Below are 62,699 nucleotides of genomic sequence, written 5' to 3' on the forward strand. Positions count from 1 at the left end.
TTTTTTTTTTTAATTGAGAGACTGAATAGATAACAGTGGACAACAAATGCAATGATGTGAATAAAAAATGTACACTTGTAAAATAGAATACAAAAGAAATTCTCATATGCATTTATGAAAGATAGTCAACCACACCAAAAATATTGTAAATAAATGTATATATAATGATATTCAGGCTCAAATTCTCTTCAGTTCTCAATGATATGGGCAATGGTTTATGTCAATATAGAAAAAAGTGGTGAATTTGCCAGAAATGTCATATTTTGGCACAGTTATGCAGTATTTATGTACATGAACCATATTAGGCTTAAAAGTTAAAATTACTTTATGTAAAGCAGGAAACAGCTGGAGTAGGTGAACAGTCCAATGCAATAAATGCAATGGGCAGAATGAAAGAAACCAATTATCCTTGTAATTTACTTACTACATGTATGTACTTTCCAGTGCACAAAATAATTTCTTATAATCCACTACTTACTGCTACCTTAATGTTCCACTTGTAAGAAAGTGTATGTGTATATAAAGAAGTTATTACTACTGTACTGTATTGTTCTGTACATGTGCATATATGAATATTTATATGGATATAGCTTCAGTTTGTAAAGGTTTTATATATTTTACAGAAGTTGTTAAATGTAAAACAAGGAACATTATATTCAGAGATGTAATGAATGTACATGTTGGACATCTCATAAGTAAAGTGAATTTAGGCATAATCTAATGTGTTTTATTTGAGACTTCCTGTGTTGATTCATCTAAATACAATTTTTCAGTGGTATTGACCATTCAATATTTCCTTTTCTTTATTCATTCTATGTGTGTGTGTGTGTGTGTGTGTGTGTGTGTGTGTGTGTGTGTGTGTGTGTGTGTGTATTTACCTAGTTTACCTACTTCTGTTTTGCAGGAAAAGAGCCATGCTTGTGCTGTCCTATCTCAATACCAATAGTCATTCAGTTTAGCCTTAAAGTCATGAATATTTCTTACTTGAACTACTGTTTGAACCAAATTGTTTCATATTTCTATACTTCTGTTTGGAAAACTCTATTTCTTAATATCTCTTCTACATGTCTTTCAATTTCAGGCCATGTCCCCTTGTATTTCTTGAGTTCCACACCAATAGGTCTTTGTCAACTTTGTCCATCCTCTTCCATGTCCTGTATATAGCAATTAGGTCTCCTCTGTTTTAATGTCAGAAGTTTTATATCATTAATCTAGATCTCTCAAACCTGGAACTTTTTTTTTTATGTTATGGCCTATAATGCCTGTGAGTATAGTATACTTGAAGAGTATATGTGGGAAGTGCTGTTCAGCTTCCGCCCATTATTGGCACAGGCAATTTTGTTTATAGTGGTGCCCATATCATCACCCAAGCGCATCTTGGGTGTAACCACCTAGAACCTTAGTATCATGGTGACATGTAGGTAACTTTAAACCACTCGACAAATGGCATAGCTTCAAAGCGGTATGTGGTGGGATTCGAACCTATGCTTGGACATCTGCCTGATCCCACGCTCACCACTTTATCCACTGCCTCTTACACCTCTTTGAATCCTTTCGATCTTCCTTATATCTTTCTAATTATGTGGTGACCATTTAAGTGCAGCATATTCTAGTTTAGGTTGAATTATGTATTCAATTAGTTTTTTCATAATTTCTTCTTATATATATAGGGGTGTGTGTGTGTGTTCAGTATTTGGGTACCCTGTATTCTTTTATTTATTTCCTTTGTTGTGTTCTAATTTGTATCTGCTCTGTATGCAAACACTGCCCTTCCGCCTCCACTCTCTCTCTCTTCTAATTTGTATCTGCTCTGTATGCAAACACTGTCCTTCCACCTCCACTCTCTCAGGTAACATAATAGTAATTACTTATCATAGTATTAACTTGGCAGTAATAACAGTAATAGTACTCTTGAAATAGTAACATCGCACACACATGAAAAACTGACCACACTGTCTCTTATCTTATTTTTACATTTCAATCACTAATGGCAAACTTCTCATGTCTAAATTAACTTGGTACTCACTCTCCTTTGCTCTTTCCTCCCTCCTCCCTGCATCCCGTCATAGTGCTAAATCCAAGTAGTTGACCAGATAATCACAATATTCTCAACACTGACGCAACCCAGCACTTGACCCACTAACGCTCTGCAGAACTGAAGATTAACCGACCTTTTACCTATATATGTTAATTCCTTCCTTTCTAAGTGTGGTGTGTGCCTGGTCTCAGGCCTATCCGAAGATCGGAAATAATGAGCTCTGAGCTCGTTGTCCGTGTGGTGTGCGGTCTGGCTGTCTCGGAAATAAGAGCTCTGCAGCAGATCAAACAGTGAAACACACACACACACACACACACACACACACACACACACACACACACACACACAGAGGAAAGGGAGGTTTGGCTTTAGGAAAGGGAGGTCATGTGTAACGAATCTACTGAGCTTTTATTCGAGAGTGGTTGACAAAATACAAGAGAGAGAGGGATGGATGGACTGTGTATATTTGGATTTGAAAAAAGTTTTTGACAAAGTACCTCAAATGAGACTGCTATGGAAATTAGAGATTTATGAAGGACTGAAGGGAAAATTGTTAAAATGGATGGAAAACTTTGAGATGGAGGGAGATGAGAACGGTAATAAGGGATGCAAAGTCGGACTGGTTGGTGGTGGAGAGTGGAGTCCCACAAGGTTCAGTGCTGGCACCAATACTTTTCCTTGTCTATATTAATGATATGCCAGAGGGAGTAAACAGTTATATTAATTTGTTTGCGGATGATGCGAAATTGTGTAGGTGTGTGAAGAGTGAAGAAGATTGTGAAATTTTACAGGCAGATCTGGATAGGATTTGGGAGTGGAGCAAGAGGTGGGAGATGGAATTTAATCTGAGCAAAAGTCATGTAATGGAGATGGGGAAGAGTGGAAGACGGCCAAGAGGGTCATATAAGATGGGTGAAGGAGTAGTGTTGAAAAAGGTGGAAAAGGAAAAGGATTTGGGAGTGATAATACAAGACCATGGGCAGTTTGAGGCTCATATTGACAAGATGTTTGGAGAAATATATAATTTGATTAGAAATATTGGATTAGCCTTTCATTATATGGATAAAGATATGATGAAGAAATTAATTAGTACTGTAATTAGACCAAGATTGGAATATGCTGGGGTGGTTTGGTCCCCTTATAAAAAGAAGCATATAAGGAAGTTGGAGAGATTGCAGAGAATGGCAACAAAAATGGTTCCGGAATTGGCAGAAATGACCTATGAGGAGAGATTAAAAGAAATGAATTTGCTTACCTTGGAACAAAGAAGAGAAAGAGGAGATTTAATACAGGTTTATAAACTGTTGAACGGTTTGGATGAAGTGGATAATGAGCAAATGATGTTGAGAGAGGAAAATTTAAACAGAACTACGAGATCGCATAGTAAAAAGATAGCCAAGGGAATATGCTTGAAAGATGTGAAGAAATATAGTTTCCCACAGAGATGTGTGGAGGTGTGGAATAGTCTGAGTGAGGAGGTGGTGTCAGCGAGGAGTGTGCATAGTTTTAAAGGAAAGTTGGATGTGTGTAGGTATGGAGACGGGGCCACAGGAGTATAATACCCAGGCCCTGTAAAATTACAACTAGGTGAATATAACTAGGTGAATACACACACACACACACACACACACACACACACACACACACACACACACGCAAAGTGCACAACAAAGCATAGATATCAACAAGAACAATGAATGGATGCCACGCAGGTCAAGGCGTTAATTAAGAGAATCCTTCAAAGGGAGGGTGGCGCACAAACTCCTCCAAAACGACACTCAGCACCATGTGATGGCAGACAACATCCAGCGGCAGACCCTAGGGCAGGAAGTATCACACAGTGGGGCACGACAGACAGTAGGACTCGATGGTTTTGTCACGGGGAGCGCGGCACAGGCGACACACATGGAAATGGGCTCACCCTCCACCCTGAGGGCAACCTGCCACGGCGGACGGTAGTCCAGCCGCAGGCGAGCTGAGACAACATTGTAGAAACAACCAATAGTCCTCGCTGACGGTACGTGCACTTGTGGTGGCAGACGGACTCATAATGGGTGATGGTTACACTACAGTTTCTCAGTATCCCGACGACGCTGCTAGGGCAGGAAGGCAGCAGAGCCGACCATGGAGAGGTAGCAAGGCAGGGAGAGAGGACGTCCATCACCTCGATGAGGGAGACGGCTGGCTTCTTTCGCCAGGCGGTCAACTGTGGCATTATAATGTACACCTACGTGAGAAGGAACTCAAGTAAGTTTTAGAGGCCACGGTCACTCATAAGGAACAAAACAACTAGGTTGCTGAACAACTGAAATGTGAGTTGGATTAACAGCAGAAAGAGACTAGAGAGGAGGCTTAGAGTCACAAATAACTTACAGTATTAACCCCTCGCTGATAAACGAGACTAACAGCATTCAGAATGGCATACAGTTCACACGATGTGGAACTGCAGCGGTTACGAAGCTGACGGCCGACTCAACCCCCAGGAGGTGACCGAAAGTTAGGCAAAAAGACAGCACCACCAGCTGCACCAACCGGCTGCAGCGATCCATTAGTGTAAAGGTGATGCGGAGCAATGATGGAGGATGTTACCTGTGCAACGTGTTCCAAAGCCAGTTGCAGTTGTAGAGGAGGCGAATCACACTTCATGGTGTTAATGAAGCTTACCACTGGCGACGGTAGCTTCCACGGTGGCGGGCCTGGGACCACGTCAGCTACAAGAACTTGTAGATTAAGGCCGTGTGAAGACAGGAAGAAACAAACATTTATAAGCCGATGACTTGAGAGAGGCAGAAGAGGGGGAACGGCCAGAGCAGGGCCGAGAGAAGCCTTGACCAACGCTGTGAAGACAGGAAGAAACAAACCTTATAAGCCGATGACTCGAGGGAAGAAGAGGTGGAACGCCCGGAGCAGGGCCGAGAGAAGCCTTGACCAACGTTGTGAAGTGTGGCGAGAGGTGAGGAAAATGGAGATACTTTACTGCAATTAGGCTCGTAACATTAGAATGAATCCTCTCCACCAAGGATGGGAGCCGTAATTCTCATTGCATGTTCATGCCGTAACTAACCAATAGCAACAATATTGAACGTAACTGATAAAAAAAATATATAATAATAACAGGAACAGCAAAAACAACGATGGTAATGATGTGGAAATGAACATTAGCAAGCACGGTGTCGGTGGTCGCGGGTCACTAGATTGTCCACACCGCCACTGCTTGGCAGGCGTCACCAGCACCTCCAGAAACAGGCCAACCATGCCCTTACCACCGCAATACTTCTAAAACCTGCAGAAGCGGGGAGGAGTCTCTTTTATAAAAGAGGAGGAGAAGGAAGGCAATATCGCTCAAATAAGGAAGATAAAAAAAAAAATAGATTAAAAAAGGCCAAGGAAAATGATAAACAATCTTGGACACTCGAAAAAGGATTAAGTTCTGCCACGTATGTGTTTATCTTAGTCGCTGTTGGTGCTTTCCCTCGTACATAATCTGTAATGTTACTCAAAGGAATTGAAGCTCTCTCTCTCTCTCTCTCTCTGAATTCAATTAAATTCATTTCAATTTCTTTTCTCTCTCTCCCTCTCTTTTGGAATTCAATTCAATTCATTTCAATTTCTCTCTCTCTCTCTCTCTCTCTCTCTCTCTTGGAATTCAATTCAATTCTTTTCAATTTCTATTCTCTCTCTCTCTCTCTCTCTCTCTCTCTCTCTCTCTCTCTCTCTCTCTCTCTCTCTCTCTCTCTCTCTCTCTCTCTCTCTCTCTCTGGAATTCAATTCAATTCATTTAAATCTCTCTCTCTCTCTCTCTCTCTCTCTCTCTCTCTCTCTCTCTCTCTCTCTCTCTCTCTCTCTCTCTCTCGTAGGAAGATGGAAATAGAGAGGCAGGCATGGAGTTCCAGAGTTTACCAGTGAAAGGTATGAATGACTGAGAATACTGATTAACTCTTGTATTAGAGGGTTGGACAGAATAGGGATGAGAGGAAGAAGAAAGCCTTGTGCAGCGGGGCCGCAGGAGGAGAGGAGTTAGCAAGATCAGTAGATAAGTTAGCATGAAAATAGCGATAAAGATAGAAGGAGATGCAACCTTTCGGCGGTGAGAAAGAGGCTGAAGACAGTCAGTCAGAGGAGGAGAGGTGATGAGACGAAAAGCTTTTGATTTCATCCTATCTAATAAAGCTGTATGAGTGGAACCCCCCAGACATGCGAAGAGTACTCCATACAAGGAACAAACCGAGGATATTCAGTGTGGAAGATGGAGACAGTTAATAATAATAATAATAATAATAATAATAATAATAATAATAATAATAATAAAACCTAATAATAATGATAATCCATAAGTAGTCCTAGATAAGTGTGTGTGTGTGTGTGTGTGTGTGTGTGTGTGTGAGAGAGAGAGAGAGAGAGAGAGAGAGAGAGAGAGAGAGAGAGAGAGAGAGAGAAAGCGAGTTCTAAGGCTTAGGGAAGGGACTATTGACATGAAAAAGTTCTCTCTCTCTCTCTCTCTCTCTCTCTCTCTCTCTCTCTCTTGGTGATGATATTGAGTATATACCACATCAACACAACAATCACCAAGGCAGTGTAAATAAGACGTCACCATTTCCAGGACGAGGACACAAGGCTTTTACGATGCACAAGGCCAGTGTATATTAAAACCACATGACCCTTTTCCCTGCTTCACTCGTCAGTAGGCTATGCATGAGGGCGCCTGCATGAGGTGAGCGAGAAAGCGCCCTTGTACATTTGTAGTCAGAAGTCTAGTAACCTTCTGCACTCACTTCCACTGTGCTTTTGTAATTTTCCTCAGTCTTGGTGCTCTTATTCCTACATAACAGTGTGTAGGTCTTGTCCTGATTGCTTTTACGAGACTCATACAAGTTACCAGGGTTTTCAAGTTTTTTTTACAAGTTATCAGGGTTTTCTAGGTTTTGTACAAGTTACCAGAGTTTTCTAGATCTTGTACAAGTTACCAAGGTTTTCAAGGTCTTTTACAAGTTATCCAGGTTTTCAAGCGTGTTTTGTGGTTTTTATGATGGTTCAACAAAACTCCACAACAAACACGGGAAAAAATGCGATAAAAAGCGAGTAAATAATTTCTAAGTAGCCCTAAATACAGTCGTGATGAGAGAACAATACAAGTTACCAAGGTTTTCAAGGGTGTTTTGGTTTAACAAAACTCCACAACAAACACGGGGGTGGGGGGAGGGGAGAAACGATGAAAAGCGAGTAAATAATCCAAGTAGCCTTAAATACAGTCGTGAAGAATACATTGAAGTACACAGCCGTAACTCTGAGTCACTGCTAGCAATGTTACACACAACCTACCATACATTTCAGCGGTGGACAAACGGTGTTTTTGCAGATATCTTCTAAACGAATCGTTGGATGAGTATGATATTTCAACACACTACCTTGAACATCCGTTCGTAATTTATGGTTAACATACTACATGTGCTATGTGAGGAGTTTACTCGTAAAAAATAACATAAAGCCGACGAATCATGTTGATGCATTCGAATGAAAGTGTGGCCCCCCCACACACCCACCCAAACCATTCCTAACCACTACTACGTCTCCCCCGTCTCGGAAGTTCTCGCCCTCTCCTCTCCCTAGCTCCTCGCCTCCCTCACTCCTGTGTCCCTCCCTACTTCTCCCACCACTGTATTTATACATTATAATGTTCTGTAAGTGTGTATGTATAGATATGATTATTAACGAGTATGGTACAATTTCATGAAGGCAAGAAGTGGTTCACGTTGATTATTACTGTACAACAGCACGTTTACGTGTAGTATATAGAAGAGCCATGTTTGCAGTCGTTATGGTCAACCATGTGAACCTGATGTGCTGGAATTACCTGTGACCTGGACCTTCTACTGTTAGGAAAAGTTGATACTCTTATTGCGTACTGTCTACCTATTGATCATAAAAAGTGGTCCAGTTTATATATAATATTATTTTATTGTTAGATACGTTGCTTATTATCCAGCTATACGGCCATTAACAGCGGAATTAGATATTGCTTTCACGGTCGTTTGACCCACTCTGGTTTTCATGTCCACATATACCAGCAATTGTATTAAATAATATAATTAATGTATGATATGTATGTACATACTGACGTATGTAACTATTATACCTATACGTATGTAATTACAATAGGGGGAAAAAAATCAAAGGTGGAAGGCTGATGGTGTGAATAGGGGGTGAAGAGGGAAGCGGGGAAGAGGGTCATGCGATACTGGGAAAGAGAAGGAGTGGTCTGGGGGTTCTTCAGGGTGGTGGTGGTGGTGGAGGGGTTAGACGAGTACCCCACACTCGTCCAATTCTGTATAACACCTTTGATATGATAACTGGATTTTTTTTTTTTTTTTTTTTTTTTTTACATTACAAGGGCACTGGCCAAGGGCAAACACAGTGTTGGAAAAAAAAAAAATCCCGCTGGTTGCCAGGCCCTGTTAAAAGAAAAGTAGAAAGAGAAAAAACAGAAAATTCTAAAAGGAGGGTCCAGTTAACGTAAGAGGTGTCTTGACACTCCTCTTTTGAAAGAGTTTAAGTCATAGGCAGGTGGAAATACAGACACAGGTAGAGAGTTCCAGAGTTTACCAGTGTAGGGAATGAAGGAGTGAAGATACTGGTTAACTCTTGCATTAGGAAGATGGACAGAATAGGGATGAGAAGAAGTAGAGAGTCTTGTGCAGCGAGGCCGCAGGAGGGGAAGGCATGCAGTTAGCAAGTTCAGAAGAGCAGACAGCATGAAAACAGCGGTAGAAGACAGATAAAGATGCAACATTGCGGCGGTGACTTAAAGAATCAAGACAGTCAGTTAGAGGAGAAGAGTTGATAAGACGAAAAGCTTTAGATTCCACCTTGTTTAGTAAAGCTGTGTGTGGATCCCCAGACATGAGAGCCATACTCCATACACGGGCGGATAAGGCCCTTGTACAGAGCAAGCAGCTGGGAGGGAGAGAAAATGGACGAAGACGCCATAGGACACCTAACTTCTTGGAAGCTGATTTAGCAAGAGTAGAGATGTGAAATTTCCAGTTTAGATTTTTAGTGAAGGATAGACCGAGTGTGTTTAATGTAGAGGAGAGGGGAAGTTGAGTGTTATTGAAGAAGAGAGGATAGTTGTCTGGAAGGTTATGTCGAGTAGATAGTTGTAGAAATTGAGTTTTTGAGGCATTGAACAAAACCAGGTTTTCTCTGCCCCAATCAGAAACAAGTGAAAGATCAGAAGTTAGGCGTCCTATAGCATCTCGCCTTGAGTCATTTAATTGTTGTTGGGTTGGGCGTCTGTTGAACGCTGTTGAATAATGCAGGGTGGTATCATCAGCATAGGAGTGGATAGGGCATTGAGTCAGATTTAGGAGATCATTGATGAATAATAGAAAGAGAGTGGGTGATAGGACAGAACCCTGTGGAACACCACTGTTGATAGTTTTAGGGGAAGAACAGTGACCGTCTACTACAGCAGCAATAGAACGATCGGAAAGGAAACTGGAGATGAAGGTACAGAGAGAAGGATAGAATCCGTAGGACGTAATATCACTCAGTAAACTCCTCACATAACACATAACACTGTAGTATGTTAACCATAATTTACGAACGGATGTTCAAGGTAGTGTGTTGAAATATCATACTCATCCAACGATTCGTTTAGGAGATATCTGCAAAAAAACACCGTTTGTCCACCGCTGAAATGTATAGTAGCATTAGCAAATCAGAGGAGTACTGTAGAGCCTGCGGGAAACCAGCACTTAAGGACGACGTGAATTAATAGGCTACCGTCACATATATATATTGATAAACACCGCACACGTACCTTCCTTCCTTCCTTCCTTCCTTCCTTCTATTTAAATATACACGACTCTCTCTCTCTCTCTCTCTCTCTCTCTCTCTCTCTCTCTCTCTTGTCCTTGTCTTTATTTTTGTTACTTAGTTTATAATTTTGTGTTGCTGTTCCTAATCGTTTATCATGTTCTTGATCTTGCTTTTCTTTATTTATTTTATTCCTTTCAATTTTTTTATTCTTAATCTTCATATCCACAACCCTAAAGTATCCATACAGAATCTCTCTCTCTCTCTCTCTCTCTCTCTCTCTCTCTCTCTCTCTCTCTCTCTCTCTCTCTCTCTCTCTCTCTCTCTTGCTTTTTTTTATTATATGCCTTTCAATTATTTACTTAATCTTCATGTCCACAACCCTAAAGTATCCATACAGAATCTCTCTCTCTCTCTCTCTCTCTCTCTCTCTCTCTCTCTCTCTCTCTCTCCCTCTCTCTCTCTCTTTCCGTGTGTCCTGTCATTAGTATAGGAGTGTGCAGACGGCCTGATACCATACGTCGGGAGGTTGTATAATGAAGCAGGAAGATCTTTTTATCCCCCACTTCACGGTCACTGTTCATTATTCTCAGTATTGTTGTCGCCGCAGAAAAACACATTATTTCTTACCGAGGCTCGTTAATGTGGCGCCAATTAGCTGTAATCACGTAATGAGTTGTTAGGTTTACGCAATGGCCTGGATTACGGAGGCTTAGAATGTGACTCCATAACCCGCACGTAAATGAACAAGGCTATCCAGTGTGGTTACTTGGTTTTGTGGGTGAAGGTAAGATTGAGGTGTATTTTCTGTTAAGTATCAACGAAGAACGCGAGGAGTGTACTACAAGAATGCGTTTATAGACAACACAAATAAATGAAGTTTATAAATATTGAAATACTGTACTGAAATTCAAACAGATAACAATTTTTTTACAGAATATAAATTAAATGATGCACAAACAGATGTCTACAAGTTACCAAGGCTATCCAGTGTGGTGATTTGGTTTTGTGGGTAGAGAAGATATGCTTAAGTTGTCTGTTTTGTAATGAAAAAAAAAAATAATAATAATAATAAATAAATAAATAAAACAGATGTCTACAAATTCCCAGTGTAGCAATTTGGTTTTATGGGTATAGAAGATATGATTAAGTTGTCTGTTTTGTAATAAAAATAACAACAACAACAACAACAACTTGCGAGTGGTACGGTACAAGATACGCTTATAGAAAAAAAAATAAGTAGTATATGTCAATGAAAGAATAAACTATAATTAAATAGAAAATAAAATCAAAAGACCATGCAAATTAAACGTTACACAGACAAAAGTATATCAAGCAAATAGAAAATATTACACACGTACTAACTAACGGGAAGCCATCACGTCAAGGTGGTCTAAACTGTTCTTATCTTACTTGAATCAAGGACACACCTGTACACCCTCCAGACAGCGAAAATAAGCTTTTAACACGCACACACCCAAGGAACATAATAAGACAATGTGTAGAACCTTTGTCCACATCTCTCCACAGCCACCTATCTGATCCCTGCACGGCTCATGAGATGGAGATGATTTCACTTCACCTTTTTAATCCACCATCAAACAAGTGCTGGGTGGAAAAAAAAAGTCACCCTTCTGATCCAGCGTTACGTATGTAAGTACCAAAATGAAGAGTCCAACCCTCTGATCCACCATTTCTCAATCACCGCGTGAAGAAAGCGTTATATCCTCCTTCAAAACAAAACTTACAAATTTGAGTATAGATTCATTTGAGCCTCCATAAGTTGTAATTTATTTATCTAATCTTATCATACTCTCTTATACTCCTCGACTTAAAAGTTTATTGTCTAACTTAAGTGTTCATATGTCTGTAACACAAAAGAAATACATTTCATGATACTATTAGTATTTTACTAGCACAACCAGCAGTAGCAGCAGATGCAGGCGCATTTTCTCTTATCAAATCTTCTCAAACTGATTGTCTTCAGTCTTTCTTCTCCACAATATGGTATCTCTTACCATGTTCCATCGCTATTTTCATGATAACTGCTCACCTGTTTTTCCTAACTGCGTGCATTCCCCCGCTGCACAAGGCCTGATACTTTATCACCACTATTCTGTCCACCTCACTAATGCAAGAGAATTAACCAATCTTCTCAATATTTCGTCATGTTTACTAGTAAATTGTGGAACTCTTTGCCTACTCCTATGTTTTCTTTTATTCATGACTTGAACCCCTTCAGGAGGGAGGAGGTTGCAAGACACATCACATAATTCAAGATAACCAACCCTATTCATTGTACTTTCTGGGGGTATTGCAACCTTAAATAAGCCCATTTTCACCTCAATCTCTCTACTGCCCTTAGCCAAAACTTCTCTCGCAAAAAAAAATAATAAATAAATAAAACAAAAATAAAGAAAGAAATAAATAAAATAAAGAAATAAATAAAAAAGATAAAAATAAAGAAATAAATAAATAAGTATATAGATAAATCGAACAAATGAACATGAAAATAAACAACAACTATCAGCACAACCAAAATGTAAGAAAAATACAATCACAATACAAACACTAAAAAGCAACGTCTCTCCAAGGCACACATGAAGGCACGCAGAACATATTTTCCTGGAAAGAAGTAGGCGCTACCCAGGTCAATGGGTCGCCGCGGGCATTGTAGCAGCAACAGCAGCAGCAGCAGTGAGTTGTTGTTGCGGCAAGGCTCGCCCAATGGTGCTCAGAGGAGGGTTGCGCCGGTCATTGCGGTCACGGGTAAACATTTTTTTCTTTTTTTATTCATGATCTTTCTTTCTTTTTTTTCTTGTTAATTTTTTTTTTTTATGTACCTGCTTACTGGTCTTGTAGGTTTTATATTGAAATAAGTGAGTTGGTTAAGTGGTTAAGCAGTTACTGAATTAATCAATTAGTGAGTGAGTGAGTAAACCATCAGTCAGTGGATTAGAAAATGAGTGATGTTGGAAGGACACAATGGAACATTCAAGCAGCAGGTGAAGCAATGACAGCCTAATAGCGACGCCCTCTGCTGGGATGCTAAGACGCGCGAGGAGGACAGGTAAGTCAATGTGTATATGATGACGAAACGGTGAAAACTCAGGCCAGGCAACCACACCGTGGTGAAAATATCCAGCGCCGGGGCATTGCTACCATCATACTTTTTCCCCGTGTTGAAAGACAAGTTTCCATGATGACTGCCGGAACGCGAATAATGACTCGAGATAATTCCGGTGATATTATACGTTTAACTCTTAGAAAGTTCTTTGTTACATAATCTAGACTTTCCACGCTTCGCCTCCTATCCTGTGTAGCTCATCTGAACCTGCAGTGCGGGGCGGAGGACAGCCGTCTGGGCACCTTGGGTATCCTTACAGGCGGTAAATATTACCCCAGAGAAAGCAGCTCTCCCGCCCGCCAGGCGCTGCCGTAACCTTCACCCTGACGCGTAGCGGTGACTCCTGCTGGTCACCTTGCGCTCACCTTAACCATGCGAGACGTGCTGTTGTCAAAGCTATACGGCATTGCCTAAGAAAATTAATTTATGATTAAACAGGAACAATGAATAAGATTAAAAAAAAAAGAGCTTATTCATGTTTCCCATTCACATTGGAATGCCAATTTTCAAGCTTCCTCAACCGGACGCTGTTTTCACTCGTCTTCATGTAATTCATCAATGATATCACCTTTCTCTTCATTCAGCATTGCAGTGATGTAGGAGTAAAGATGTATCTATTGTAAGAACATTTATTATGTTATTTCCTTAATTATATGTTGTTTTCAGTCAGATCTTGAAGTAATTATTCACCGATATCTCCTTTCTCTTCATTCAACGTTGCGGTAAAGTAGAAAAAAGTAAGGATATCCATTTCACAGGTATGTGCTGAGGGAAAGTCTGCTGGCGCCTGGCAGTGAAAAGGGAACAGGGAACAGGTGGGGTGGAGGGGCGTGGAGGCGGGGACTCGCAAGTCTCGATCCTCACCCCGGAACCGCGGCGAGATCACCTCAGTGTGACGGCAAAGCGTACTGCGAGAGGACGTGCAATTGTTGCTACTCCACACCATCGGTTGGTTACCTGTACACCTCCCTTGCTCTGCTGAGTGAAGTAAGTCACTGGTGGTGGGTATATCCCACAACTTAACGTAACTATTTCTCAGTGGTGGCACTGTTTTGCGGTGTTGCTGCAGCGCATTACGTACTCATGCAACGTTTTGGACTCTCTCTCGCTACGTAGAGTTTTCACCTCCCTGCGAGAGCGAGTGACTTCAACGAGCCAAGTAATTGGAGGAACTCATGAATTTACTACTGACAATAGCCTTAACCAATGCTCACATAGTACAGCAAAGAATATTGACATACGCTCTTTTTTTTATAGTAATGGGGAAAGAAAGACTCGTCTATAAAAGAAATTAGAATCTGAAGGAACTAATGGACAAATACACAAATATAATACTGAGAAACGCCTCTTCATAATATTGAGCAGTGGGAAAACTTTGTACCTCTTTTGATACAGGGAGTGACTTCAACTTGAAAAAAAAAAAAAAAAACCCACCAGCAGGAACACAGGAATGTTCTAGTAATAAACACGTGCATAAAAATAGCAGAAACACAAGATAGCAATCCGCATTGTCACCTTCCTTAGAAAACAAAGCGACTTCAACTATCAAGAGGGATTCAGGAACTTTCTAGTGATAAGCCTCGACTAATGTAAATGTACAGGTGAAGACACGCCCTTGACTTTAGAGTGAAGGGAGAGGAGAGGATGTGGACCGCTTGTGGGGGGGGAGGTGTTCTAAGGGGTCCTCATTAACGTAACCGGATCTGTGGTAACAAAAAAACAAAGTAAGAGAGAGAGAGAGAGAGAGAGAGAGAGAGAGAGAGAGAGAGAGAGAGAGAGAGAGAGAGAGAGAGAGAGATTATAGGTAATTAATCAAATATTCTATGCCCAGCCAGTGTCAATCAATTAACGTCCAGGGTATTAGTAAAGTAATAAAATAATTAAATAAATAAATAAACAAACAAACAAACAGATAACGGATATCGGTTGTGATCCGCGCTTGTCTGATTTCCAGAAACAAAACAAGTAAACAGAACTGAGAGAGAGAGAGAGAGAGAGAGAGAGAGAGAGAGAGAGAGAGAGAGAGAGAGAGAGAGAGAGAGAGAGAGAGAGAGAGAGAGTAAAAGAAAGCGAAGCACGTAGGAAGGAAAAGTAGAAGTGAGAAAGCAAGTATACACACACACACACACACACACACACACACACACACACACACACACACACACACACACACACACACACACACACACACACAGAGAGAGAGAGAGAGAGAGAGAGAGAGAGAGAGAGAGAGAGAGAGAGAGAGAGAGAATGCTGGTTTAAACCTTAGAACGTGACTAGGAAAAGGAGGAGGAGGAGGAAAAAGAGGGGGAGGAGAGAAAAAAAAAAAAGATTAAACCAACAGGTGTGACTGGCAAGGTTAAAATCTCTCAGTTCCTCAATACCTGTTTGCATCCCTGTGTGTGTGTGTGTGTGTGTGTGTGTGTGTGTGTGTGTGTGTGTGTGTGAAGCGGCGCAGTGTAGTCTTAACTGTTTAGCACCTCTATACCACAGCGTCCCTTCCTCCTCCTCCTCCTCCTTCTCCTTCTCCTTCTCCTCGTCTTCTTCCACCACGAGGGAGAAAGTGTCACACGACTTCTAATGAGTGGTGAGTTAGTGTTCTGTTCCCAAGGAGACGTCATGGCGTGCTTCTCTTGCGTAATTCAGAAGGAAGTCGAATGATTGTAGTACGAGTATTGTGGTGGAGAAAAGGCTAGGTTAGGTGATGGTGCAGGAAACATGACTGGTGAATGGAGCCACGTTGCTATAATGGTGGTGATTGTAGTAGTAGTAGTAGTAGTAGTAGTAGTAGTAGTAGTAGTAGTAGTAGTAGTAGTAGTAGTTGAAGAAGATAAAGATGAAGATGTAGATGTAGATGTAGATGAAGAAGAAGAAGAAGAAGAGAGAAGAAAAGAGAAGAAAAGAAAAAGAAAGAAGAAAAAGATAGAAGAGGAAGAAGAGAATAATACTGAAATTTCTGGGATTGAAGAACAGAGAAAGAGAGAGAAAAAAAAAAAAAAATGAGGGAGGTCAATAAACTCGTCAAGAGAGGCCGCGGGAGACATGCCTGCGAGATTTGGTTGAGAGAGTAACCCCCACAATGCACATCGCCGGACACTTCCACCAAACACACACACCACCATGCATCCTCATGACGCATTCACAACATGCCTGCGAGTGGAGAAAACTGATACCACCTCGTTCCAGCTTAAGCCACTTGAAGACGAGGGAAAAAAGGAAAAAAAAAGTGAAAGAAAAATATATATAGCAAATAAAGCGAATATTTTTTTGGCTCCATAAAAGGATGAGTAAAAGTCAACCCACAACTTAAGATGGCGTAAATGATTCATGCAACGAGGCACTTCAAGAATCTAGCCGCGGCAGCCTCGTCTTCAGAGCATAGCAGTGTGATCCTCCGCCCCTGACCCACATGACTTCAACAATGCAATATAATATGTAGTTTTCCCTTATGAACCCTAAACTCTGCCTGCGTGCAATGGAACCACGTGCACATGCGTACTTTCTCTAAACATCAAGTCAGTAGGCATCTCACAGGAAACACGAGGAGCTATACAGTATCTCTTCTTAGGTCCGGCTCAATGTATGTACTGTATATATTTACGTTGCGATTGAGAGTAACTTGTTTGAGGAAGTGTGAAAGGAGTGAACGGGCTGGTGAGGGCGAGTGAGTGAGCTGCAAGTTAGAGGAAGAAGGGAGCCACCGGAGTGAATGCACGTGACAAGCCAACCAACCCTCCGAACACACCACGCTTTCTTTCCTTCTCCATGTCCCTAACTTATGGCCCTCTCACGAGTCAGACTGGTACACGCCCGCTCGTAAACACACACACACACACACACACACACACACACACACACACACACACACACACACACACACACAGTGATTCAGCATGAAGTTACGAGTATACTTTGCATTATGTTAAGTGTTTACACACACACACACACACACACACACACACACACACAGTGATTCAGCATGGAGTTACGAATATACTTTGTATTATGTTAAGTGTTTACACACACACACACACACACACACACACACACACACACACACAGTGATTCAGCATGAACATATAAAATATACACTGCATTATGTTCACACACACACACACACACACACACACGATAAATACTTTTTTTTCTGTTCCTTACAGAATTACAGTACTACAACGCATATTATACTCATCATCCAACCAAAACACACCGAGTTTCTAAACAAACAAGGCGCAACACACAAAACACAAGAGTAACTGTTTTACGACTACAGGAAGTCCTTCATGTCATAAGTCTTACATTGTATCCTTACATACATAGAAATCCCGAGGTATTTACTCATGTACCGCCACAACAATGTTATCTCATAATTAGTGTGTAATTAAAAGTAGTGACAATACCACTGCATAAAGAATGGGTCCTCTGCCGCCAGTCACTGACTCACTGTCATTGGATGTTTGATTGCAGATGTTGCCGCGGATATTGCTTGTGGCCGGAGTGGTGGTGGCGGTTGTGGCGGCGCCTTTAGAGGAGACAGGCCGAGATGGCTCCAAGCTGCCTGCCGAGCACCGCCATCCTGCCACCCAGACGCCCCATCCCATTGAGGACATCGTGGAAGCGTAAGTCTCGAATCTTTGACGCTGACACCGTGGAAGGGCAAGGCACAGTAGGTAAACAGCAGAGTAGATTTAACTGGACTTAAGTTGGTGCACCAACCGGACGAAAACCTTTGTTGACTTTGCTGACTTGAGTAAATGTTCGGATGTATTGATTAAGACTTCCATGACCGTGAAAATTAAAACAAAAGTTGTAAATTAGCTTATTCAATCATTGATGAATTAAGTACGAACATATAATGTTTGTATTATTGCTGAGAGAGAGAGAGAGAGAGAGAGAGAGAGAGAGAGAGAGAGAGAGAGAGAGAGAAAGGTACGCGTGTGTGTGTGTGTGTGTGTGTGTGTGTGTTTAATTAACTGGTTATGTACAGCCATCTAATGACGTGAAACCTTCATATGCGGGAGCAATCTCACAAAACATATTTAACGACAGTGGCTTTAGCAAGTGCATATACAATGGTATGCAAGTAGATGCATGATAGCCTAGAGACTGCTGTTGAAACCCCTACGTAAACAATGACATGAGCCTTCACCTTCACAGCCTCTACAAGACTAAACCACAAGTTTCTGAGGGAGATGATGCAAGGAGTTACGTGTACTTCCATGGAGACAAAAATTCTGAATAATAAACACCGATCTTGAAAAAAAAGACGGACATTGGGTTCCATCGCAAACTCCCTAGAGAGAGAGAGAGAGAGAGAGAGAGAGAGAGAGAGAGAGAGTATTCAACGCACATACCTTAATCCGAGTAAAAGATGCTGCTTCAGTTTTGTCCACCACCGGCAACATCTAAATTCCCTTTTATTAACTCTCTCTCAATGCTCTATTCTTGATTCCTCATTCAAGAGCGGCACTTCCTCCTTCGGGCAATGCACTGAAGGTGAAAGCTTTCAAATTGTTACGTTGAAAACACTGGATTGCATCTCACAAAGCCACAACACAGCCGGGCACCACAAACACACATAGTTAACTGCAATGCTACGGTGTTAGACCCACAACAATGTATTCACTATTCACTTCATTTGCTTCTTTGCTTTGCTTGTTTCTATGGTTTACCTTACTCTATGGCACTCTTTATTCTTAACTTAATATATTGATGTTTAAAATATATAGCAAACAAACACGTACATTATCTATACTATTGTGTTAATTGATGAGACTCATTGAAACTTTGAACCTTCATGTCGAGCGATTCGAATCAAGCTTAATAAAAGTAAATCATTTGAAGCTAGTATATGTACAGTATATAGCGCATGATTATAGAGGTAGATTTTATGTAGCTTTTATTGGTAGAGAAACAAATTTTCACTCATCATCATTATAAGACGATAAAAATTCATCACTTCGTAAATCTTTCTGGGTATTGAATTCAGGCGTCGCAACAACAACAACAACAACGTATAGACTCTGCATGAAGAACATTTGGTGGATAAGTTCGACAGAGTGACGACCTTTTAAAGACAGGCTGCCCAAGCAATCCTTATTGAATACATTACTGGTGGGCAGTGTGTATACGTACCACACTTCTGACACCACCACTGTCAAGGAGACTTCTAAAGGCGCTTATTTACTTCTTTATTTGATCAGTTATTTACTGTTTCACTGGTCGCTTAATGAGGATAGGAAAAGTAAATTAAACTTGTTTGCTGCCGATGACAAGAATGGAAGCATGATGTGTATAATTAGTAATTGCACAATATTCCTTTCCTGGAAACATTGGTACTTTTTTTTCTGAGGGCAATAGACGCGCTACGGTGATGTGAAGAGTGAATGCTTTATTTGCACGACATGAATGGAATGGTGGGAGAGTTTTACCCGTTGACAATGCAGTCTGCTGATAATTGTACCTTTCTTTTTCCAAAGCCTCTTTTGCTCTCTATTATCGACTATTTTGCTTGATTCAGTAGCGCATAGGTGCTCAGAAGCTTAACACAGGTCACTGACGAAGTGTAACTCATTCGGTACTCAACACATGCGTAAAATTAAGGTGATTGTTAGGTCTGTTTCTCGCACAATGTTGTAAGAGAACATCACGTGAGGGTGGAGAAGTATGACATGCCATGACGTGATTTGACATTACTTAGAGTGTCTGACGTGTGAGGTGTAACTGGAAGGGTGGAGGCCGGTGAGCATGGCCGCACCCAACAATTGTAACGATTTTTTTTCTAATGTAATGAAGCAATGCGATCGTTATCATTGTCATGGCAATTCATATGATATTATCGTTCTTAGATCTTAAAACGACTTAAGTTCCTACCACATGAAAACTATCACTTTTTTGACGAAGAACTATTATCAAGAATGTGTGTTTGTGGATGAAACTAATCATCAAGAGTTTCAGTATTTGTGACCATTTCCCGCCGTTCTTATACGTAATTTGTGATGCTCTGATGCTCTTTGTCTCCCGCTCGCCTATATGCAGAGTCTTAACATCGGAGACAGTGAATGCAATGGATGAGGCGGCAGCCAAGATGACCACCGCCTTTGGTGAAATCATTGATGACCTGGGAGACTTCGTGGTGGCGAGAGTGAAGGATCTGCCAGATACCATCAAACAGGTGTCCGATACTGTCAGCAAAGCAGTGAACGATGGCGGCGAGCAGGTCAGTATAAGTGTCACAATACTATTTTCTTCCAAACCTTCTGTAACCACGACATTAATTAAGGCTGCCAAGACATCACGTTATTATGATTCCTCGTATTGAGAGGTACTGATTGTGAAAATGCGTTTATGTTTTTCCTCTCGTTTGTGGACGCAGGTCGTGATTGTGGTGAAGGGCGTGAGGAACAGGGTACAGAACCACACCGCCTCGGCTGGCACCACTATGGTCAAGACTGTGGACAGAGTCGCCACCGCTGCCAACTCCTCCAGGACGGTGGCCAGCCTGCAAGATCTCCGTAAGTGTCTTGACAGCGATATACGAAAAAAAAAAAAAAAAAAAAATAAATAAATAAATAAATAAATAAAAAAAAAATAAATAAATAAAATAAATAAACAAATAATAAAAAAATAAAATAAAATCTGAGGCACAGCGACGTAGCAAAAAATAACCCTTATTTTTTTCCGCTCTCAAAACATGGTATATTCATTATGTCACCTGTCTTGCAGACCAACGCATGGCTGTGTCATTCAGCCGTATCCTGGGCTCACTCTTCTATAACATGGATGAAATTGACACAGCGGTAGCTGACGGCATCAGGTGAGTGTGCTACCTGTCATGGGGAACAATGCGTCACTGTAGAATATTCATGATTATTGTCACACTGCTAAACATTATGCCAACGGAGACCTCATGTGTTGCGTTTCATGTGTAAGTATCCTTTGTAGAATACAGAAACACAATGAATGTTTCCCCTGCAGGCGCATTACATCAGTGAACCTGCCACCCGTGGACTCTGAAAGCATCCACCACCCACCGTCACAGCAGAATGAGGTCGAAACTCTATCCTAAATCTGGGACTGTGAGGGCTGCGCAGCAGCTCTATATTTGTGTGTCAACCGGGCGAAAGTTGCCTCTGTTACTCAGAGTGAATGAAGTCTTTAAAATTTGAACTACGTATTTATCATACTAACGTTAACAACAGTTTAAAAAAACCTGTATGGATTTTAGCTTCTCTCTCTCTCTCTCTCCTTTTACACAAGGGGGAGTCACAATCATAACCAAGGTGTATAGAAGGTAAATTCAACATATTATATACTACATCATAATCGTACCTAAAGGAACTTTCTTTCCTCAAAAACATGCTGCAGATTATGCATTGACCACTTTGAGGAGTCTTATGCATACCATTCTCTTGAATAAGCTTGAGTAGATTATGTCCAATTAGCCTCTTTTCTTCATCTTAGTGATAAGTAAAAGTAGTGAGACCATGGCAGAAAGGGATATCAAAAATTTGTCTATGTCTGTTGATCACGTCTACTGTATACACACAAGTAACTACCAGTATGCAATGCAGTTGAGAACAGGGCACCTCTGTGCTATCTAGAACAGTACACCTGTAAAGAGTGGTTGCACTAAGATTACTGGGTGCTTCATTGGACATGCTCAAAAAACTACTAAAGCACATTATGAACATTATTATCATTGCCATATGAGCACAACTGTCCAGGAAAGTATCCAGCATTCAGCAATATGCAAGTCACTAAAATGGAGTAAAGTTACTGTCTCTTCTCTAGGCTTTGGCTTGAGGTGAACTGACCAAAAAGTCTTTCCTGTCATTAACCAATATAGAAATCCTAAACTATAAATTTTCTAGGTATTTGTGAGGGTTTTCTTTTACTATATAGGTTGACAATCAATGATGCACATAGACATGTCTCACAATGCCACCTTACCAGTCCTTCCAGTGTAAACTCGCTACTAAAGTATTTTGGCAATTGGTGCCAGTCTCTAATCTACAAGTTTATATAAACTAAGTCTAAAATCAGAAAAAAGCATGTCTTAAATGTACGTACTATTATAATTTTTGTAATGAATGCCCTTTGGGTTAGTTAGCAGGGCCATGCCAGGCCTTAGCAGGCTAAGGCTTATAGTTATGCACTGAGTTCCTGGACTCATGAAGTTCGTTTCAAGAAAATTGATGTAGTACATATACGTACATATATGATTATTTATTTACACAGTGCAAGGTCCTACAAAGCTTGGAACTCAGGGCATGTGTGAAGGATGCCCTGGGGGTAGCATGTCCCTGGATTATGTGTTGAATGTCTGAATAAATGTGTTGTAAGTAAGTGTGTTTTCCAGTGAGTTGATATCTCCCCTATCCACACTTTTCTTCAGTCAACACAATCTCCTATTGTTACACAAGCTTTAACTAAACATTGAACTCGTGTTGCTCTTTCTTTCAACACTAATACTACAGCACTCATGAACACAGTCAACCTTCTCACCTCAACTTTATCACTCATTCATCTGAATAACTTTCAAAGTTTACAAAATATTCCAAACAGTTTTCTGGCATGTACATTGCATCAGCTATTAGCTTTGGCACTGAAAGGTGTGCCTACATCATGTAGTGGCTTTACAAACCCAACTAACAGCAGGACATTTGAAAATCTGGTAGTGGCATGATATCTGTATTTGGTGGGTTACACAAAATTCTGCTCTTGGAGCGGGTGATGGAGGGGGTGTGTCGAGCTTTGCTGGACACAGGACGACTTCTTACAGGTTAACAACAACAACAGCAGGGCAGAAAACGTGTCTCAGTGTTAGTGCTATACTGGGGTCATTAATGACTGTCACAGTTGCTTGTATAGCTCACATACTCCAGTTTATGGCTCATACCAAACAAGCTACCATTCAGTTAAGAATATGACAACCACACACCACTGTTAGTCTTTTACACTTTTGAGCACAGCATGTGCCATGAGCCATGACAAGCCATGATCACATAATGGATTTATTACCTGTCTTGGTACATGGTGCCAGTCTTACATTTACTGAAGTAGGGCTGCCTGTCATGTTGATGTGAGCAAGTATTGCTGTTTGCCTTCCTTTGTGCACAAATACAGACATGAGCATCATACAGTGACCTTGTGGCTGCCTTCTAATTCCCCTTTCACTGCCTCTGATTTGAGGCTATGGAGTGGAACTAGACAGCCAGAATCACTCTACTGATGAGCTGCTGCTTCTGCAAAGTGATCTAAGAAGGGCTCATTACCTTCATACAAATGGACAGTGTAAGCTTTGGAAGGAAGGACTCTAGACTACTTTAAGAATAGCTACCAGGTATTATTGACAAGCACATGGGAGTTATTACACCAGGATTACTGTACTGTACTGTAGGTGTCAAAGTGGTACACCAAACTAACTTGAGACTGAAACTGCATGTTCCAGATCTGAAGCAGAGGTAACATTGAAAAAAAAAATCAACAACATAAGAAATGAAAATACATAAAATAGAAAAGTCCAGAAGTATTATGCTGCTGCATGAACTGACCCCTGGTGGCTTGGAACAAGACTGTGACGAGTGACTGGCACACAAGCACTTCAACCTATTATTACTAAACATGCCAAAACACACCATTACCAAAAACTCTTTGTGTTCTATCATAATTATTACTATTTATTATTACTGTAATATTATTATCATTAATATTATTATTAATATTATTATTGTTATTTATTATTGTTATTATTATGAGGCTGTGGGATGAATTTCTATGCTGTGAGGCACAGAAACAAGTGCAGCTTTCTACTGAACCAACAAATGCAACAACTTGAGCTGTTACATGAGAGACCTTGTGATACTTCCAAAGCTTCTGTCCCCACTCATTCTCTCCCTCTCTCTCTCTCTCTCCTAGAAATACAAATAAAACCTGGTCACTCTGAGAGAGATTGTTACTTTACCATGCTTCAATGCAAAATAGAGACACTATGAAAAAATATTCAGTCTGTTTCAAGTTTACCTCATACATGAAAACTAACAATAAGTATTGAAAGCTACTTCTTTCTCCTCAGCCATATATCCCTGCATGAAGACCAAAGCAGTAAAAAAAATCACATTTCAAGAGGGTCTGCATTATTACATGGCTGAGGTGCAGACATTCTCCCACACTACTACCATTTCTTCAACCTCACATCCCACAAAATATAGAATAAAAAATGTGTCCAGTGGCAGAATATATAAATGAGCAATGGTATCCAATTATATCTACAAAGTTCTGATATACATCTTTTTGTTTCTTTGGTAATATTTAATCCACTCGGCATAAACTACATGTATCAAAACAGTTACTTAATACTGACAATTTGTGGTGCTTCCTCTGTTTATGTTTCCTTTCCATAATTTGATTTGAGAATTCACTTGCCATACCCACTGCAAAGTCAGCTCATTCAAAACATACTAAGTGCCCATGTGTGACCGTAGCCACCAAAATTTTTCAACAAGCATTTCTAGGCTACCTTTTTTCAGTTCATTTAGTTTTCTATATTGGGTGGTTCTACTGAATTCAGAGCAAAATATGATGTGCCTAGAAAGGCAATCTATGTGGAAGTGATTATCTACAAACCACTAGATGTTGCCGGCTGAGGCAAGATGAAAGGACCTGTAGACTAATTGAAATATATGACTGTAATGCAGTTGTCAGTATTTTTAAAAGTTGCATTGGCAACTACAAGCTGAATAGGAAAGTAGGATTCAAGCCTGCTTAACTTACTATAATTATGTTATTCATCTAGAAACTTACCATCAGTAGTTACTGAGACTCAACCACTGAACACCACCTGTCATTAGCCTCGTATACAACACACGGCACATTTTGGTTCGCTTTTAATCAATAGTTACTATTCATCCAGACTTTCCTGATAAAACACTGCTAATATAGCACTATTCTGTTGCTGGATTAAGTACTAGTGGGCCCTAACTCAACCTCATCCACATGTCACTTAGGCAATGTTGAGACACACTAGAGAAATCCCATATCACAATGTTAACACGTTGTTGAGGGCTGCATGTTGAGGCCTCTTCTTGAGCAGCAGCACAAACTCTGCCCTGAACCATTGCTAACAAAGTCCTGTCACTAATTAAACATTTAACAAGATAACAGGCATATCACTGTGCTGCTCTGCAAGAAAACACTTCAAAATTTCTCCCTAAGACATATAAGCATATAAAGTATGGTTTAACAACGAGGGGAACAGACCTACTATGGACTTATCATGAAGTGCAACAGACAGTTCTTATGGAGATGCCTGGATCCCAACTCTGGAACACTCTTACTGACCAAAGTAATTCAGTTTCCCATATGTAATGAGCAAATTTAATGAAGTGTAAAAATTTTGTTAGGTACCAACATTTTCTTACCATCATTACAAGCCCATTTCTCAGTCTGCACAGGATGGGAAGGTGTCATTCAGACTGAAGAAAGAGAGAATTTCAGTTAAAGACAAAATGGATACCCACTGAACTGGGCTGAGTGATATTCAAACTCCAAACTTGTTCCTCACACACATCTGATGCATCTGCCTAGTATATACTGGCACTGGACAGGCAAAGAATCCAGTTCAAAGGCTCCATGACTTTATTCTTATTTATAATTTTTTTGATGTGGGAAATCAAGTGTTTCAGAATTGCTCTCCAGACAGATAACAGGTAAGGATGAATCACTGGGAATCCTGAGCAAATTATTTTCCCAAATGGATGTTAGACCAAGAATGTTAAAACCTGCAAGGTAAGGGCAGAGACTTGAGCATCCCGCCAATCTCTAACATCAGTTCGGGTTACTAGTACTGTACAATTAATTGTCCATGTCCCAATAAACTTAACGTGTACATTATTCTGCGTGACAATTTTTGTGTGGCTTCTATACAAATAAGTGTTAAGAATAAAGTTAATGTAATTTATGTCTCCCTTGCTGTGCAATGAAAGCTGGAAGAAAGAGATCAGTTTACAGGTGGGTGTTCTGTACTAATCAAGTCGATGAGCTTTTGCAGCATATATGGTTTGGTCTGTCGTGGCTGAAACCTATTAAGCTAATCCTGGCATTTGCTCTCTAGTGGTTAAGTTGTGTGTCTTGTGCTGTGACTAGTAAATGAATCCTGTTTTAAGGAATAGGGTTCTAAAGTGCAGCAAACTGTGAGCAAGAAGTTGACAGGCATCAATAATTTTTAGTGAAAATTGCAACAAAAACTCCCATTTCCTAAGTGGTCTAGATTCCAACCAGAACCATTGACACTGAAAAGTGAGTGTACTGGCAAACTTCTGCTTGCATAGATGCCATGAGATAACATAGCTCACTACATGTCTAAACTGAGGCCAAAAACACTTTTATAAACACTTCCTTCAGGGAAATGAGGCAAACATCTCAAAAACCACAATCACAATTCTAATGCAACTGGCCAAAATATATAAATAATAACAAGTTACAAAATGCAAGCAACATCTTACTGTAATTAATTGTGTTATGATGATTGAAAGGAACTGAGCAGTCATAATAGGCTACAATGTTCCACAGCAACATTCTCTGTAAGTGTCTTGTTTCATGTAGTTAGAAATAACAAGACTCAACAAAGTAGAAACACATGATTTTGTATTACTGTCAAAAACAATATGCAGTGAAACTTTATTGGTCTGATTCTCATTCTGCATGGCACTATGCATAAATTATATCAATAAAGAGAAAATGTACAAGAGGTACGTTTAAAACTAAGGAAAAATATATATAGGGTATTTAAGAGATCTGCAAAACTGTCTGTCTTGCACCTTCTATTTGGGTAAAAGATTTTTGCTAATAAAATTCTGATGTCTTTGGTTGCTTTGACAAAATAAAACATTAGTTATAAATACTCTACTTGCCAATAAATAAATAAATTTGTAAATAAATTCTAAATTAAGTTCCATCAAAATTGGAAACAAATATTAATTGACAGAGGAACATGGCAGCCTAAGTAGCTAACCTTAAATTAGATTCACAGCACTTCAAAATTAGTTATTAGATACTATTCAGCAGACTAATTGATTTCATACACCTCCCAAGTCTTCAAATACATGATCATCCAAACCTCTGCATGGATTGATCCTAAAATATTCTCTAGAGACTGTTGCATTGGCAATAATCCTATCTGCATCACTGGGACTACTCTCACTTAATGTTAGTGTTCTATCATTAAGTGAACTTGTATTGTCCTGCACATCACTCGTTGAGGAGTTGAGTGAGAGGTGCCCACTGGCACTGGTCGTGTGTTGGTGGGCAAAGGCAAGGTTACCCTGTGGGGCAGGTGAGGCACTGGCAGTATGAGCCTGGCTGGTTTGGGTCACCTGTGAGCATGCAGGGTAAGTCTCAGGCTCCACATGTGCAGGTGAGCAACAGGTTGGGGAGTAAGTGGTTGTAGCTGTTCTAGAATTTTCATCAACTCTGACTGAGGGAATCACTGCATGGTGGTTGGGTTCGGAAAAAGATTGTGCTGTGCTGCTGGTGAGGTGGTCTGCGTCTTGGAGTGTGCTGCTTACAGTGTGGGTCGAGTCAGTTTCCTGAAGACTACAGGTGTGAATATTGTCAAGTGGCTGGTCCTGGCTGGACAGTGGGGGATTGGGGGAGGTGGCCTGGGAGGTCTGGGAGGCACGGTCCATCACAGGCTGAGGTACGCCGGGAAAACTTGGCATGAGACCAGGCAGAACAGGAAGGTTGTCATCTAATTCTCCTAGTGAAGGATGAAGCACCTGACTGGGAACACCATTTCCTTCATCAGTAGCTCCAGAAGAAGCACTGTCCTCATTATCAGATGCAGCAGCAGCTGCTGCTGCCATGCACTGTTCAACTCTCTCTGAATAGTAGTGGGGAGAGCAAAGGTAGTCTTTCAGCCGCTGAGGTAAGGGGAGCTCACTGATTAGGTCCCGACGAACATGCTTTACTATCACAAACCTGAAAGAAGATAACAATGTTATAAATATATATCTATATAAGTAGTGTCTTCATGTAGGTAGCAGAAGCTTTCTTTGATCTAGTTTTTTGTCTTGGAAATGACCTATACTTGTAGGATGTCACACTTTAGGTATACAATATGGAAGCTTCTTTCCAAAATGGCATAGTGTGAGGAATGTGGTTAAAATATGGGTGTTTAGTAATTATGATGATTTGCTACATTCATGAAATTACAAAATCAAAGGAAATTATATGGGCTGTTCAGTTGCAAACACCATAACTTATGATCCTCTGTTTGGCCTCAAGAGTTACAACACCAAATTATTGTTACCTTAACACATTGTAGTGTCATACATACAGTAGACAGAACTAGGATAGCAGTGAAAGAGATGCCCAGGTGCACTGACCACAGCTGGGAGGCATGAGATAGCGAATCTTACACACACACACACACACACACAATGCAACACTTTACCTTTCAATAATGGACTTTACCTCACAATGTCCTTGCATTGCCTCATTAGCATTTAGCACCAATAAAAGACTGACAACTGCACACAATCCATCTATCTTCATGACATTTTTGTTAAAAAATTACAGCTATAATGTCTTAAAAAGCATTTATATCATACCGACAAAGATGTTGGAGACTTTGAATGTGCTTAAATCTGGAGACAGGGTGGAGAAGCTGCACCCTCATAGGACCCAGAACTGGCCTCCGGTGAAGGAAGAACAGATACCGTCCGCTGCGCGAATGTTCAACAGCATTTTCTATGAATTCCACAATGGTCTGGCTCTTGAACTTTGTGAATCCTCCAAAGCTGAAGTTGCCTGCAAAAAGTACAGGTTGTAGATTATAAAGTAAAACCAGGCATACACAAAATCTTCACAATGCCTTAAAAACTCTTTGTTAAAGTAAAAGGGTCACATTTCATCAAAGAATTATCCAACAGAAAATGTAATGAGGCATAAATATAAAAACAACAAAATATTCTCTATATTCCAGGTTATAAAATATCAGTAAAAATCAATATCAATAAAATTCATTTGCTTTGACTTCTTGCCTTACCTTGGTCATGCTCAATTCTGACATGCCTGATGAAGCCATTGAGTTTGAAGGTGAGGGAGAAGATGTAGTGGTGGTCAGAAGAATCTCTCACTATGAAGGATCCATCTGGTTCATTGGCTAATACCTTCTCTGCTGCCTCCCCACTTATGGGCCCCCAGTACCATCCACACTGCAACACACCCAAGACGATTGGTCCCAAAACTATCTTTCCCATTATACTGCCTAATTATATCATTCATATCACCAGCCCATACTACATCATTTGGCAAAGTACCAATTATTTAATATATTCCACTAAATAATAAGCACAGGAAGTAAACAAAGACATGACTTAACATTAAGACAGACAGACATATTTACAAACAAACACACATAAAGAAGTACTATTGGGTACTCAATATCTAAGAACAACTACAACAATTATTATGATAAAATTCAAATATATCTTGGTATCATTCATCCACTACTGCAGAAATTGACCGCATCAGTGATATATTGAGGAAAGCCAGGCCAAGGTAGCTACGTAGTTTGAGCATAAGAAAAGAATGGATGAAAAACAGGAAAGTATTGAAGTGGTTGTTCAAGCCATAGAGGGTTGCCAAACAAATGAAGATGATGATACATAACAACATTCAAATTTTTTTGTTCAGAAAGAGAAGTTGTGAAAAATTAATTTACAAAGAACTAGCAAAAGGTAAAAAGACAAATGATAAAAGCACAAATCCCTATGGTGTCATTCACATGCCTGAGTTTGACAAATTAGCAATAAATTACCTGCTACTGAAAAAAAATTTACAGATAACATTTATTACAATTACTTACATCTTTAACTTTCTCTATAATAGAAGCAAAATCACAGCCTTCTTCTTCTCTTCGTTCTCCTCCAATTTCAGGTTCTGGAGTCTTGGGGGAGGGTTCATTTTCTCCCGAAGTGGGCAGAGGTAGAGGAGGCAGTGCCCTGTTAGTCACTATGGCTGGTGAGCGAGACGGAGCCACAGTTTGCGTTGGGATGTTGGGTGTGGTGACAGGCTGTTCATCAGTCTCTGCCCTGAGGTTGCCTAGGCATGATAACAGGCCTGTATTAATGCCATTTGAGTGGCGGTGGTTGTTGTGGTGGTTCTGCTGGCTGTTCTGGTGGTTTCTGGTGACTGTAGTTGAAGCTGGGTTTGTGGTATGGTTGTGTTGCGGACCTGAGGTGGGGGAGCAGACAAGGGTTGCAGTTCCATTGCCTGCGACTTCTGAAAATCCCTGAGAAGCAGCATCCACACAGTTCCCACTTTTTAATCTTGTACCACTGGATTTTGTTCCTTTCTTGAGACCAAATATTGTTATGAGTGTGTTACGGATATTACTTGATATACTTCTGCCCTTCTTTCGGTTATCATCAAGTCTGTTTTCGGAACTATCTTTTCTCTTGCATGACTTCATTGCTGTGAAGGGAATAATTCTGCATATTTTTGACTGCTCATTAATACCCTTATTACTCTGTTGCACCCTATTACCCTTGTTGCAGTTTATGGTATCATCAGATTCATGGAAAGACTTTCTTACTTCCTCTAAAGTCATGTGTATTGGTTCATGATTTTCTTTGCTAGAACTATGTTTGGGAGTCATGCTGAGAGCACAGCCAATGTTACTGGGTACACTATGTCGTTTGCTGGCCTTCAGTAAGTCACCACTAACTGAGTTAACAGATTGGCCAGAGTGCTGTCTGCTTCTACTGACACTACTGTCTTTCAGTGTACGGGTACTGCACACAGGATCAAAGCTGCTCACCTTTTTAGAATTGTTATCATGTAGTAAGGTGGCACTAACGGTAGTACTGTTCTTGGCATGTTTTCTGTGATGTCTCTTTTTTGGATGATGCATAATGGCCTTTGGATGTATGATTTGGCCCTCTTTAGGTTTCACTACATCTACTGGCACTGCATAGATATCTCCATCCAGTGGCACATTATAAATGTCACTAACATCACTGTGGGAGGCTTTAGAAGTAGGAAAGAGCAAGGCATCATGTGACACAGCGCCAGTGATAAGGTGAGAGTCATCCATGCGAGGGCCAGAGCTTACCAGTGAGTCATGGGAAAAGGAGAGGCTTGAACCCAGAGAGGACCGTGAATGTGGTCGATGTGAGGGACTGTAGGGTAACTCTGGAGTCCAACACAAACCAGGACTCCCACAGGACAAACCTAAAAGCGGGATGCTGGATTTACGATTCCCCTTGCCTCCTGCAACACTCCATAGGGTATGTTCCTTCTTCTGGTATTCCTGACGACACTGCTCACGCTGACACTGGCCTGAGCATTTAATGGACCACCCTCGGTACGAACTGACAGACAGGGCTTCTTCTATAATATGCTTCACAAATAACGATGCAAATTTGTCAATCCAAATGCATTCCCTGGCCATCTGCTCAGCTTCACTAACACTAGCTGGATGGTGGGCTTCCTTTGTTTTCTTCAGTACACCATTTAAACCACAATTTTCTTGTATAAACAAATGATCTTTGCCATAATAAAATTTGTTTTCATAAACTGCCTCATCACCTGAGCAACCAAACTCAGTAAAAACCTGTCTGCACTGTGACTCCGTAACAGGAGCAGAGTTCACTGTTATCAGAAAATTTTGCCTCTTCTTTCCTGTCTGCACCACTCCTGGCCTCAGTGGACTTGTGTGAGGACTTAGGGCACTAGGGTGAATTGGTATCACAGATGAAAAAGCTTCCTTGGGGTTGTCTCTTGGGGATGAGGAGTGCCTCTCGGAGTCCTGACAGTCACCGGGCACGACGGCCTTACTGTTATCTGTTTCTGACGATGGAGGAAGATGGTTCTGACTGGTGGCGGTGGTGGTGGTGGTGGTAGTTGTTGTTGTAGTGGTGGTGGGACTATGGTGCATAGTTACTGGACTATGACAAGACTGTGTGGGGCTGAGGTGGTTGGCTGTGGGACTGTGTTCTGGGGATGCAGGACTGTTGTGGGAGGGTGGAAGGCTGTGTCCCTGGGCTGTGGGACTCTCAGAGTGAGGCCACAGCTCTGGGAGGACTTCCAGACCAGCTGGATCACCATCAAGGGAACCAAGCCACCCCTCACTGGTCCCACTGCTTACACTGCTTCCAGCCTGCAATGCGTCATACTCTTATCTCATGTAATCACTAGGAGGAGTGACACTTTAAAAAATCTACTTTCTTACATTTTATATTTCATTGCAATGTTGCTGATGCTATTTAATTACACTTCCTTCAATTCTATATCAATTCAATTATATAAAGTGAGTTATAGATTTGACAGTTTGTAATGCAAAGTTACATGCATCAAATACAACAACTAATTCATGAGTTATTTTCTGCACATCTAGTTTTCTTTAGTGTGCTCATGAAGTGAGGCCTAACAACAGCACTGCAGACATCTTCATTACCAGTGTTTCCCATTTCCCTCTCTGGTGTCCCTCTCAAGTTACAGCCAAAGGGACACTTACCCTCCGGCGCAGTGCATGTGTCTCAAAGCTGTTGCAACTGTTGTGCAACATGTCCAGTGAGTGCGCTGATGCTACACCAGAGTCAACAGAGGCTTCTGATGCTAAGGTGCTCTGTGAGGTGAGGGGTGTGAGGGGGCTGTGCGGGGTGATAGGAGTGTGAGGTAGGGGAGTGTGTGGAGTTATTGGAGTGTGGGGCAGGGGAGAATGGCGTAATGGAGTGTGAGGAAGTGACTGAAGTGGGGATGTTGGAGAGATCTGGGATGGGGATGATGACTGGTGGGGTGCCTCTGCTGCTATAGTTGGTGGAGGTAAAGGGGGGGATATCTGGGCCAGCTGGCTGTCGGGAACCTCCATCTTGACCTCTGCTGCTCTGCACCGCACCCACCTGTAATATGATACTTTGAAACACAACTCTCTTATCACTTTAAAGCTTCATTGTTGCCTCAGAAGCCAAGGAACTATTATTCATAATATTTGGAAAGTGTACCATCTGTTGCTGTAGCAGCAACAGCATGTCACAACTCTTACTGACCCCAATACTCTAAACTACATCAAACTTTGAGGTGTAGCTACATTACTGTGCACAGAAAGTGACTTCCAAAAATAATGAAAGGGGAAAGGAAATAAATGCTAATTTAAAATTCACATGCTGTCAAAACTAATTACATGTATCACAATACAAATTTAGTAATAAAAATGGACAAAATGATTGATTATTGCTGATGGTGTTTGTAAGTGGTAAGCGAGGTGGTCTGATGTCTAGGCTGTAACACATCAATGTCTTACTTACAAGTCAGGAAGATCCTGTAGTCGGCTACATGTTACCTCCTCATCAAGACCTGCAGCAAGGAAACCACACATCACTATGACAAACAACTTGACAACTTTTAAAAGGAAGGAGATGATTGTAATACCAGAAATTAGAATGTCTTTATGACATGGTTGGCATACATCCATGGCAGTAATACCAATACTTGTGACTATCATGGTGTGATTTATCAACTCAGTCATATAGAAATATTATCTAATATTTATTCTTATGCAAATTTATAATAACAAGAATAATAGTGCTGACAATAATAATAATAATAATAATAATAATAATAATAATAATAATAGTAGTAGTAGTAGTAGTAGTGCTAAAAAAAATCAATAGTAAAAAAAAAAAAAAAAAAAAAAAAAAACAAACAAAACTGGTGGGTTTATCATATAATAACCTTGAAAAATCTTGCTTTCCAAGCGCATGCACACGGACGCACGCACGCGCGCGTGCGCGGACACACACACACACACACACACTGATCTCCGAGCGCACGCACACGCGCGCGCACGCACGCACGCACACAGACACAGACAAACAAACACACACACACACACACACACACACACACACACACACACACACACACACATCCTGGTCTCCTGGTCCTGCAGACACACAACACTGCAAGAGCTGGGCATGCTTATATAGCCTTTCAAAAACGGCAAACCGCTTAAAAAAATGAAAACAATCACTCGAATTTCACTCACTTGGACAGAGACTGGTTAAGTTTGTGGTCCAGTGAATGCAAGTGTGACCTGTATGGCTCATGGTGCTAAGGGCGAGAGTCACACGGACAAGGCAAAGGATGAGTTTATTTATTAGTGCACGCCTAGCTGGTTGTTGCAAGGTTTCGCTGCCAAGGCTGAGAGAGGGGCCGTCGGACGCTCCCCTGTTTCTCCCTCCACACACCCGGCTGGCCCGCCCTCACACTCACTCCCTCGGCAGCAGAAATCACTGGCGTCGGCTGGGGTGCATGTGTGGCTACGTGAGGACGCTACACACCACCTCAGTAACCCTAGCCTCCACACTTTCTGGCACTGAGTTAATATTCTCGCCTGTGTCACGTCCGATGCCATTCCCCAGGCCGCGGAGGAGCGCTGGTGCGTATGAGTGCCACTTCAGTTGACACAAGCACCACCAACACTAGCACTCTACACCTCCAGATCCGTGTGGTTGCCAGTTACACCATCACATTCCGCTCATGTACACGGCGGGGTGATATTCGGAGTTCCATGGGCCGTGTAGGTGGGCGGGGGAGAGCAGTAGCACAGACAAGAAGCCTGGCTCTGTGTAGCGGCGGCGGCGGCTGTGTGTAGAGTACGCACGGGGGAGGGGCGCTGGGGGAGCAGGGGGAGCCAACGCGCGTAGTAAGACACCCGTCCGATTCCTCGCACTTAGAGTAATTGGCTAAATTATCTCGAGTTGGTTGGTGGAGTTCACAGTGGCGCTCTAGGGCTCACATAGCCTACATTTCTGTCTTGCTAATGTTCCAATGGCTCTGGTGTCACGTAATAAGCTGAGGAGATGAGGGGAGCAGCCGCCACGACGAGCATTCTGGGTTGTGTTGTAATCAGAGGAGGTCCATTGAGTTTGACAGGCTGAAGCAGCAAGGATGAGCAGCGTTAGAGGGCGGCAGGAAGGCAGAGTGTGGGGGTGATATACGAGTAGTATCGCAGCAGGCAGGTAGTGTCTGCTGCTGTCTGCTCGTGGAGAAATGACCGCCACTGCTGCCTACACGCCACTCTTGCAACCCGTTCAGTACTCCCGCCGCACTTTCTCAGTGGCTCCAAGGTTAAGGACGCCCTGACGACATCAACGGGCCAGAGTTGTCACAAGAATGAAAAGCTAGAGTCGGCAGCGTAACTGAAACCGTGGCCAAGGCCGGGGAGGTGTGTCCGGAGTGCGTGCAAATTCTGACGCAGTCGCAGACGATAGGGAGAGGAGTGCCACCCGACCTGAGCACTAAATCAATTTCATTTTCAGCCTTTCCACAGCGCATCGCCCCTGTGCACACATTTCCGTACACCGCCGGGGAGCCAACTGAGCTCATCTCACTCTCCTCCTTCATCACCCTCCCTCACTCTCCCCTCACACTTACTATCCACACCCCCACCCACTCCCCTGCTACCAGCTGACTAGCCACGCCACACGATTCATGGGGATGCATAGGGACAAAGAAAAATGGAAAAATACGTGAGCTTGGGACAACAAGGTAGAGGTGATGGCAGTGGCGGGGGAGGGAGAGGGGAAAAGGGGGTGGCTGGGGGGTCGCGTGTGGTGGCGGCGGAGTGAGTGAGTGAGTGGATACAAAGGCTGGCCGCCCCGCCATTCATGCGCAGTGGGATCAATAATGCCGCGGGGAACACACACCGCCGCCGTCCTCTACACTCCCTCATCATCACCTGCCCACCCTCACCACTCTCGTGTCGTCAGCACCACCGCCATCACCATCCGTCTAGGCCTCTCCGCCGCCGCCACCACCACCACCACCATCACCAGCTGTTCATCTTTCACCATCATCACCACCTCAATCTACCCAACAACCCTCACAACAACGTCTACCTCGCCTTCACCTTTGTCTGGCTATGCCTTGCTGCCACTACTACTACCACTACCTGCCTGTCCCCACCTCACCACTATGTCCTATCCTCACCACCACCACCATGGCCACCACCACTCAAAGCATCACCACCAATCGAAATCACTCAGCTCACCCCCTCATAATGTAGGCGAGAGAAAAAAATAAAAAGAATCACAGAGGAGAGTAAAAATAACACGAAACTAAAGTGAGGACTGAGAAGACTAAATTGATCTGCTGCTGGTGTCGACAGAGAGAGAGAGAGAGAGAGAGAGAGAGAGAGAGAGAGAGAGAGAGAGAGAGAGAGAGAGAGATCAAGTCGGGGTGCACTTCTGAAGGAAAGCAGGTACAAGTTTCCTGTAATCTCATGGCCATTTCGTCAAGATTTCCCTTCGTCACAGTACGTGGCTGCCAAGAGTACTTTAAAAATATATACACAGCCAGTCAGTCACCTTACCTAGACTGTGTAAAATGAGAGAGAGAGAGAGAGAGAGAGAGAGAGAGAGAGAGAGAGAGAGAGAGAGAGAGAGAGAGAGAGAGAGAGAGAGAGAGAGGATATACTCTGCCATATTTTCCTCTCTACCCTCATACAACAGGTCAACTAATGTATAAATAACGGGAGAGAAAAAAATAATAAAAAACTCCTAACATTTACTATCTCCCTTACCACTGTCAGTCTTCTTGTCGCTAAATTTCTGAGCTGCCAACATTCTTCCCTGTCAGTGATCCCTACATCCTGCCCCTGACAGCACCTGTGCCCTGGCCGCTCCTCTGCAGCAGACGTGTGCCGAGTGAGTGAGGCGGGAAATACCTGGCAGATTCCCAGCGTGAATAATTGGCAGGCATTAATAATGAACAATTATCCCTAGGAAGGATCGATTAGAAGCAGGACCAGACTATGCCTGCCCTACCCTGAGTCTCTCTCTCTCTCTCTCTCTCTCTCTCTCTCTCTCTCTCTCTCTCTCTCTCGTGCTACCACCAAAGCCCGTGAGCTATAACAGGGTGGCACCAACCCTCCCGAGCGGCGTAGGTTATTCAACGGCGCGGGGGGATGCAGGCGCCACAAAACTGAGCGCCACCTCCACCGCCACACCTGTGTCGCCGCCGCCAGAATATCAGCGAGACCAGCCGCCTTGGACAGGTGCGCCGGAAAGCGTGGAATTAATGAACATCTCTGGGGGAGTGGCAGGCAAGAGGTCAGCCCTTGTCAACGGATGTACTGGAGTTGTGAAGGCTCTACACACCGCCCTCGCGTCCCCGCCAGCCTGTCCGTGTGTTGGGCGCCTCATGGGTGAACGGCTCCGCTATAATAGTATGGCCGTATGGTCTACTTCCGCTGACCACACTCCACCCTCCTCTCTTCCCCCGCCCTCCCACAATACACAAAGGCTCTTTTACTCCCGGTCTTGTCATCAGCGCGGTCAAGCAGCACCGGAACACACTCAGTTACTCACATTAAACGTGGTTGCATCACCGCCCGCGCAAACCTGCTGACAGTTGAGCTACAAAACCCACTTCTCTTACGACACAGACTCATCTTGCAGAAATATTCATCTGTATTCGAGAGGCTGACGCTTGAGGCAGCACTGGCCAGCTAGCATGAGTGATGAGACATGGAGACAAGCAGGATGAGCAAGGCTGAGATAATGCTCAGCCTCTTCAGTACCAGAACGTGTTTCCATATTCATTGTGGTTACTATTGGCGATTTTATACAGCTTCAAAAACTCATGTGGGGGATTAAACTAGTGAGGACTCTGGCCATTAATCTTTTGACCTTCGTAGACACTTTCTAATGCAAATAAAATGATCTAATCATATTCCAAAATCAAGGTAAAAATGCGTCCCAGTACTAAAGGGGTTAAGTAACACATACGAAATACTACTTTTACAGACGCGCACCAGAACGTTACTGCGCCGCCTCTGCGTGTAAGTACGGGCTAACACAAGGCTAAGTAAAGTATATGTATTCATGCATCGCGACGTAACTAGGGATGCGGTATGTGCTTACTACAAAACTATACACATTACAGGAGAGAAAATAGAGTAGCTTACATGATCCTTAGTCTCAAGTGTGTAGTATTTTTATGATCCTCCCGACTGGGACACCCAACCCGCACCCCACACACAGCTTCACGTCAGCCTATTCTTACTACACACACACACACACACACACACACACACACACACACACCACTGATCTGTTACATACAAGGCTGGATTCAACTGACATCTTAATATAAAGACCACACATGACATCTTGATATACGTAAGGCACCGATAAATAATAATAATAATAATAATAATAATAATAATAATAATAATAATAATAAAAAACAGCAGCAAAAACCTCTTTCACTATGCATGGAGTGTGTAGGAGCCAGTGAGGTGACTGATCTACTTAACACAGTGCCAAGTCGCCACTCGTCCCTAAACTGTGCATGCCTCTCGATACATAAAAATATACAATGTGATCTTGATACACGCGACCCAATCTTCCCCAAGTTCCCCGACTTACGGTATTCGGAAATACATCTGCGCTGCATCTCCACGACGTATACTTAGGTTCGTATTCTTAAAAAAATAAATAAATAAAATAAAACAAATAAATAAATGAATAAATAGGAAAAAAAATAAATAAAAATCTGCTTCACCTCCATCATTTCAAAGGGCTTTAACTAAATTTACACGAGTTTTTAAAGGTGTTTTTACGGCTCTAGAGGCAGACTGACAAGATTTCTGTATTATTAACCCCCTTTAGTACCAAGACGTGTTTTCATATTCATTTTGCTTATTATTTGGTGATTTTATACAGCTTCAGAAACTTATGTGGGGGATTAAAATAGTGAAGACTCTGGCCATTAATCATCTTACCTCCACAGGCCCTTCCTAATGTCAATAAAATGGTCTAATCGGAAACAAATCTCCAAGGTAAAACTGTGTCCCCAGTATTGAAGGGGTTAACTGGATAAACACTCTTGAAAACCCCCGTTAATCAAGCCTGAATACGGACCTTACATTCAAAAAGCTCTATCTATTTGAAATCACAAGGATATTTAGAAATGCTTCACTTCCTATATGGTTCTGGTGACATAATAGCACGATTTCTACATTATCCACAAGGGAAACGCTCTTCAGAACCAGGCAAACCCTCGCTTTCGTCTTTTGAATTAGTTGTGATGCGTGGGGAAGGAAAGTGTTTCTCAATACGAGCCTTCACATAAAATACTGTAACACTCGTAGAGAGGAAAAAAAAAAAACAAAAACTATGCAATACTTTATAGAACGCACAGCCAAATGGACGACTAGGAAAAAAAAATGGTGTCGAAAATATGTGAACGAAAAAGAAAAAAAAGATACAAAAAAGAAAACCCAAAACAAACCGCGTAAGCATCCTTCTCATCCTTACAAACAAACAAACACCAAGACATCCCAAACTCTCTCTCTCTCTCTCTCTGAGTCATGAACCGGCAACTTGGTAAGGCCGTAGTGTTGGTGATGGTGGTGGTGGTGGATAGGGAGGGGGGTTGGGGGGTGTCAGTGCCAGCCAGCGTGGTAGTGCGGGGGTGTTGGGGGGAGAGGGGTGAGGGGGGCGTGTGTCAGCAACAGGTGGCCTCTTAAGAAGCTTCCCTAAGACGCCCGCTCCACCTCAAAGGAACCCAAAGAAGGGACAACTCGCAGCAGACCTTTTGGCCCTCACGAGGATGCCCGTCTTAACCTGCGCAATGTGGTTTAAAAGTAAGAGATGGATAGGATAATGAGATAAACGAGAGGATATATAGGATACTTGAAGGATCTCTACAATCCCATATATCCCTCTATCCTCTTCCTCTTCCCTCCTTCGCCAGATTATTTTGTGCATACGGAGTGTAAAAGCAGAAATGGGAGAAAGGAGAAGGCTGGAAGGATGAGAGAGAGAGAGAGAGAGAGAGAGAGAGAGAGAGAGAGAGAGAGAGAGAGAGAGAGAGAGAGAGAGAGAGAGATAACCGCTTAACATTATTGGCGACAAGGGACAGGGAAAGAAAGCAAATAAAAGCAAGAGAGAGAGGAGGAAAGGAGATGGAAGGGAAAGAAGAGCAGGAAGAGAAGAGGTAGTAGGAGTGTAGCAATGACATAGGGACATAAAATAGAGGGAAAGAAGGAGGAGGAGGAGGAGGAGGAGGAGGACATGGTTGTGGTAATTAAGTTATCATTTCAACGCGGGTGAACACATGCAGGGAGTGGTGGTGGTGGTGAGGAGGAGGAGGAGGAGAGGTGTGTCGGTGATGGTGGAGGGAGATGTAAGCATTGTCGCCGTGGTCTGCTACACACACACACACACACGCCTGTCCACGCCCTCACCCCCACCCCCGCGCCGCCCCGCCAGAGCCGCCACGCCACACACGCCCCCAATCCCCGCATCAGAAGCCCACGACTCGATCATTTCCACGACAAGGCAACACTGACGCTTTGTACACACCCACCCACCCACCTCTCTCTCTCTCTCTCTCTCCCCCACCGTCACCCTCCCCCAACAGGGAAGTGCCTTAAAGCACCGTCGACGCCCGCCACGGACACACGCCCCTTCCGTCCACCTCACGTGCCTCTCTCTCTCTCTCTCTCTCTCTCCCTCCACCTGGCGGCCTGCTCACCTGCTGTTGCTACTGCTTCCCCCCTCCCCCCCTCCTAGTACCTGCTGACGCCGCCTGTTCCCGTCACTCAGTGTTAGACTCGACACGGCCAAGGGGGGGAGGAGGAGGAGGAGGAGGAGGAGGAGAGAGAGAGAGAGAGAGAGAGAGAGAGAGAGAGAGAGAGAGACAAAGGGGAGACACAGCAAGGAGGGGAGAGAGAAGGATGCTGCAACAAAGGGGAAGAAGGGCGAGGGGGAACAAAGGGAGAGAAAGAAGGAGGGTGTTGGCCGGGCGGACAATGATGGCATCTCGTTCTCGACCCTCTGACCTCCCCTCTCTCTCTCTCTCTCTCTCTCTCAAAGAATGTGGCGAATTCACTTATCAGTGACAGATGCCATGTACCACCTCGCATGTTGTATGTACCCGTAATTATATATAAAACAAAAAATAATAAAAATAGTATCTGCTCCTTCTTTCTGTGTTCTCTGGGTGTGGCATTCAGGTGCTCCACCGTAACCACACTTTAGTAACATGCATACACGGGGGGACAACAACAATAATATAATAATTACTATAATCAACTCAGGCATCATTGTCATGGTTTCGTAGCTTTCTATAATGTAATTTACCTTCCTCATTTAACTTGATTCCAATTTTGTTGAAACTCAATTTCAAGACACTGTAAATGCACGCCTCATTAATAGCCCATAACAGTATTTCCACATGGAATACAACTCATACTATATACACACTGTATACCTCAATATTTATGTCTATCTGCCTACATATTTATCTTTAGTTTCTCATAGGCACAAATAATAAGTAATAAAGATAAACCACATTAATAAGTTTTTCCACTAAATCAGTTTATATGAATGTCTAAATAAATACAAATATTTTCTGTACTACTTAGCTCTGATATGACCTAACCAATAGTACAGACAGCAACTTCAAGGTGATATACTGTGTGGTGAGCCCTGTGCCCCCTGGAAACAGTATTTCAGGGGAAGAAAGAAAGTGATAGTAATAGCATTGATGGAATGGGGAAACATTTCTTGCAAGCTTTATGGCTTTCTGTACCCATGGCCATTGAATTAATAATGGAGGAACAAGTACATACATGTACAAGAATACAATAATGCAGGGGAGAGCAAGACTGCAAAAGTCAATCAAGATAGGAAGGAGAGGAGCTTAGAAGGTAATGGTTTTTGAACAGTAATGAGTCAAGATTAGTGACACCACATGAAGGTGAGGAAGCTGGAGACAAAGGTGCTTGTTAAAGGATTCAAAGCCGAGAAGGAATTAACCACAGCAGCACCACAGAATGACAATAAGGAACTCTCTTCACTAATACAGACCTAACTGCTACCCATTCAATGGCCGTCCAGCGTTCCTAGTAGACCTTGCACCAAAGGACAGCCAAAACAGGTATAATCATGTTCCTCTAGTATTCTCTACTTCTCCTATTCCATAACTACTTTATGTTTTCCATGTATGTTCTAAATATATGTATGTACATGATTGAGAGAAAAAAAAAAAAAAAAAAAAAAAAAAGGTCAAAGTAGCACAGTTGGGTATAAATATCTGAAATATCATTTAATCTTTCTGTTTCTAAATAATCACCCAATGCAATCTTTCTATTTCTCATGAGCTGCCACAGTTATAAGATATCCCAGAAACCTCAGTCTGTCTTCTACAGTGATGGTTACGGTATAAAGCCTCGAGACTGTTCAGACATGACATATAGGAATGGAAGGTGAAAGACTCCTTACTGTGAAAGAAAAAAAATCATAGTAATGAAGGGTTACTCTGGCTGAATTCTACTCGGGTCTTACACAAGTGATGAGTAGGTATTTGAAAGTAGTAGCCACTATATTTTTTCATCTCATTTAATTTGGGAGTAACTATGAGTAAAAAAGTGACATTGTGAATATAAAACTGTACTGATGGCAATTTCTGACTGATTAAGGATGTATGAGCATGAGTGGACACCCGGAATTGCAATGATAACCACAAATACATGATCATAATTTCCTAAACATTCAAACCCTCACTATCTTAGTTATATATAAACTGGATCTTCATTTCCTCATATACATACAACAATCTGACTTGATTTTGTTGTGAATCTTTAACGATAATAAATTTTTGTGGTATGTAAGAAAGCCTGGCTGACTGCCCACTGAATGGTCAGAGACTACTGCCATGCTATCACAGGACTACTATGTGTAGGCCTAATGGCTTCCTACACCTCTCTTGGATACTATTTTTTATCACATTCCCAGCCTGTTGTAAATGCTAACTAAAAGGGATGTAGTGAGGGGACTTGGGTTTCACTCCATGTATTTTCATTTCTAGTGGGATAAGGCATGACATTTTGTCTTGGCTACTGGCCTTTAGGGAGATATCAGCTTGGTATTTAGACAGCTTTCCTTTAAAGAATACTGTTGACAACAAACTGTATTTTCTAACTGACCAGGTGACAATAATCTGCTTCACCCAAGCTGCAAAACACACGATGTTATATAATGCCTATATCATTCACTAATGAAACAATTCAGTGTGTGTGTGTGTGTGTGTGTGTGTGTGTGTGTGTGTATCCTACTAGAGCAATGCAAGGCTGTGTGTTTCACTACCAATGAGATGAGACCACGGCATCATGTGTGACATGGCCATGGAGGCACTGCTTGTAATACCTCATGTAAGTCAACAGAAACTGATTTTGATAATTAATATCTATCATTGACCGACTAAACCTTCATAAAATTTCACAGAAATATTAAGTAACTTATGGAGTTCATGTGATAAAAGCCATACTAATATTTGCAACTATGTACGAGTATAATCATGAAGAAACAGCAAACAAGCTAGGCTATACATATTATACATGCTTTTGATGTGATGAAATTTTGAAAATTATGCTTTTGCATCTTTCAGATCCTGAGGGCCACCTAAAGACTTACTATGTTCATTATTTAGTTTTGTAGGTGTCTATCTCTGTATCCATATCAATATACTACACTGAGATCCTGTTTAAAGGGGATAGCTGAGACAAGATGTCACGCCTTGTCTCACTGTAGGAATAAAAGTAAAGGGGACTAGATCCTTAGTTCCCTTATTCTGTTCCTTTAGTCACCTTCTATATCATTCAAGGGATATGGTGGCAGTAGCTACCCCTATTCTTCCAACACAACTGTGGAGTGTACAGCCACAGGTAATATTTTGTGGATCAATCCACACTATCTAAATCTATATAACAAGTAGAAATATTGATGCATGTATGTATTTATGTATTTTCTTTTGGCAAAGGCTTTAATTTTATTTGGGAAGGTTGAAGTGAACAGGTTGTCACAATCTTTATCCTAAACTTCCCAGAACAAAGTATACGTTTTGCAAAGGAAATAAACAAATAAGAATAAATGAATGAATATATATATATATATATATATATATATATATATATATATATATATATATATATATATATATATATATATATATATATATATATATATATATATATATATATATATATATATATATATATATATATATATATATATATATATATATATATATATATATATATATATATATATATATATATATATATATATATATATATATATATATATATATATATATATATATATATATATATATATATATAAATAAATAAATAAATAAATAAATAAATAAATAAATAAATAAATAAATATATATATATATATATATATATATATATATATATATATATATATATATATATATATATATATATATATATATACATACATATATACAAATTGCTCCATAGAATGCATATTATGCCACTTAATATTTAGCTTCAATTTAAAAACTTAAAGAACATCTTATAGAAATCCCTTTTCACCTTGAAAGTATATTATCAATCAACAGTGCAGTTCATGTTAAGTTAAGTAATTCTTTGCTGTCAGCCATGCAGGCTCCAGTTACCTGTCTCACTTGTTTTAGATTATGGAATTCATCCCAAACTGTCTACAGTTCCGTATCATATTTTTGTATTCAGAGAGAGAGAGAGAGAGAGAGAGAGAGAGAGAGAGAGAGAGAGAGAGAGAGAGAGAGAGAGAGAGAGAGAGAGAGAGAGAGAGAGAGAGAGAGAGAGAGAGAGAGAGAGAGAGAATTCAGCAGGTGAAAACAGGAGAATTTAAGATAAAAACATGCCTGTGATTGTTATTCCTCACAAAACTATTGTCTAACCACACAAAAACTGCACCTATATGGCTAAGCAGTTTCTCAGCATGCAGAATCTGACAGTGTTATCAGTGTTGGTATTAAGTACTATCACACACTATTAATTTACAACTAACATCAAGACAGAAATTATTGTGTTCCATCATTCTCCTATAAACCTATTAAACATTTTGGTAAAGTTTCCCAAGAAAATGTTCAAAGTAAAGCAAACTCCATGAAATATGCTTTTGGAGGAAGGGTATGGACATATGTACAATTATTTCATTACTTTCTGCAGACAGTGTGATAAAAATGTGCATCAATTTTGTTTGTAACTGTAGCTAATGTGTTAGTAAGTGGCAGCAGGCAGTATAAAGAATACAAGTCTATCTCACTAGCATTTGTAAAACAAATTATTTAGCTACACCAAATATTAAGTTTAATCATCTCATATGTACTAGGTAGCTATCTGAAGTAATTGCCTAAATTGATTTTCACAACAGATCAAATATACGTAATGGTTTATGTTAATGAAGTGGAACTTTAGCTAATCATGGCAAATTATGTTCTAAAGCTATTTCAATGACTGGTTCTTACACATGTGTGATCCACCTTACCTAGTGAACCTATGGTACATCCTGACCGTGAAAATTTAGCACAAAGAATTAAATTAATCTTAGGTGTAACTCCATAATGGAGGGCTGTATATAGTGAGGTTAGGTTAATGGTCCTAAAGGGAGTAGCTATTAGCAATACATGTAGATAAGTAATCACTTGTATGATAGTTACATCTGTTTCTGTAATGGAAGGATAAGATAGTCATGTTTCACATAATGTAGCATTCCTCTACATCAGTGCAATAGCTGCTTGATGATACTGCAATTAAATATTTGCCACAAATAGTAGCTAAACAGTTTTAGAAAATATTTTGTCATTACTGGCTTAACATTTCTTCTTTATACTAAACCAAGATATTCTAATCAATTACGCTAATAATAATTGACAAGTCCACACACTTCACTCTGTGCTTCCTTTTCATGCACACCGGCACATCTTGGGCTATATAAGTTACACTGGTGAACAAGTTACCAATTAATTATTTCTATAAAATACATGCCCATTACTTAAAAAGAAGAAATCCATAGAGATTTTAATGAGATTTTAATAAATCTGATGGCAGTCTTTCAGCAAATTTCTTTTATATCTTTTTCTTATTATGGAAGGGCAGTGTTTCCGTTAAGTCAGCATGGGCCGCATGTGACCCGCCAAATGTTAGTTTATGGGCATTTCATTTGACATTTCTACTTTAAAATGTTAATCACTACTAACATTCTTTTTCAATTTTTAAACAGTTACTAGTTACTTTGTTTTTTTTATATGATTATGTTTTTCTACTTTACAGAATAAGAAATAATAAGAAAAAAATCTTAAACAAGGTTATTTTATCTTTCAAATGTGTTTCATGTAAAGCTCCAATTTAAAGGTACTTTTTCCTTTATAGTTTAAACTTTAAATTGAGTTACATTGTCTTTTAAATATATGCATTCATGTGTAACTTGTACAATACTTTAAAACAACAAATACTAACAAAATCAATTGCATTTTTCTTAAAGCCATTTATTTTGTCTATTTTAAATATTAATAATTTTTGGTCAATATACTATGAAGCCCTATAAAATTGTTAATATTTTAATGAGGCCTTTGCACTGAAAAGTTTGCCCACTGTTACTGTAAATGACACGTACCACTACAGAGCAATCTCACATCAACCGTGTATGTAACATTCTACAAACGTTCCAATCCTTCAATTTACAACTCCCACAAGAATCGAGCTGCCGAGGACATAGTCTAGCGAAACAACACCATTAAATCTGCCCGGCACTGGCAGACAACTTTCCATCATTTGATGAGAATTTCTAGAAGTAAGTAATGACTGACTTTCTTTGTAATGATCTGATCATGTCTCCATAACCTCAATACCCTTACACATAATAACAATAATAAAACAAAAGGTAATCTACTGTTTCACAGTTAACACATTTGACCTTGGTGGTATAGAGATTAATTCCACCAAATTTGATCTTCTATAAATATTTCACTTCAAAGTTATAATAATGAATCATGACTTTCCAGTTTCAATAAAAAAAAAAAAAAAAATAAATAACCAGTGACCAGTTAAAAAAAAAAAAAGTACAAATAACAGGTCATCTTAATCACCTCAGAGTTTTGATGATATAAATCACACTAAATAAAGGTAAACAATATGATACCAGGATATCAGAAGATAAACTAAAAACATTCACACACACACACAGCAAATGACCACACACCACATACCCAAAGGGAATCACGCAAGGAACGAGAATTAAATCAAAGAATGCCCAGAAAATACAAAATGTAACCCAAACACACACCTACACACCCAGTCCCACAGGTCTGCCAGTACTTACCTGTCACAGCAGACACACACCACACCTGTCGTGGCTAGCCAGGTGTCGTGAGCCTCCTCCACAACATTCGGTCATCACTCTTCCTTCACCATGGTATACACAAAAACACTATGAGCTCGAGGGGTAGCAGGAGTTAGCACACGCAACACACCACACACAACCCCTGCCTTTCCTGCCCTGCCCAGCCCTGCCACCACCACCCATATTCCGGCCCTCCCGAGCACCTGGCGGGCGGCACACACCTGGCCCGCCACCCCTGCCCGCACCCCTGACTCACTTTCCACCCCCACAACTTGAAAATACGACCACAGTCACTGATGGAAAGTCTAATTACCTCGCCTTCTCGACACAAGAGACTCAAAACAACACTGAAAGACCAAAACAATGACGTCATAAGGTTGAGTTTCCCATTGGTGGATTATTGTGCACCTGTTTTTCTATTGGTCTCTCGCCCCGCGCTAGGAGGTCCAGCCAATGACAGCCTGGTTTGTGTGCTCGCTGCAGATCTCATTGGTCAAGGATGCTGGCGTATAAGGGAACGTTTTCTGTGCTCAACGCAGGGCAAGAAGGACTCAAGAAAGAAATACAAAGAAATTCAACACGACAGAGTGCATAAATCACTTCGGAAAATTCAGATTTAATGGTTTAAATCGAAATGATTGGTATAAAGTAAGATAAAGGCGATGGTAATGTTGCTTATCATGGTTCTATTTTCCACCAGATGCTGCTTCGTAAACGCCCGACTAACGAGTTGCGCGGTGCATCATGATCTCGGGGCAAGAAAAGGTAAAGCTGAAGGTGGTTTAAAACAAAGAAAATAATAATAATAAATAAATAAATTAAATAAGAGACAAAATAAATACTTCAATCTTTCAAAAATACTTGCTTAGTAGAGAAACTGACAAGAGATTCACTAACCTGTGCAACATCTTATCTTGGCAAAAATAACAGTTTGCCTTTATGTCTGTGTACCTCTTGGGAGAACAATCAAAAGTGGTCAGTCACGGTCCTCTTCAAAGTATTATTAAAAATAGGAACACTTGTGTAGTCTTCTTTCTTATGTTTTAGCTTTAACTCTATTCGTTTAGGGTTTTCTGATATGTCATTATCTACCTTGATCTCTTCTTACGTAGGTATGCTATAATATGTCTACATAAATATACGAAGGACGTAGCCAGGGCTAAGAATATAACACTTCACATGGAGTACAAAAGGAATACTGCACCGTGGCTCGTATCAACAGGAAGGCTGGGACCTTTGAAGCGACATTATAATATCTTTTTCTCAACAAGAGATAAACTCGAGATAGAAAGAGGTTACCAATCGTACTGTGTGACGATGTAAAACAAAATAACTGCTTTATACAAAATGTCTGATTTTTTCTTTTCCATTTACTGAAGAAATTTTTGAGAACGATGATAGGAAAATAATAATAATTGATGAAAAAACAAAAACAAAAAAAACAAGGTAGCTTTTAAGAAAGTAATAGTACCCCATCATAAAGTCCAAGCATTAATGAAAGAAAACGATGCTATTACGGGCTGACATGTACAAACGTTGCAGGCTGAGCGTAACCTGTGAGAATTTGATGAAAGTAGTGCTACACATCAGTGGTCACATGGCATCATACTGAATCAGGAATATACAGTAGTGTCATATGGTGCAATGCTGCATGGGAATATTATTTATATGTACATTTTCCTGTCTGCTTGGTAGACAAAATTTTAATTCCAGTAACAGTAATTTCTCTTAGACACATGTTATGCTAAGCTTTCAAACATATCCGTAGCGAATGATTGACATGTTCATTGTTGTATATATAAGTACAAAATAATAATAAAATCCAACACTTGATTCTTAGTAGATCAGATGACTATAACATGACGAGGTAGTGGAAGGGAGGACAAATTACTCAACCTCTGACTATGACAAGTCTAGACCACTGAACAAACGAACAAATAAATAAAGATAAGGAAATAAACACTCCCATGCCTCCTCAGTCAACAACCCAGTGTTGAATGAAGCAGTAAGAAGCAAATATGACACACAGCCAGCGCTGGACCGCTCCAGGATGGAGTGATTCTTAATCTGTGCTCCTCGGAACCCCAGGCTTCCGTGGCAGCAAGTAATACATGTTTGACAAAAGCTTACCTTAATTTATTAGTATGAACAGAATTGGGCAAAATTACGCATGAAAGGGATGAAATCATTCGCATTTTAGGAGAGAGAGAGAGAGAGAGAGAGAGAGAGAGAGAGAGAGAGAGAGAGAGAGAGAGGCTACAGCTACATGGTTACTAATACTGGATGAGGGGATCGTGCGGGGGGATTCGCCGAATACCAGGTAGTGCGAAAGAGTTCTATAAGTTTGAAAAGTTTGAGCACTGCCACTGGTCAAGAGTACGGTGCCATCTGTCTGGGCCGGGGTTCAATAGAGTACACGCAGTTTCACTCTTACTTTCACGTGCGCATTCATACAATATAACAACTAATGTTGTAGGCGGACCCGTCAACATCACCGGGTACGTACCTCTGGGGGTTCACACCGAGCGAACTACCAAGTTAACTTCATAGGACACTAATTCAAAGCACTATTGGTTTAACTGTGCAGTACGGCGTGATCTCCCAAAGGTGGTGGTCGTGCAGCAAAGCTGTCTAAACTGGGCGCGTGATCAGATGGCAATGCAATGTTCTATTGAACTACAAATCACTCGGATGCGAAATTGACCAGGTTTGAAGACCATTTACAGGAGTACATATAAAGTCAGCAATTATTATATTTTCTACCTATGTAAAACACACACACACCTCTCTCAGTGGTGAAAGAAGCACATCACAATACACATCCTCACCACTCATCCCCACTCAACTCTTTCCCTCACGTCACACCACACACCAATACGTCTCAAGGATGTCACTGCTACTGCCAACCCCAGACAAAGTTTCACCAACCTCTGCACACACACACACACACACACACACCATACCGAAAGTGCTGCAGGTCAAAGAAGACAGCGACAAGGTGGGGACAGTTGCCTTCACACTCACTAATGCCAAAATGAATAAATAAAGACGGATAGAGAAGTGTAAAAAAAAACACACACACACACACACACATTGCATCACCATTCTTAGCTACAATAATAAAAAGAAAAAAAAAAAAAAAACCAAAGACAACCAAATGCATGGACGCACCGTGCCGGAAGGAGCCAACTCTGGGTCTGGGTCTTGGACAGGACGGTGGGCGCCCCCTGTTGATGACGTCACACATATACGTTACATAAACCATTTTGAAAATGTTGATTCGCAAAAAGGCAGGCAGAGACGAATGCTTAATAAAGTCTGATTTGCCATCAATCAAAACAAACTCCTAAAATATAAAAACATTACCAGGCTGAGCAATAAGAGAATATTTCAAAGAACACGGTAAATAAAAGTGTTATAATCTCGACATGCTAAAAAAAACATTCTAAAGCTCACCAACTTCATTCAACTAGATCGCAAACACTTTCAGAAATTTGAACTACTTTCAGAACACATTAAAACTTAGTAACACGCTGAAATAAAAAAAAAAGTTACTTTTATATACGTCACATTTACACAATTAAAGGCACTGTAAATCAATCTTAAAATCCACATATTTAGCTTATCAGGAGCACGACACACTTTAAACCATCATGAACGATTTTTTGAAAGCACCAACACTTAATTACAACTTGAAATAAGAAATCAAAGATACCGAGTTTGAAAATTTATAGAGGTAAAAGGGCTTTTATCTAAGCCATAATCAGCCTAAAAAAAACAGAATTTCACGCGACACAAACACGGAACACTCTTCGAACACTTTTAAATATTTGTAGAAACCACGAAAACTTACTTGTCAGGCGAAATAAGTGGGCAGAGAAAAAAAAATAATGTTGGAACTCGGCAGGCTGATGCAGGCTGGGACATGCTGATGACGTCATAAGACAGCCACCAGAGAGGGTCGGCCACCGGCTGTTTCGCTTTACTGGGCCTATATGACACACAAAGCTGGCAACGCGCATAAATCTCAACAGCTGATATGAGAGACTAGGCATCCACCTTCACTTTATGACATGTCTGGCTTATGATAAGTAAAAAAATAAACCACACAATTTCTGAGACATGCCCGCCGTCGCTTCCCATCCCTTGGTTTACTGACGGAAAACATACCTTTTAGTTGCCTCTAAGTATAACCAGGCGGTAATTCATTGATGCATCATCCTGGAGGTTAGGGCGGTCAAGTTAGGGCCGTGAAATATTGAGTGATATCAGTTTGCTAGTGAAGGCTGTCTCTGGCCAGCACACCCCTTATCAGTCCTCTCACTGCGTCTGATTTCCAAGGCAGCATACACGATTAGCCGGGTCTTCAGGGCCGGTTATTCTTTTCACAGGGAAGAAGATATCTTTTCTGTCAACAGAACCGTAAAAACACTTTTAATCCGTAGTCACTAACTAAAGTCACTGTGGTGCTGGTTTCCCGCTAACCACACATCGCCTTAACACTGGAGGAGACCAAAGCAATGTTAATAATCTCTAACTAGAACCGCGAAAACACTTGAAATCCAGTGTCACTTCAATTGGAGCCGTTCGAATGTTGAAATCTTGTTAATATGTCACTAGACCAGAGGAAAATTAATATCCCGTGTCACTTCAACTAGGCCAAGGGCTTTTACAAATTGTGGAGGCGCTGTGCTGAACGGCCCACCTTCTTCCTAAACAAAACACTGGCAGTAATTGGTACTCGCGGAGGTGGAAGGTGGCGCCACTGTCTGGGTAAGTGTAGCAACAGTGCATGGACATATTAACAAGCTTATTATTTGAAAGAGAAAGTTTGCTATTATAGTAATACTGATACAGTTACATGCATAGGTACAACTTATACTGTATACTCATATTCGTAGTAATAGTAATAATGTATAGAAGTAGTTATAACAATATCACAAGGCCTCACAAACCAAATTATTCACTTATAAATAGCATAAACTTTACATAACGAGTAATTAAGGCTGATATTTATCTTGGTAAGTCTTTTAGGGAGGAGAAGGAGGAGAAAAAATGTAGGAAAACAAAGAAATGAGAAATATGGAGGAAAGAGAGAGGGTAGGAATCAAGGAAGAGGAAGAGGAGAAAGCGAAAGAAAAGAGAATGGGAAAAATACAGAGATGGAATTCATAAGGTAAGGCGAAATAGATCTTAATGAGTTTGTTCTTTTCTTCTGTACTATAGTAAAATTTTCTACTGCTATCACTGTTCTTTCTCGTGTGTGTGTGTGTGTGTGTGTGTGTGTGTGTGTGTGTGTGTGTGTGTGTGTGTTTCACCTACATGTAGGGAGGGCCTTCTACCAATATTTGGTGAGGGGATCGTAGGGGTGTTCCGCAGAATAACAGCAAGTGCAAAAGGGTTCCGTGAGTTTGATAAGTTTTGAGAACCACTACCCGGGGCGTCTCTTGGGAATGAAAACATTGGAACATTGGGAGCTGAGCTCAGACACTTATAGGGAAGTCAAGGGGATCCTTCCCAGAAAAAAAAAAAAAAAAAATTGTGTTTTCTTTAGCCTTGTGGTGACTTCAAAATGAGTCAAAATTAAATTATACTATACTGATAGAAACAGGATGATACACGTATAGATGACTCGGATTAAAGCAAAAAATGGATATTTTGATTGAAGCGAAGTCATATTCCCTCTCTGCAATTTTTAAACATGGTTACAATTTACATGATCTTCAATTTTGTTTGCTTTTTTTTTTTAACACCAGACCATGTGAAAAGTTGTGATGATGCTTACAGAATATATCAGGAGCCATATTTCCCCCAAAACTGCACATCACATGAGTCATTTTAACAAACTTTATATTTCTTCCTATCACTAGTATGTTGTGTTGCACCTCTGTTGAATTATCCGAGACTAAAGAAAAAATATCCGGAGCTAAAGACCTGGATGTCCAGGCCAGGCGACGTCACCCAGGCACTGGTACTACATATACCATTTCCCTCCTGCACATATATGCACGTGCATTACACATTGTCACAGACACCAGACACCAGACACCACCCAGCCTCGCCTTGCATCCCACACGCGGGTCAGTGGCGGTCACTGGCGCGTGGGACGATTATGTTTCAGACGAGGAATAAACTTTGTCCATCACGTGATGCCCTCTCCACACAGGTAGGTAGCAGCAAGAGTGGTTCCATCGCCACCAACACACTACCAGTATTCTCAAAACGTCACAGAGAGGTCCCGTGCAGGACATAAACACTATTAAGCAAAGAAGGTAACTTGTAATAAGAAAAAGACTAATGTATAAAGACTACATTTTCAAGTATATATGATGTTACATAAAATATTCAAATGAATTATATTAACTTCCAGAACAACAAACTACACCTCAAAAGGAGAAACATGGATGGCCAGGGGCGGGGCGAGGCCCTTCACCAGATTCCTACTCAAATTGTAAACAAAATGGTCAGTGAATAATAAAGTAAATTAACTAAGTAAATGATACAAAATAATTATATGTGGGTAATTAAGTAAATCTAATAAGTAAATAATTCACCGCCGTTGTCCATTAATCGAGGGAGTTTTTCAGTCTTCACTGAGCGGCGGTACACGTTTCCCATCACACTTCTGCGACTAGCCATGAAAAATAAAAGTAAGTTCACGTTATGCAAGAACACAACAGCGAGACCAACTGGTTTCACCCGATTATAATAAAAATCAGTAAAATTTTTAGCTTAAATTCTAAGCGTATGTCAGAAAAAAAAAGCTGATTTTGTAAACATTATTATAGTCTACAATTCTTTTCGTGAGTGTTATGAAAAATAAAAAGGCCACGTAAAAATGAAGACAAACAAGAAAAACAAAACGAGGATTACTGACAAAAGTGGCGATACAAAGGAGACTGACAGTCTTATGACACATGCATGACTAAATAATTATTTACATCCACTGTATAAACACATCAATATAATATTTAGCAAGAAACTCGATATCAAACACAACATGCTCACTAATCTCATACACTGATTTCTACTGACCATCTTAAAACAGACAGCGTTCACTTTTCCAACGAGGATTATCACCACCGTCAGCAGGAGGTGGAGGAAGGCCCCGGTCAGCCTTAGAGCCAATACCAACACTGGGGCCATGACCTGTGGCACCTCCAGTTGCTTCACCTCCTCGTCTGCCCCTCGCTGCCACCTGTAGCGAACCAGGTGCACACACTCCATCTGGTGAGGATGAAAGCATCACTAACTTATTACTTCAGTCTGGCTCCTCCTCAGCCTTGTGTGCAAGTGTTAAGTGTGCCTTCAAGACATACTACTGAAAGCAGACACGATTTAAGTGGTGTGGTTCAAACCTTCGAACGTCTCCCTTTTTATTCAGGCGAGGTGCGGGATCGTCCGGGACTACTGACGTGCAGCAGTGCAATACTATTGAGCACAATTACTTATATCTAATTACTCCTTTCTTTGTCTGAGATACACTGGGGAGACTCACCGCCACATGGGAGGGCGTGGGATCCAAGGGGCACGAGGCGTTGAGGCGCTCGTGGGCGGCGCGGCAGACACCACTGGTTGTCCTGGTGGCCAAGGCGACAGTCTTCACGCCCATGCCTCCTTCACGCACGTCTAACAAGATAAGAGTGAGTTGGAAATGTGCAAGACTTCAAGGAACTTTTTTTTTTACCTCAATGTCGCGTCAACAGTGACACTTGCGGTGGTGACTTACTTTCACCAAGGTAACGTTGTTATTTGAGTTCATATATATATATATATATATATATATATATATAGATATAGTATTAAACATCTGAAACATTGTGGGACAGATTCAATACGGTACAAGTAAACTATGGTAATTCACAAACCACATCCTCCACTACCACTACCACTACTACTACCACTACCACTACTACAACCGCCACCACCACGTACCAGGCTCTTTAGGGTCTTTCCTCTCCTCCGGTAGGTAGTGGTCCAGCAAGTCGTGTGCGGCGTCTAGGGCGCGGTGAGGGGCCCTGCCGACTGCCACTGTCCTCTCCCTGATGGCCTGCGTCTGCTCCACCTGCAGATTCACTTCAAACTGAGACCTTTCGTGTCAAATTAAATCATATCAGTATCAGGCTCAGGTTCACTCTTTAATTACGCAACAACAGCAAACTCATAAATGACAAAAGTTCTAATAATGTAAACTGAAGCAGGTCATCAAGTAACAATAAAAGACTTAAGCCTGGGACTAGTACCCTGTGTTTTGTGAAAGAGGGAAAAAACCCAGGATACCACAGAGGCGCTTCCAAACAACGGAGGCGGCACAACGGAAAGGAGTCAGTCTTGGTCCACTGTTGCGAACCATGAATCAAATCTGAACTCTAATTAGTTTGGTTCACTTAAAGTCTGAGATTACTCACGAGACGGGCGGCGCGGGAACGGACGGCGGCGGAGAGGGAGGCTGGTGAATCACTCTCCCCTGCCAGGGTACAAAGGACGCCGTCACGTGTGGCCTGCAACACCTGCAGCAGAAACATATTTTAGGGTTCCTCGTACCTGAATAAGCTGACGGTGAGGCAAGGCTGGAGTGAAGATTTATATATAGATGGTGATTGTGAAGATGAAGACAAAATAATGATAATGATGATGATGATATGGTAACAATTTAGATACTCTTTAAATTATCCCAAGATTCAGATTCCATGCTGAGAAACAAAAGAGATGAATAAATGAAGAAATAAAATCCCACGTGAATTTTCTTCTATAGACGTAAGCATGGTGTCTGGTAATTCACCTTCAATGCACGGATCGCCACACATACACAGCATAAAGCAGAGCCAAGAGGATTAGTGGTTAAAAGGGAGCAACGTGAACCTTCTCACACCTTCATGACAAGAGCACAGTTCGTCACGTTCTCAAATCAGTACAGCCTCGACCCTGCCAAAACGTGTGTACAGCCTTCTTTCATGTCCCTATCTTCCTTGCCACCATGTTCGCACCTCCCCTGCCACTATGTCCACACCTCCTACCCTGCCAGCATGTGCACACCCCTATCCTACCGGCATGTCCACACTTTCTACCCTGCCAGCATGTGCACACCCTCTGCCCTGTCAGCATGTTCACACCCCCTGCCCTGCCACCATGTCCACACCCTCTGCCCTGCCACCATGTCCACACCCCCTGCCCTGCCACCATGTCCACACCCCCTGCCCTGCCACCATGTCCACACCCCCTGCCCTGCCGGCATGTGCACACCCCCTACCCTGCCGGCATGTGCACATCCCCTACTATACCACTACTGCCGCACCTCGGAGGAAGGCTTGGTGACAACGGGCACCATCCGCTCCACATCGTCTAGTCGACGGCACGCCCAGTCGTCCAGGGGCTTGAGGTGTCCCGCGTACCTCAGCAGCGGCTCGGCCAAGGGTGCCGCCTTGGTCACTGCAGTTTTGAAGGAGTTCTCCGCCGCGGCCAGGGCCACACCCACCTGCCTGTACTCCTGCAAATTGTTTTCGACTTTTGAGTGTATTTTGTGGAATTGAAGAGATTGGCGAGTTTAATAAATACGAGATGAACGAGAAACAATAGCAATAGAAACATCAACAAAGGGAGAATGACAAATACAATATTTACTGAAAATGCCTAAACTTTGACAAGGTTCCAGGGATCGTGAGCAGATAATAGATACACAGGTGTACGAGACTGACCTTGGATCTCTGGTACAGGTGGGAGGCGAGGCCACAGGCGTCATTCACAGCGGGCAGGGCCATTAGGCGGGCCGGGAAGGCGGGCCATTCGGGGCTGCCCTCGGTGCTCGCCATCATGAACTGCTCCTGTCCAGAAAGAAGCAGATTGACCTGAACCATGGAACGAAACCGACTCCATGAGTGCCAACATGTCTTTTTACACTGGGGGAATAAAAAGACGAGGAAAACAAAATACAACGTTTGCTCATTACTGGATATTTCCTCCCGGACCTTTGTATAATTGTCAAGTATCCTTTTCATAATACAGGTGTTGATAAATGTACAACTTCTCTAATCAACTAAATTAGAATGCTTATTAACGCCCGGTAATGAGACAGAGGCCTACAAACGGGTTGCATTCAAAGCACGCATGCTCTCACACGGGACTGCAAGTATACAACAGAGGACACACATAATGATGGCCTTCAGCACGTAAAAACTGTGCGGCAACACTTGTTAGTGTTCGTGTATGTCATGCATGGCGCGGTGGTGGGGCACAGTGAGCAACACCATTAGCGGATCCAGCTCTACCAGTATTTGTTCATTAGGGAAAAAATAATTACTGACCTCGTACCCACTATTAAAAAAGGAAAAACGAGAAGCACATGGGAAAAGTTTTACAAAAAATGGGCATATGAATAAACCTTAACTCAGGTCTTGTCACATCCGTCCCGTCTGGAAGCAGTACAGCAAACTCCGTCCAGTCTTTCAGCAGCACTGCACCTCCCCCCCCTCCTAAGCCAAGGGTTCACTTCATCTACTAATGACACGGGAAGACATCGTAACAAAATCCTTGTTCCTAACAGTCGCTGTGATGTCAGGCATAGATTCTTCTTAGTCAGTGGTGAAAGTCTGGAACTCCATTCCCATTAATGTGGCAGAAGCAGATTTTCGTAATAGTTTTAAAAAGAGTGACTGCCTATCTGATTTGTATTGCTAATTTGCTTGATATAATCTACACTTGTTCTGGGCTACAACACACTTTCGAATACCAGGTTCAGTGAGTGTTCGCGGATCGCAGAATACGGAGGGTGTGAAATCTGGCGACCTGTTCGAATAGATCCATTTTTATGCCCATTGATCCGAAGAGTTGAATTCCTTCCCGTTTCACCGATGTACCGAGATTTACGTCTCAGACATTCAAACGGATACACTATATTACGTCAGAGTAGTGGGAAGACACGATCTTTGAAAGGGAAAAAAAGATTCTAAAGCGAAAAAGTTATATACACGCATGCACTCCCCCACGCACACGCATGTAATAAGAAGCTGGTGAAAGCATAAACTCATTCTGTATATACGAGTCATCACCATGCGAACACCAAGACAGATACTCTATTTTCAATCGTTCCAGCTCAAACATATGTCGTTTTAGTTCACGTGTACTTGAACTAAAGACTTGGAAAGCACGTTGTCGCTCTCCACGTGATACGCGGCGCGTCAACAAATATTTCCCACAACGATTTCCGGAGTGTGACCAAACAACGCACGTAAAAACACACACGCATTGCATCACCGCTTTCATCACTTAATTCCTCGTCCGTCACGGCGACTCACTTAATATGAAACAAGCAATATCACTTTATATGGAACGGACAATATTTGATTAATGTGTGTGTGTGTGTGTGTGTGTGTGTGTGTGTGTGTGTGTGTGTGTGTGTGTGTGTGTGTGTGTGTGTGTGTGTGTGTGTGTGTGTGTGTGTGTGTGTGTGTGTGTGTGTGTGTGTGTGTGTGTGTGTATGGAAAAATGTGGATGACTGGAAAGGTATGAATGGGTATATACAAGTGTGGTTGGATGTGGGTGAAGAGGAGGGTGTATGGATGGTAGAGGGTGGATATGGAAAGGTATGAACGAGTGTATGGCCGTTGATGAACGAAGATAAACCCCTTCAGTCCCATGACGCGTTTCCATGTTCCTTCTGCCTACCATTTGGTGATTATATACAGCCTTAGAAACTTGTGTGAGGGGGAATAAAATAGTGAAGATTTTACCCATTAATATTCTGACCTCCATAGGCCCTTCCTAATGTCAATAAAATGGCTTAATCGCACACAAATACAAGTAAAAATGTGTCCCAGTACTAGAGTCGTCAAGGTGTATGGGTGGACAAAGTAGGGTTGGTCGTGAATGAGAGTTGATGGATAAGGATGGATGTGGATGAAGGGACAAGAGTGTAGTTAAGTGTATTGACACGTATTTAGACACGTGAATGTGGAGACGAATGTGGATGAGTGGACAAGTATGGATAAATTTAGATACTTAATTATGAATGTTGGTGGATGTAAATGATTGTGGGAAAAAAAAAAAAAAAACATGGATGAATATGGACGAATGTGGATGACAATAAAGACATAACTTACCCAACTTCCTTCACTTCCAACTATCAAATCTTCTACGAAATAAGCGGGACTTCCACTTTCTACCCTCGAGCAACCAGACTCTCCCCAAACATCCACGCTACACACCCTAGGCAGGAAACGTCGCCCTACACACACTAATTACATCCTAAAAGCAGCCAAGCTCATCAGCGCGCACAAAAGACTCGCCTAATTTACGTTCATTCCTGTGAAGTGCAATGGATGGTGATTTAATGGGAAGCCACCAAAGTAAATGTTGACTGCTTACGGATTTCACTTCTCCCTTTAACTGGCTGACTGGTTAGCTGATTGGTCAATTGGTTGTGATTACATGGATGCTTGGTTATTTGACTGCCAGAATGACTGATTGTATAAGAAAGTGGCTGAATAATTATCTGGTTGACTGGCTGACACATGGAAGGATTGATCGAATGACTGCCTTAATAAATGTTTACTTAGTGACAGACTGCTTGCTTAAGTGACTTGACTGACTGCCTGCGTGAACGACTATCTAAGCGGCAAACTATGGATTATTGCATGCTTGACTGACATTCTTGACTAACATCACTATATAAATTACTGATCGATTGAAAACTTACCAGATGACTTGCACCTTCGGACACTAGATGCTGATTAACTCCTCACTGACAGAACACACACACATACACACTACTGACTACCTGACCTACTTCACCTGGGAACACTGGAGCGAGTCTAAAGTTTCCTTGGGAGAGACGGACATACCTGATCGTCACACTGGCCGGAGCTTCACTGATTATTCGTTTCCTGCACCTCGGAGACTCTGGAGCAGCTGACTGAATGACCAACTGACTGAGTAACCTGCCGCCACTCACGTCACACAATGCTCCTTCACTGCCACACGTCGCCACAGTCTAATTCAACTCCATGAATACAAATGAAACCACGTGATGCCTTACTGTGTCTGTGATGTATTGTGTAGGTTTACTTTTTATGAAGCTGTGATGCCGCCTAAAGATAATTGTAATGTTTTGTTTGCATTGGCGCACCTCCACCCCCAACAAAAATAAAAGAAAAAGAAAAAAGGAAGTTGTTATTATTCTTGATGCTGTTACTGTTTTTGTTGTTTGGCGTTATAATGCTCCAGTGGTCCCTACGATACCTACTGAAGAATAAAGGAAGTTAAGTGTCTTTCCTTAGCTACGATACCATTCACGTGTCTGTAGTGAAACAATAATGGTCTATAAAGCTGCCTGGTGATTGTAAGGAAAGAAATAGTTCGGTAACGTAAGAGTTAAGAGGAAATGTGTAGTTTAGGTGTGTGTTCTAGATACTTAACCACTTCAATATTGACACGGATTTTTACCTTGTTTTTTTTTTTTATGCCCTGTCTATAGCGCCTGTAGGTAACTTCAAGACGTATTGGAAGCACTATTAAACTTCCACCCATTAGTGGCGCAGGCAATTTTATTTATAGTGGTACCCATATTAGGGCCCATATCACCACCCAAGCGCATCTTTGGTGTAACCATCTAGAACCTGGGGATCATGGTGACATGTAGGCAACTTTAAACCACTCGACAAATGGCAAAGTAACAAGGCGATACGTGGTGGGATTCGAACCTACACGTGGACATCTGTCCGATCCCACGCTCACCACCTTATTCACTATGCCACCGCCTCCCTAAGACGATTTTATTTGCATTAGGAAGAATCTATGGAGGTCAAAAGATAAATGGCAACAGTCTTCACTATTTTAATCCCACACTTTAGTTTATGAAGCTGTGTAAAATCACCAAATAGTATATGAAAACGCGCCATGGTACTGAAAGGATTAATGAAATGAGCAAGTGTGTTAGTGGTGGTTGATATTATTGTTGCTGTTATTACTGTTATTGTGTTAGATCTTCCTCCTCCTCTCTGTCTGGTCTGTGCGTTCTGAGGTCAGGCGAATATGGATGTTAGGTAGCTCTATTCAATATTCAAACCAGGAGGATGTAGAGAGGAACAGGTGAACAGGAAACACTGTACGTGCCTTCTTCATTATCTTTGTGGCGTTATCATTGCTGGAACTGTTACCTTTCCTTTACAATAATAAACTTTATTTGATAATGTGTGTGTGTGTGTGTGTGTGTGTGTGTGTGTGTGTGTGTGTGTGTGTGTGTGTGTGTGTGTGTGTGTGTGTTTTATTGGATGACAGCGACGATAACGACAACATCACCACCCACAACAACAGCACCAAAAGCAACAGCAATAACAATAACAACAACAATAGTAATAACCATAATGATAATAATAGTAACAACAACAACAACAACAACAACAACAATAATAATAATAATAATAATAATAATAATAATAATAATAATAATAATAATAATAATAATAGTAATAAATGATAATAGCGTTAACAAAAATAATGTTAATAACTTCTACTGTTCACTGGCAGTCACTTACGCGTCTTAGCAGCAAGAGTTGTTTGACACCAAGAATGTGTTATTTCCCCTCTAACATCCAGACCTAAATAAAATAAAATACACGACGCAAAAAAACTTCTCGGACACAAAACCTGCGCTATAACTGCAAGAATTTTCAGTCGACTTCTTCCCCTTTGTCTAAGAAACAATCCTGCGATATCGTATAAATTTTTAGAAGACCGAAGTTTTTTTTTTTCCCCACCACTTTTCAGAGCCACGACGAACAAAAGAATAATAAAAGAAAATTCCCTCCGCTATTTCTGGCCTGGTTAAAACGAAAAATAGAAATCTCTTGAAAAAAAAGAAAAAAGGAGAGAGAGAGAGAGAGAGAGAGAGAGAAAGGAAGAGGAAGACACTAAATTAATTGTAACTCGTTCTTCTTTATATCCTCCCTTTCTCTACCCACCACCCTTTCTTCTCTCTCTGTCTGTCTGTCACCTCGATCACCTCCCTTTCTTTCCTCTTCCCCTCGCGACCCCCTGCTTGGCCAGTCTGTGTTGTGACTGGCAGAGTAGTGACACCCTGCCACGCTCCCTGTAGGCATCACCCTGTCTCTCAGCGGGAATGCGAGGTGGAAAGGATACAGGAAAGGAGACACAAAAGGAACTCAAGATTCATCACTAAATTATCTATCTTTGTGAAATTGCTCGTAATAAGGATCGTTATACATTATACTATGGTGAGGAAAGAGGTCTGAAGGGGGTGAAGGAGATAGAAGTTAATATATAATGTAGGTAAGAGAGAAAGAAAAAAGGAAAAAGTAAGAGATAGCAAAGAGGTAATGAAGAAAATAAAATCATTCTGGAGTATAATATTGTGAAGAGGAAGATTTGCATGGGGAGAAAAGAGGAAGAGAGAGAGAGAGAGAGAGAGAGAGAGAGAGAGAGAGAGAGAGAGAGAGAGAGAGAGAGAGAGAGAGAGAGAGAGAGAGAGAGAGAGAGAGAAAAAAAATAAGTA

At 41.4% G+C, this 62,699-nt stretch overlaps 4 protein-coding genes across 8 annotated transcripts in view; 2 read left to right on the plus strand and 2 right to left on the minus strand.

Moving 5' to 3' along the window:
* LOC123498764 (solute carrier family 25 member 35-like) overlaps positions 1-716 on the plus strand; it is a 9,434-nt gene extending 8,718 nt beyond the window's left edge. For both annotated transcript variants that reach the window (XM_045246180.1, XM_045246178.1), the window contains exon 8: positions 1-716. This exon is cut by the window's left edge and continues 766 nt beyond it. The gene's annotated coding sequence lies outside the window, so the exon portion shown is untranslated.
* A 13,088-nt stretch (positions 717-13,804) lies between these two features.
* Positions 13,805-22,328, plus strand: LOC123498765. Its single transcript, XM_045246181.1, has 6 exons — positions 13,805-13,967; positions 17,448-17,599; positions 20,019-20,199; positions 20,356-20,494; positions 20,706-20,796; positions 20,958-22,328. Exons 2-6 carry the CDS (start codon positions 17,448-17,450, stop codon positions 21,046-21,048), a joined length of 654 nt encoding a protein of 217 aa, XP_045102116.1. The 5' UTR covers positions 13,805-13,967; the 3' UTR covers positions 21,049-22,328.
* A 329-nt stretch (positions 22,329-22,657) lies between these two features.
* Positions 22,658-51,326, minus strand: LOC123498760 (serine-rich adhesin for platelets-like). Of its 4 annotated transcripts, XM_045246171.1 has the most exons (8): positions 51,048-51,326; positions 50,366-50,421; positions 33,293-33,341; positions 32,503-32,887; positions 29,851-32,145; positions 29,029-29,197; positions 28,592-28,790; positions 22,658-27,959 (listed from the first exon to the last, which is right to left on the minus strand). In XM_045246171.1, the coding sequence occupies exons 1-8, from the start codon at positions 51,119-51,121 to the stop codon at positions 27,059-27,061; spliced, it is 4,128 nt and encodes a 1,375-aa protein (XP_045102106.1). In that variant the 5' UTR covers positions 51,122-51,326; the 3' UTR covers positions 22,658-27,058. The 4 variants fall into 4 exon arrangements, with proteins under 4 accessions (XP_045102106.1, XP_045102109.1, XP_045102108.1 ...); XM_045246174.1 differs by lacking the exons at positions 50,366-50,421; positions 51,048-51,326 and adding an exon at positions 48,092-48,385; XM_045246173.1 differs by lacking the exons at positions 50,366-50,421; positions 51,048-51,326 and adding an exon at positions 47,174-47,561.
* A 2,163-nt stretch (positions 51,327-53,489) lies between these two features.
* Positions 53,490-60,179, minus strand: LOC123498766 (perilipin-2-like). The gene is made up of 8 exons (XM_045246182.1): positions 59,967-60,179; positions 56,890-57,015; positions 56,490-56,681; positions 55,603-55,704; positions 55,130-55,259; positions 54,693-54,823; positions 54,230-54,421; positions 53,490-53,825 (listed from the first exon to the last, which is right to left on the minus strand). Exons 2-8 carry the CDS (start codon positions 57,004-57,006, stop codon positions 53,778-53,780), a joined length of 912 nt encoding a protein of 303 aa, XP_045102117.1. The 5' UTR covers positions 57,007-57,015; positions 59,967-60,179; the 3' UTR covers positions 53,490-53,777.
* Positions 60,180-62,699: the final 2,520 nt, after the last annotated feature.

This window comes from Portunus trituberculatus, chromosome 48, assembly GCF_017591435.1.
Source record: "Portunus trituberculatus isolate SZX2019 chromosome 48, ASM1759143v1, whole genome shotgun sequence".
Lineage (NCBI taxonomy): Eukaryota > Metazoa > Arthropoda > Malacostraca > Decapoda > Portunidae > Portunus > Portunus trituberculatus.

Bases quoted from the DNA above. Each gene is read 5' to 3' on its own strand.
- LOC123498765 (XM_045246181.1), top strand. From the start codon at position 17,448: ATGTTGCCGCGGATATTGCTTGTGGCCGGAGTGGTGGTGGCGGTTGTG. The intron at 17,600-20,018 runs GTAAGTCTCGAA...GCCTATATGCAG, and splicing joins ATTGAGGACATCGTGGAAGC to AGTCTTAACATCGGAGACAG. The intron at 20,495-20,705 runs GTAAGTGTCTTG...CCTGTCTTGCAG, and splicing joins GGCCAGCCTGCAAGATCTCC to ACCAACGCATGGCTGTGTCA.
- LOC123498760 (XM_045246171.1), bottom strand. From the start codon at position 51,121: ATGTCCCAGCCTGCATCAGCCTGCCGAGTTCCAACATTATTTTTTTTT. The intron at 50,422-51,047 runs GTAAGTTTTCGT...CGTCATCAACAG, and splicing joins CCACTTATTTCGCCTGACAA to GGGGCGCCCACCGTCCTGTC. The intron at 32,888-33,292 runs GTAAGTAAGACA...ATCATATTACAG, and splicing joins CTACAGGATCTTCCTGACTT to GTGGGTGCGGTGCAGAGCAG.
- LOC123498766 (XM_045246182.1), bottom strand. From the start codon at position 57,006: ATGATGGCGAGCACCGAGGGCAGCCCCGAATGGCCCGCCTTCCCGGCC. The intron at 56,682-56,889 runs GTCAGTCTCGTA...AACAATTTGCAG, and splicing joins ACCTGTACCAGAGATCCAAG to GAGTACAGGCAGGTGGGTGT. The intron at 55,705-56,489 runs GTGCGGCAGTAG...TTTCTGCTGCAG, and splicing joins TCACCAAGCCTTCCTCCGAG to GTGTTGCAGGCCACACGTGA.